This window comes from Daucus carota, chromosome 8, assembly GCF_001625215.2.
Source record: "Daucus carota subsp. sativus chromosome 8, DH1 v3.0, whole genome shotgun sequence".
Lineage (NCBI taxonomy): Eukaryota > Viridiplantae > Streptophyta > Magnoliopsida > Apiales > Apiaceae > Daucus > Daucus carota.
The window spans coordinates 9,688,251-9,760,339 of NC_030388.2; the positions used below are offsets into that span (position 1 = coordinate 9,688,251).

At 40.6% G+C, this 72,089-nt stretch overlaps 1 protein-coding gene, 1 long non-coding RNA gene and 1 other non-coding gene across 3 annotated transcripts; 1 reads left to right on the forward strand and 2 right to left on the reverse strand.

Annotated features, from left to right (window-relative positions):
• Window positions 1-32,390: 32,390 nt before the first annotated feature.
• LOC135148458 (uncharacterized) lies at window positions 32,391-34,299 on the reverse strand. Its single transcript, XM_064083684.1, has 3 exons — window positions 33,655-34,299; window positions 33,304-33,417; window positions 32,391-32,414 (listed from the first exon to the last, which is right to left on the reverse strand). Exons 1-3 carry the CDS (start codon window positions 34,297-34,299, stop codon window positions 32,391-32,393), a joined length of 783 nt encoding a protein of 260 aa, XP_063939754.1.
• Window positions 34,300-35,823: 1,524 nt separating this feature from the next.
• LOC135148366 (uncharacterized) lies at window positions 35,824-37,622 on the reverse strand. The gene is made up of 3 exons (XR_010286498.1): window positions 36,559-37,622; window positions 36,240-36,314; window positions 35,824-35,993 (listed from the first exon to the last, which is right to left on the reverse strand). It is a non-coding gene; the product is annotated as an uncharacterized LOC135148366 (long non-coding RNA).
• Window positions 37,623-47,237: 9,615 nt separating this feature from the next.
• Window positions 47,238-48,966, forward strand: LOC108198117 (uncharacterized). Its single transcript, XR_010286557.1, has 2 exons — window positions 47,238-47,622; window positions 48,380-48,966. It is a non-coding gene; the product is annotated as an uncharacterized LOC108198117 (transcript).
• The last annotated feature ends 23,123 nt before the right edge of the window (window positions 48,967-72,089 follow it).

Genomic DNA, 72,089 nt, shown 5'->3' on the forward strand with positions numbered 1-72,089 from the left:
AGTTGAAATCTAGGTGGTCTGGACCCTTTATTATCATCAAGGTGTATCCTTATGGAGCTGTGGAATTGCGTGATAATCAAGGGGGTGAATTTAAAGTGAACGGACAAAGGTTGAAACATTACTGGGGAGGTCGAGTTGCTCGTGAAAAGACCTCTGTTGATTTGGTGGAGTCTTGAGAAGAGGGTACGTCTAGCCAAAGACGTTAAAGAAAAGCGCTTCTTGGGAGGCAACCCAATGTTTTTGTAAGTTAATATTATATAATATTTTTTCCGTAATATTAATATTATTAATTTAGGAAGTTAGATATTTTATATATATATTTTTGTTCTTCTCCCATAAGATGCCTTGATGATTTTGTGTGAAGTGTTTCAGGAAAAAAAAATGTATAAAAGTTTCTTTGAAGTTGGCTGGTATATTAGGTGCTATGAAACAAAGTTATTTGAAAAGAAAAAAAATGATGATTTAGGAGGGAGGAACAGTGACAGAGGATGGACAAGTTTATTTTTAAGATGGTTTGGACTCGTGAGACAGATTCTGAAGACGGGCGTTCTATTTTTCAAGAACGGGCGTCTTAGGCTACTGTGATGCGGGTTATTTCATATGCTACAAGTTGTTGTTTCCTGTTTGTCCTGATTGTCCGGATTGTTCTCATCCACTAGAGGCCCATAGTCCATTACAACAGGCCCGGACCTCTTCCATACAGCCAGCCCAGTATACAAAGTCCGGTCCATCTCTTGCGTGAGAAACTTGGCATATCTTCTTAAAAAATAAGGAAGGACGTAGGAGCAAGGAGTCGAACCCAAGTGCTGTGGGTTATTCTACAACATCACCACCACTGTGAAAACTCATCCAATGTGACAATAGTTGATTAAAGCTTTATTTCAAGAACTGTAAACTGATTTGAAGAATTAAAAGCCTAGCTCAGCTGCTGCATTATGTCACAACTTTGATCAAGCACTTTGAGGGGAGTTTTCTTCTTAGTTTTTTTCCCTTATGTATTATTATTATATTATATTATATATATATATATATATTATTATTTTATATTCATTGAGGACAATGAACCACTTAAGTGTGGGGAGGGGTTTTCAACATAAAAAAAAAAGAAGTTAAAAAAAAATTAGTAGAATAGTTTTATAAAAAAATTGTTTTGCCTTGTCTCATATTAGTTGCATTAATTGTAGAGCATATAGATGCATTTTTATTTTTTTATTTTTTTTGTAGACCATTTTTTATTTTTATTTTTTTTATTTAGGTGCATGTTCATAATTCCATGAATGTTGTTGTACCATGTTGACATCCTATGATGAGCTTATTTGCATGATGTCTTGGTTAGTAATCTTGATTATATGTGATGTTGTGCATGCTTAGAAGTTGTTTGTGCGGAAATTTTAATTACACTATATAATGCTCTAGAGACAAGATTTTAGATCAGCTTATTTCCTGAGTTTTAGCTATGAGCCGGGCGTAGAATTTTGATTATTCCCTTTTGAGCTTAGAGTCTATAATTCTTAAGTAAGGGGGAACTTTGGGATATACATGCCTTTCTAGAAAAAAAAAAAGAAAAAAGAAAGAAAAAAAATTGAAAAAAAAAAAAAAGAATGTAGTAGCAATAAAGTTCACGAAAAAAAATGGTGGTATAATTGACTAGGTTGAGCTCATTAATACTCGAGTAATTAAGTCTGAAGGGACTTTGTGCCTAGTAACCTAAAGCCTTTTATGGTTTGGGATTGCTGACCCAACACTCGTTAAATGGGTATTAGTGCATAAATCTTTAGGGATCTCAACCATTGCACGGTCAAATAAGCCACCTAAATTGCATGTGTGAACAATTTGGTTGGTGAAGTCTTATGGTGGTCGTAACTCACTTACCCTGAGAAGCGTCCTGACCTTAGACCGAGCACATACACACCAAATAGTAGGTAGTGAAAAAAAAAAATATAAGAGAGGCATGGAAGTTCCTTCGTGACCCTAAGCGAGAGTTGACTCTAATGTAACGGAGTGTTTAAGCATTATTCTAATTAACGACTCATGATTAAGACTCTGTTGAAGTTTGTTGGTCTCTATTTTGTTTCACTAGAGAGCATGTTGAACACACACGATGCACTCAGCACTTGCAATGAAAGAGTAGCATGACTAATATGTGAGATAGATGAATACCTTGACTGTGCATTTTCTGAGGATTATATTTTAACAAGGTTGATACTTGCATGATTGGAGTTGTGATATATTCATTTAGTTTGCATTCATGTATATTGCATATTTGAGACTTGGCACACAAAAAAATGAATTTTGTGGGTATATTCACTATAAACCCTCACGAGACCTTACTCGTCCACTAGAGCTGTCTAGGGGTTTAAAGGGTTTATTGCATATGCCAAATGCAATCGTGATCACCTACGGAAGTGGTACTAGTTAGTTTAGTTATAGTTTTTTGTTTTTTCTTTGCCCGAGGACGTGCAAAATGCTAAGTGTGGGGATGTGATAAGCGTGCATTTTATCTTAATATTGTCCCTCTATTTTAGTTATTTTGTATCTAATTGGATTTTTATTTAATAAATATTAATGTTTTATTGTAGGATGCAAGAATTCTAATCAAATATGGATTGGAGTTTAAATAGCAAGAATTGGAGTTTAATTTGAATAAAATTCGGATTTTGAAGCTAGCTGCGCAGCATTCACTGTTTGGGCCATATCTAGAGTTCTAGAAGTCCAAATCAGGCGATTCAAGAGCCCACGCGAAGCTTAGAACAAGGCCTTTAATTCAGAGGTGGACTTGCATTTTTATCCCAGTCTAATCAGCCCAGAATCAGAGTCAAAAAGTCAACTGCGAATTTCTACTTTTGGGAATTCTATTCTGATTCGGAAATCTCCTTGTATTTTCATTAATTCATTAAAAAAAATACTTTTAAGAGAGATATTAGGGTTTTTAGTATGGGGACCTAATTAGAGAAAAAGGAGGCACAAGCATAGAGAGAGAAGAAGCAAGACGGAAGAGATTCAGCCACGGAAGACATTCAGTGGATTTGTTCCTTCATCTTTTTGTTTAGGTTTCTCTCCTTAACTCTTATTCTTATGAACATGTTCTCTTCATCTTTGGTTGATTTTGAGATTTTGAGTATGAACTAATTGTATAAAGTTGGGATTTTTATGGAACCCTAGCATGAGGATTTTGGTGTTTTGTTAAGAATATTGTATGCAATTTCATGGTTTACTCATTCGAGTGTTTTTCATGTTAATACTTGCTATTGTCTGATCAACTATAGTGGGTTATCGAGTTAATCATAATACTGAGAGGGTTATGATTAATTGACACAAAACTTCAATGGTGCATGATTATATCTTTGATTATAATTTAGTTACGGTATAGACATATATTGTGACCATGCATAGCTTTGTGAATTGATGCTTAATTGGATTCCGAATATTAAATTGGCATAGACATATGTTAGTTTATTTGTAGGAATTATACCATAGTGTTATAGCCATTTTTAGGCTATGGAGGGGTAAAGGAGGGCGCGCCCTCCACGGGGTGATCCCGGGAGGCGCGGCCTTCTGTCTCAAGAACAGGTGTCGCGTGTCTGAAGTATAAGAAGAAATAAGTGGTAAAGACTCAGGGCGCGCCCTCCGTGGTCGCGCCCACAGGTGAATAATATATGTGTGAGGTTGAGTGAGTCTCAATGACGACCCTTCCGAGGGATACGAAGATCTACCCTTCCGAGGGATATGAAGACTAGTGCCGGGCTCATCTGGTAGTTATCAGGCTCATCTGGTAGTTCCCGGGTTACGACCGGGCGTGATCTATAATCCCCAGTCCTGCTATCTGCCGGGTTGTCCTCGTGCGGGGGCCTGGGGTGATCATGGTTGTAGAAGGCCCTCAGGGGTAACATGAAGGCCGATCATGTGTCCGGGTCCTGTATTCTGGTGAGTTAGCCCTCATTGGGGGACTGGGACGATCGTGTAACTTGGCTCCTCATTGGTCTTACCTCTTAGTGAGAACCTTCGCTAGGGGGTAAGGACGCGTCCCTACACCTCAAGGAAGTGGTCACGGCTCTATCCGATGTCTCCTCCATGCTACGAAAGAGTAGCGGTTAGTGTCATCTCTCGTAGTGGAGATGATGCCGTATCCGTGATGTACTTGGACTAGGATTCTAAGGTAGTTGCCTCAAGGCTTACTTCTAACTGGAGTAGAACTCTAAGAGATAAGTCACCGACCCACGGTTGGTCTTATCCCCAAGAGGCCTAGTCCTGATCAAACTAGGACTCCTGGTTCTATAGAACTACGTACGGCTTGATCCCCTATATAAAGGGGTACGTAGGCACATGAAGGGGATATATCGAGAGTTGTGAGAACGAGAGCAGAAATATATTCCCTTGATCTCAGCCACCCTCAAACACCTAAAACCACCGTCCACAGCAGATCTCCGTCATATAATCACCGTAAAAACACCTAAGTCCGTCAACGAACCTCACGTTTGTTGATTCACCAAATTCCTCTATCAACAAATTGGCGCTAGAAGGAGGGGAACCAGGTGAAATCTCAAAGAGGAAGAGATGGCCAACCACGACGATGATTTATATGAAGGAGAGTACTACGTTGAAGACGAACCAGTAGAGCCGTACTCACCGGTGCACATTGAAGACCCCCGCACCTTGCCTAACAACCCACCTCCGGTTGTGGTCAGTAATACGGAGCTTCTTAGCGCCCTTCACCGAATGGAACAAAATCAAGCAAGATACAACACAAGGTTGAATACCCTGGAGTCCGTCCTAGAAGAACTCGCACCCCGACGTCCTCACCAGTCTAGGAGCCATGATAGGAGGGGACGCAGACGATTTAGACGCCCTACACCTCGGATGTTGGAATATGGAGATGCAACTCCTGGCGCTAACCATCCCCGAGGAACAACCATCAACCACGGGGCTCATGGCACCCAGGGCGCGCCCTTGACCGTCTCCATACCACCAACTCAGCCAGGAGGGTCGGGGCAAGGAAGAGGAAATCAGAACACAAACGCCCGACCATTGGCTGAAAGACTTGGGATCACACAAGACAGCTTAGCCATGATTGTGCACTTGGCGGGAGAGGAACAGCGAGAACGCCAGGGAACCCAAGGCACGCCCTCAGAGCAAAGGCGTGACACGGGTGTTGGCAGAACCTACCGGGGAGTAAGAGGTAGAGGCAGAGACCATACGTCGGCCGGAGGAAGAGGTCGCGGACCACCCATAATTGAGTACCTCCCCTCGCAAAGCGAGTCTAGCCAGCACACGCCAAACCAGTTAGGTCGAAGGAGGTCGCGCCCCCTCAATGGCAACACAGGCGCAACCCATCAAACCAATCCTCAACAAACCACACCTAATGGCCAGACGGGCGTGACCAATCAAACCACTCTTCACAATCATACGGGCACAAACCCTCAAGCCAATGCTCAAGGTAATGCTCAGCAAACTATTCCTATCATCACTAATACTCAACAAACTGTCCCTGTCATCACCAACCCTCAGCAAACAACTCCCATCACGACCAACCAACAGGCCACTGGAACCCAACAACAAACACCCACGGGTACGCAGACGACCCTTGCTACAACCGTCGTTCAAACCCCAGGCGGCAACGCCAATACTGTGGCCACACCTATCACTACCCTAGCAAATAATACCGGCACAACGGTTACACCCATTACTACCCAAACGGCTACGCAAACCATCCCTGGACTCGGAACCATCAACGGAGAAGACCTTAAGAAACTACTTGCCCTCCTACAAGCTGGACATTCCACCGCTGTACCTAACATCCCTTCACCATTCACCGCTGCAGTTCGTGACGCCCAACTCCCAACAGGGTTCAGACATGTGAATGCAGACCTTCGATACCATGGCAATTCGGACCCCCGGGAATTCTTAATCAGGTTCAACATTGAGATGGACTTGTATCAAATCCCAGACCTCGTCAGGTGTAGGTTCCTCGCGGCAAGTCTGAGGGAAAGTGCTCAGCAATGGTTTCAGAAATTAGGGGAAGGTGTGATCTCTTCTTGGGTAGACATGCAGCGAATGTTCATGATGCAGTTTCAAGCCGCGACCAAATACGCCCCACCAGTCACCACCTTAGCCAACGTCAAGCAACGCGATAACGAATCTCTAACCGCATACTTCAAGAGGTTCAACCAGGAGTCTATGGGGGTTACAGGAGCGTCAGATGAGACCTTGAAAAATTTCCTCATCGCCGGCTTAAAGGTTGGTACCGATTTCTGGAAGCACCTACAGGGGAAAGACCCGTCTAACCTGTCAGAGCTGTACGCAGCGGCCGAGTCCTTCAAGAAGGTAGAACAGTCACTCGCCGAGAATCAGAAAGAAATCGCCAAGTCGCGGGGTAAGAGAAAGGAACACACACCTAGTCCGGAACCAAAAGGACGTGGACGTTCCCCAGCAAGGGTACACATGGCTAGTGATAGAAGGAATTGGAGTCCCCCGAGACAACCAGGCACGTACACCCCTCTCGTGGCGTCAGCCGAGCACATCTATGCGGTAAGTAAAGATAAGGCCCCTTTTCGGAAGCCGCAGCCTATTCCCTATAACGTTGCCAAAGACAAGAAGAAGTACTGTGACTTTCACGAATCGGCTGGACATAACACCGCGGACTGTAGACACCTTAAGGAGGAGATTGAGGAGTTACTCAGGGCAGGTTACGTAACGGAATGGGTAAAGAAATATAGAATGGATCACCCACCGGAAAGGCGCGCCCGCGGAAGATCACCCGAAAATAAAGATGATGAGAAGCAGAGCGACACCCAGTTTGTGAGGGAAGGTAGCATTAGGAGCATATTCGGAGGCCCCTACATAGGTGGAGGCAGTCGAAAGGCAATGGAGAGGTACGCCAAGGAGGCAAGGGACTACCCCCTTACCAACGTAAACCATTTATCAGCTAGGGCCCCGAGAGTCTTCAAAGGAGAAGCTATGGACATCACTTTCACAGAGGACGACGCTAGATGGGTACACCATCCCCACAACGATGCCCTAGTGGTTGCCATGCGCATTGCCACTATGAACGTTCACCGGGTATTCGTGGATAATGGAAGTTCGGTTAACATCCTCTACTACGACACTTACAAGAAGATGGGACTACCAGATAAAGACATGACAGTAGAGAACCTCTACATCTATGGCTTCGGAGGAGAGGCCATCAAGGCTAAAGGAACCATCCGCCTACCTGTGACATTGGGAGAAGCCCCACGGGCGACCACACAGATATCTGAGTTCGTAATCATCGACCACCCGTCAGCTCATAATGCACTAATGGGACGCCCTCTCTTGAAAGACATGAGGATAGTCACCTCCATCTATCATCTCACTTTGAAGTTTCCTACTCCTGGAGGGGTTGGGTGCGTAAAGGGATCTCAGTACGAGTCTCGCGACTGCTATGGCCGATCGCTCAAAAATTTCCAAGAAAAGAGAGGAGTGAGACCCCACGAGGAACTCCATTCAGTCCACGCTATCTACTTCATCCAATACCCGGAAAGTGATACGGAGGGCGCGCCCTCACCCTTACCATCCGAAGAACACATCCACTTCGAGGATAAACTACTCCTCACACATGAGTCAAAGGTGGGAGAATGTGGAGAGCAAGTCGCGGAGGTAGAGGTCACACCCCCCGCCAAAATCCGGAAGATAGACAAGGCAGAGGTAGTGATGGAACTGGATGACCCCGTACCAATTGAAGGAACACCCGAGGATGCATCCCCAGAACACAAGGCAACCCCCCAACAATTTGATTTTGATCTAGACCCTAGGTTGCCTATGCCCGTGCAGAACACGGGACCAGCTGAGGACACAGTCGAGATACAGGTTACACCGGGGAGTGACGACAAGGTCCTCAAGATAGGGTCGAAACTAAGTTCTGAGGTAAGGACCAAGCTGACAGAGTTCCTAAAGGCCAACCTTGATGTGTTCGCTTGGAGTCATGAAGACATGATCGGGATCGATCCGGCTGTTATGTGTCACCATCTCAACATCGACCCCACCAAAAAAGGTATTAGACAGAAGCGTAGACCCATAAGTGGGGAAAGAGCTGAGGCCCTCCAGGAAGAGGTAGACCGTCTCATGAAAGCGGGACTAGTAAAAGAGTCGTTCTACCCAACATGGCTAGCAAACCCTGTGCTGGTGAAAAAACCCAACGGGAAGTGGCGTACCTGCATAGACTTCACAGACCTTAACAAGGCGTGTCCTAAAGATAGCTTCCCACTGCCTAGGATCGATCAGCTGGTAGACTCAACGGCCGGCCACGCTCTCCTTAGTTTCATGGATGCATACTCGGGTTACAACCAGATCCCCATGTACGAGCCTGACCAGGAGCACACCTCATTCATCACGGACAGAGGTTTATATTGTTATATTGGCATGCCATTTGGACTCATCAACGCAGGCGCGACTTACCAAAGGCTCGTAAACATGATGTTCAAGGAACAAATCGGAAAGACCATGGAGGTGTACGTCGACGACATGTTGGTCAAATCCAAGAAAGCCAATGATCATGTGTCCCACTTATCTGACATGTTCAAAATCCTAAGGAAGTACCGGATGAAGCTCAACCCTCAAAAGTGTGTCTTCGGAGTAGAGTCAGGAAAGTTTCTTGGTTTCATGGTAAATCACAGAGGTATCGAGGCCAATCCCGCGAAAATCAAAGCTTTGTTAGAGATGAAGTCTCCAACCAATGTTAAACAGGTCCAAAGCCTAACCGGAAGGATCGCCGCTTTGAACAGGTTTGTATCGAAGTCTTCCGAAAAATGCAAAGAGTTCTTCAAGGCCGTGAAGGGTGCATCCAAGGATTTTGAGTGGACGGTAGAATGTGAAAGTGCTTTCGTGAAAATCAAAAAACACTTGGGCGAGCCACCCCTCTTAGCCAAACCAGATGAAGGTGAGACGCTCGTACTCTACCTAGCTGTCTCAGACTACTCCATTAGTGCCGTGTTAGTAAAGGAGGACGCGGAGGGTCAGTCCCCAGTCTATTATGTAAGCAAAAGGTTGTTGGACGCAGAGACTCGCTACACAAGTATGGAAAAGTTGGTGTACGCTTTGGTACATGCATCCCGAAAGCTACGACCCTACTTCCAAGCGCATAAGGTGGAGGTAAGGACCGCGTACCCCCTTCGTCAAATCATGCATAAACCGGAGGCAACTGGTAGGATGATGAAATGGGCGATTGAGTTAGGACAGTTCGACATTGACTACAGACCAAGAACCGCCATCAAAGGTCAGGCCCTGGCAGATTTCATTCTAGAATTCCCAGAAGATGGAGAGAACTCTGGCCTACTAATCAAATATGACCCAGACTTACCACCACAACCGGACGCCCCGAAAGAGGACATCCCTGAACTATGGTGGACGGTGCACACCGACGGAGCAGTGAATAGTGATGGGGCAGGTGCTGGCATAGTGTTGATAAGTCCCGAGGGACACAGGCTCTTAAATGCCATCCACTTTACCTTCCAACTATCTAATAATGACGCAGAATATGAAGCGTTAGTGGGAGGCTTAAAGCTAGCCCTCGAGATGAAAGTCAGAAGGCTCGTGGTAAAGCTTGACTCAATGCTGGTGGTAGAGCACATAAAAGGAGGGTACCAAGCCAAGGGACCTAAGACAGCCATGTACCTCAGATGCGTCCAGAGGTTGCTAGACCAATTCGAGGAAGTGCAAGTAAACAAGGTACCTAGGGAGTTCAACGGAGACGCCGACGCCCTGGCAAAATTGGGATCTCAGAAAGAAGCTTCTTTATTGGGAGTAATTCGATTGGAAGTTCAAGAGGTGCCTAGCATCCCAGAACTAGATGTCATGGAGGTAGGAGACGGCGTCGAACGTCAAACATGGATGACACCGATATGGGACTTCATTAAGGAAGGGAAGTTACCGGAAGATAAAGCCGAAGCACGGAGGCTAAGATATAAGGCAGCCAGGTATGTTGAGTATGACGGCAAACTATATAAGAGGGGCTTCAACCAGCCACTGTTGAAGTGTATAGACGGTGATGAGTGCACCTATGTACTGAGAGAGGTCCATGAAGGCATATGTGGAAACCATTCGGGAGGCAACTCATTAGCTATGAAGGTCCTAAGGCAAGGATACTACTGGCCTACCCTAAGGAGTGACGCCTTCGATTTCGCTAGAGCATGTGATAAGTGCCAACGGTTTGCCAACTTTACCCATAACCCGGCAACATCCTTGACCAGCATGACCAGCCCTTGGCCTTTTGCCATGTGGGGGATAGACTTGATTGGGGAACTCCCTAAAGCCAAGGGAGGTGTGAAGTACGCAGTCGTAGCTGTGGATTACTTTACCAAGTGGGCGGAGGCCGCGCCCTTAGCCACCATCACAGCCAAAAAGATCAAGGATTTTGTTTTTAACTCTATTGTTTGCAGGTTTGGAATCCCTTACAAGCTGATCTCGGACAACGGAAAGCAATTCGACAGCAAGGAATTGAGAGGCCTCTGTGATGACCTCGGAATCAAGAAGGATTTTGCAGCGGTGTACCATCCCCAGAGCAACGGGCAGACGGAGGCGGTGAATAAAATCATCAAACACACCTTGAAGACTAAGCTGGAAGATAGCAAGGGAAGCTGGCCGGAGGAACTCCCCATGGTGCTATGGTCTTACAACACGACTCCTAGGACTACGACTGGGGAGTCGCCATTTGTGTTGACCTACGGATGTGAAGCCATGGTTCCAATAGAGGTTGGAGCTGGATCGTTCAGGCGAGATTACTTTGAGAAACAGGACAACGACGTCAACCAAAGACTCTACTTGGATATGATTGAAGAGATCAGAGCTACCTCGCAGATACGATTAGCTGCATACCAGCAACGAACAGCGAGGTATTACAACAGCAAGGTGAAGGCTCACCCATTCCAAGTAGGGGACCTCGTCCTCAGGAAAGTTGTGCTCAACAACAAGAACCCCTTGCATGGGGTCTTCGGTGCTAACTGGGAAGGCCCATACAGAGTGAAGGTGATACTATGGAAAGGAACCTATAGGTTGGAAGACCTCGACGGGAAGCCTGTTCCGCGTCCTTGGAACGCGGAACACCTAAAGAAATACTATCAGTAGCCAAAGGCTGCATAGACTAGCCATGACACTAATGTCATCCCTAGTCTAGGGGAGTAGTGATACACGCATGCTCTCTCCTAGCAGAGGTTTTTTGCTAGTCTGTTTATGTCCCCTTGGGGTTAACAGCTCCCTGGGACGGGTGCGGTTTCGTACTCGAGCGCATTATTTCCATCGTACTTAGCTATGGGCCCAAGGCCATAATATGTTTCAACCATCTTAATAAAGGCCTAGAGCCACTCTATTTTCCACAAAAAGATGTGTTGTGTGTTTCTATTCGAACAAAATTGTCAAAGTAGCTATGGAGCCGCGCCCCTGCCAATAGCATAAGAAAATAGTCCCTGAAATATATGCTAAGGCAAATGGAGGCCGCGCCCTCGGGAAAATGATTTTGACACCGATAAAATGTGCCAGGATAAACGGAGGCCGCGCCCTTCGTACAGTAGCTATAAAAGATATGGCATCTTATATCTAGATAATGAAGCCACAACTCGACACACTTTCTAATGCAGTAGAAAACTTACGGCTTCACTAAACAAGCATAGATCGAGTTACAAGCTTAACAAAGGGCGCGCCCTTGTCAAAAGAAAGACCGCGCCCCCCTCTCAAGACTATGCGCGTTGGGAAAAGGTGACACTTAATACTTAAAATAAGTATCGTGAAGGACGATAAAAACTTTTATGTGTGTACAGTCCATTTGCGCAAAAGCCGCGCCCTCGGTAACTCTAAGGGCGCGCCCTGGAGTAAAGTTAAAAGAAATATCTTTGTCACATGAAATGATCACATAGCTAAAGTTAACAACGCAAGCGAGAATAGACTTGGAAAATTAACAGTTGTTTACCGGAGGACGCGCCCCCGGATAAATTAAAGGTCTTGTAAACAAACGCAAGTTAAGTAGATACAACTTGCGAGGCATTAAAAGAGGGCCCGCACCTCATAATCTGTTCAAAAAGAGGGTAAATAAATCACGAAGCTTGGTTGTTGGTCGCGTCCTCTGTGACATTGTCTTGAGGGCGCGCCTGTTCTGCAGCCAAAGCCTCTTCAATTTCAGCCTTTTTCGTAGCAATGAGGTTGGGCTGCTCGGCTTTGAACTCCTCCACCCACTGCGCCATCCCGGATCCAAAGTGCTTAGCCCAGTCGAATGAGGGCGCGCCTGCCACAAATGTGGCCACATAGCTATTTACCCCCTCATCAAAGGCCGCGCCCTCGACCTCCTTCCTTTCTGCGGCAGTAAGGGAAGAGTGACTCTCCTTCAGGGCCTGGTTGGCAGAGGTTAAGTCCTCATTGGACTTCTTCAGGGCCTCCACTTCCTTCTGGAGAGGTTCAAGGCGCGCCCTCTCCTCCTTGAGCAGTTTCTGGGAGCCTTTCCAGCCTTCCTGAGCTTTTCTCAGAAGCTCCTTTTGGGACTGAAAATCCTCTTTCAGCTTAGCCAGATTTTCCTCAGCCTTTTTTAGTGAGGACGCGTCCTCCAGCCTGCGTTCCTCTCGGTCATGGAGATGGACCAGAAATTCGGCCGCGCCCTTAAGAAGGAAGGAGTCCTTCTCTTCTTGAGGCTTGGCCCTCCATTTTTCCAACTCCTCATCCTCGACATAGGTGTCACCCATATCGGCAAAGTGGCGCGCCGATTTACTCATCGAGGACGCGCCCTTAACCAAATGCCTTTTCCTCTTGGCAGGTTGTTGGTCGGAGGAAGGGATCTCGAGGACCTCAGGAATAGTGCGGGTTAGGGCCGAAGGCGCGCCCTTCCCCTGAGGCTGCTTGGAGCCCGAAGCCGCGGCCTTGTCTGCTGGTTGAATCGCAGAACCCTTCTTGCCTAAAAAGCTTGGACGAGGCATATCTGAAAAAGATAGAGACAAGACAAGGGTTAGAACCTGACATGATTTATAAGGTCGCGCCTTCTCTAGAGCATAGGCGCGCCCTCCTTTACTATCAAAGTTGGGTAAATAAAAGTATATCATGCAAATGCGTAAAAAGTAGTACAAGTGCAAGATGCATGAGGAGTGGAAATAGGGATGCAGGAAACTAATAACAAAAGCATCAGGGCGCGCCCTCGACTAAGGGCGCGGCTTCGACTTACCATCCCCATCATCGTCTGTATCTGAGTCACTAGACTCGGACCTCTTGCGTTTGGTCCCTTTCAGTTTCTCGCCAACAGGCCGCCCGTCTATAAATCTCTTCCACCCAACTTTGGTCCCCACCTCCTCAGGTAATAACTTAACTTTGATTAAGTTTTCTTCAGTTACCACGGAAGGGATGTTCCGCTCCGCAGCCGGAAGTTCAAAGATTTTGCTGACACGGGCGGCCTCTTCTGTTGAAAGAGAGATCCTCTCGTGGTACACTAGAGAAAAGATGAGAAGTATGAATAGGAGGTTTAATAGAGAAAGGAGGACGCGCCCTCCGCCAGGTACAGAAGGGCGCGCCCATAGAGGGTGTTAGTCCTAAAAATATACCTGGGTTGGGATTGAACTGAGTAGTGACACGCATAGTGTTATATGTGTAAAGGAAGGTGTCCTTCCACTTCTTTACGTGAGTGTTTCTCCCTTCAGACAAGCCCTTCTTGTTATGCTCATGTTGCACAACCAGGTAGAAGTACCCAGGTTGGCTTTGGGCAAGCCTGAAAAAGTGGCTCAATTCCCGCATGGAGGGCGCGCCCAGGCCTACCTTGTCAAAAAGAATGCGCAGACCTGCAGCCAGCATTTAGGAGTTGGGGGACAGTTGAATGGGCGCGACCTTGAACCAATCGCACATGTCAACATAGTACTGAGGTAAGGGCGCGGTCACGCCTAAGGGAACGTGCCTAAGGGTGGTGACCATCCTCGGAATCCTGATGTTTTCTTTGTCAAATCTGTGAGGCCGCATCCCTGCTTTGGGAACCACGGACTTCCCCTGCATGTGATAATAGTCCTGTAGCCACTCCAGCTCATCCCAGGAGATGAGGGAATCTTGATCTACACAGGCCAGTTTGCCTGCTCTTCTCTTAATGGCTTCCACAGCCCTGGGAGATAGGGTCTCATTGTCAGGAAGTGCAGCCCAATCTATGTCTTCCTCCCATGACTTGATTTCTGGATGTTCGTAAGGTTCAGGAGAAGTGTCAGGAGAAGTGATGACAAACTCACTAAAACCCTCCTCGGGCGCGCCCTCAGATTCAGAAGAGCTCTCTTCGTGAGCTGAAGAATGGGAAGGGGAGTAGGGAGAATCTTCAATCGCGATATTTTTTCCTTTATCTGGCCTGGAGGGCGCGACCTTGGTGGAAGGCGCGGCCTTGGTGGTTTCGTCAGGTTTGGGGTGTGCAGGGACGTCATCAAACCAGGATTCGATTTCCGAATCATAGTCATCAGGCCGCGTCCACCCTGTAGGTTGCTGTGCGTTATGTGTACCCTCGGGTTGAGGGGAAGATGAATCCATATCAGAGCAAAAAGTGCCTTCTGTGATTTGTTTATTAAGCTTATCCAAGAAATCTCGGGGAACCCTCTGTGGACTTCGTAGGGGAGAGGGGGGAAAGACCTCAGGAGGGGAAACAGAAACTCCGATGCGGTTCAAAAATTCCCGGAATGGGTGAAAAGGAGGAGACGCGCCCTCGTCTGCCAGCTGAAAATAAAAAGATAAAAGGCTATAAGGGCGCGCCCTTGAAAATAAAATAAAGGGAATAAGTGAATGATGTTTGAACCCAGATCATCTAATGAGCTATCGAAAGTCGCGCCCACAGTCCTAAGGGCCAAAGAAAGGCGGGGGGGCACCCAAAGAAAGTTGCCATGAAGGCGGTTGGCTTAATTAGGGGATGAGATATAAGTAAAGGATATTAGCGAGGAGGGCGCGCCTTGGGTCATGGCCGCGCCTTCCGCAAACTTGAGCATAGTCACACAAACAGGTCTTGTTCTAACCTAGCTACGGGTTTTGGATTAAACACAAACGAATCGATATACGCGTGTACACATACATATATATAATCATGAGAGTATGAAGAACAGCGGGAAGATGAAAGGACACGGTGCTAGATCTAGTAAAATACATGGTGAGATCTTACAAAAGAGTAATGAAAATGTACCTTAGAAGTTGGGGAGTTGATTTGTTGGAGTGAAATCGCTGAAAATGGCCGGAAAATCGGTGAATCGCCGCCGGAGGTGTGAAGTCGCCGCTGGAATCGCCGGGAAGAGAGAGAGTGTGTGAAAATGATAGGGTGAAGATGGGAGAGGAGTATTTATAGTAAACGGTAAAACGTGACAGCTGTCACAATTTAACGGTCATGTCTTTTCAAATTCTTCCAATGGTAGAGGCCGCGCCGTTCGAAGGGAGGGCGCGCCCTCGTCAAGAATTCAAGCTTGAAGGGAAGGAAATGAAGGTTCATGCCAAGAAGATTTCCTAGACATTTGCAATATCTACCAAATCTGGGGAGTACTTGTTATAGCCATTTTTAGGCTATGGAGGGGTAAAGGAGGGCGCGCCCTCCACGGGGTGATCCCGGGAGGCGCGGCCTTCTGTCTCAAGAACAGGTGTCGCGTGTCTGAAGTATAAGAAGAAATAAGTGGTAAAGACTCAGGGCGCGCCCTCCGTGGTCGCGCCCACAGGTGAATAATATATGTGTGAGGTTGAGTGAGTCTCAATGATGACCCTTCCGAGGGATACGAAGATCTACCCTTCCGAGGGATATGAAGACTAGTGCCGGGCTCATCTGGTAGTTATCAGGCTCATCTGGTAGTTCCCGGGTTACGACCGGGCGTGATCTATAATCCCCAGTCCTGCTATCTGCCGGGTTGTCCTCGTGCGGGGGCCTGGGGTGATCATGGTTGTAGAAGGCCCTCAGGGGTAACATGAAGGCCGATCATGTGTCCGGGTCCTGTATTCTGGTGAGTTAGCCCTCATTGGGGGACTGGGACGATCGTGTAACTTGGCTCCTCATTGGTCTTACCTCTTAGTGAGAACCTTCGCTAGGGGGTAAGGACGCGTCCCTACACCTCAAGGAAGTGGTCACGGCTCTATCCGATGTCTCCTCCATGCTACGAAAGAGTAGCGGTTAGTGTCATCTCTCGTAGTGGAGATGATGCCGTATCCGTGATGTACTTGGACTAGGATTCTAAGGTAGTTGCCTCAAGGCTTACTTCTAACTGGAGTAGAACTCTAAGAGATAAGTCACCGACCCACGGTTGGTCTTATCCCCAAGAGGCCTAGTCCTGATCAAACTAGGACTCCTGGTTCTATAGAACTACGTACGGCTTGATCCCCTATATAAAGGGGTACGTAGGCACATCAAGGGGATATATCGAGAGTTGTGAGAAAGAGAGCAGAAATATATTCCCTTGATCTCAGCCACCCTCAAACACCTAAAACCACCGTCCATAGCAGATCTCCGTCATATAATCACCGTAAAAACACCTAAGTCCGTCAACGAACCTCACGTTTGTTGATTCACCAAATTCCTCTATCAACACATAGTTATTTCGAGAGAAGCCTATGACCATTGAATTCTAGCTAGTAAATTGTGATTTGCCGCAATATTTCGCGACTCTTTTACCGATATTCTTGTGTTAGGGGGAAGTAATTATCCTGACTTATCTTCTCATATTTGAAACTCGTTAAGCTCTTTAGTATAATTTTAGTTTGTTAATTTAGTTTTAATATAAAACCCATCAACAATCTATTGTGTTCGATAACTAGACTGTTAGATATTATTTGTGATTGATACGTTTAAATAGTCCTTGAGGAACGATATCTGGTATTTATTACTATATTACTTGTTTGCGATTGTGTACACTTGCACATTAGTATTTTACGCAACAGCGAGAAAATCTTGAATCAAATGAAACTCTGATGGGGCTTCAGCATTATCAAGAACAGCAGCATAGTTGTTTGTTACGAACTTAGCACCATCGATTTCAATAGCAGTGGTTGACATTATCGCTGTTTGAGATGAAAAATGAGAAGTGAGCGTAAGGTGTTTGATAAAATGCACAAGAGAGAGCTTGAGATTTTTCAGAGAAAGAGAGAGTAAAAGAGGCGTGTGAAATAAGAGGATAAAAAAATAATTTACTGAGTATATATATCCAAACACACACATCAGTAAACAAGTAAAGTGGAAGTGGGACACGTGTCAGACTCTTAACGGTAAAAAAAATAGGTAGTGGAGCAGTAATTATGAACAGTGCGCGTGAGCATGTTTGTGTAACAATTACCGAGAAAACACAATCATTCATCATGTTTTTCTCCACTTAGGAATTTAAATGGATTCTGTACCATTAGACAATAAATCTGATATTCTTGTGACCAGGAATTATTTATTATAAACTCCGACTTTGATCAGATGTTTGACCATTGACCAGAGTTTAAATAAATAGTATTTTATAAGACAAATCAGAGAATGATCAGTGAATGTCGTATTGATGAGAGATAGACATTTTAAGGTCTAAATGACAAATGTTCCTCAGAGTTTGCAAACATTTATTAAATCAAAAATCACTCGTTGTCTTAAAAATTGTTAATCACAGAAGTGGAGTGAGAGGTGTGTGTTGACATGATTCCTCTAATTGTAACAGAGATTGACAGATTTCTTAAATAATATTAGAAAGAATCAGATGTACAGAAGATGTTTTAACCATCTCATAAGCCGAGTTTCTCACAATATGGATCAGAGTTTAAGTTTTCTTCTCTTTTCTATATCATTTATCTTTTGAAAGGAAACTTCTCATGGTAAGTGAGGCATAACCTTCATCAGATTTTTATTTACTCAGTGTATTTCTCCAGTAATCAGAGATTGTGAAAGGTCTCCAAGAAAAATACGATTTTTCTGATGCCTCTGCTTAATACCAGCAGTGCACTTGGATCGTTCCTCTCACAGAATTTCTAAGATCTCAAAGGAGTACCTGATATAATATTTTTTTTATTTATTTTTTATTTTTTTTCTTGAGAAGAAACAAATTTGTGATCCATATCTGAGACTTATTTACTCTTAGCTCATAAGAGGAGTAAAGCAAGTTCTTTACTGAGTACATGTCTAATATTTAAGAAGTAAGGCAGTCTAGATGACAAATTTGAATCATGTGTTGTGTGATACAGATTTCCACATATGTAATATCACAAAAATCAGACTAGAGAGATGTTCAGACTTAATTCAAGTATTTGCAACATAATCTTCACAGGAGTATCTTTCATCAGAGAAAATTCATGTCATCAGAATTTGTCAGGTTAGTGAATAATTATCAGAGTTTATTAAATCAGAGCATAATTATCACAGTTTAGATCAGAGAATAACAGATGCAGATGATAATCAAGTATTTAACAGATATCTTATTGTGAAATGTAACAGAGTTTAGAGAGGACCAGAGATCATCCCTAGTTCGTTTACAAGTCTTGTAAATGTTGCTTCAGCCAAAGGTTTGGTGAAGATATCTGCCAACTGCTGATCTGTAGGAACAAAATGTAATTCCACTGTGTTGTGAGAGGAATTGGTACAACACCCCCAAAACCGTGTAGCACAATTATAGGGATATCTGTTAGACTACGAAAATCACGGCTAGCTCTTAGGGGCTACCGTTAACATAAACTAAGAAAAACAAATGAGAAACAAATGTGTTTAAGGGCTGAGCTTGCAAAGAACCAAACAACGAGGCCGAAATTATGGAATTCCGTCCTGCAATTGCCCGGAAATATCTGTCACAAAGGTTACACGTGCCTCTCTTTAGAGTGTAGAACTCGTGAAAATGATCCAAGTCCCTTTGCAAGGTGCCTACATACCCTATATTTATAGGGATCAAGCCCATGTAGTTCTCGATTTAGGACTCTGAAGAGATAAGCTCTTATCCCCTCTAGTTTGAGATAAAACAGCCTTCTTTCAGTAGTTATCCAGAGGTATCCCACTCCAAGTAGGTCACTTGAAGCCTTCATCTTGCATAATTATCCGAATATTCTTGAACTATCTTCCCCGATTGTAATTATCTCCATAATGCACGTATTTATCTCTTAATTCGTAGATAAATAATAGCTGATACACTCCCAATATGCCTCCAATTCGCCCCCCTTGAAACAAGGAAGAAGAGTCCCGCTTGGAGTCTGCCTGCCATTCTGCCCAGGCGGCGGAAGCCCTGCCAGCGGCATCCCCTAACTACAGCCCCGTAACTGCAAGCCAGGGTGCACTTAGCGGTAACCCCTAGCAGCGGTAGCCCCTAAAGCGCCTTCAGGTGCAACCCCATTCTGATGGCAGCCTTCATTATGCTTCCAATGCAAGTCCATATACCTCCTTGTACACCTTCAATGATTCACCCAGCTATGGTGAAGCCCATTATCCTTAACCAAATGATTCCAATAAGCCCAAGTGAAGCCTAAATAATATGATGGGCTATAAAATAAGCCCAGGGAGATTTTATGGCACAACAACTACCCCCCGGTTCCTTGAAGTATTAAATACGAGAGGAACCTAAGACCGGTAACCCTCAATCAACCAGTTGCAAGCCCTTAAATTATGTCAGAGATTAATCGTAAATTATTCCTAAGCTTACGTGGGCGTAGCCCGGTGTAAGAAACAAGAAATAATTCAGACGTAATTCCCACACATAATTAAAAAACCAATCATATTAATTCAGTACAACCACCGAAAACCTTGAATATTTATTCCCAAAATAATAATAAAAATTATTTTCCACGAATATGTCCGAGCTTCCGCAATTTTATTCCACCTTTCTAGTTTCCCGCGTGTGCCATGTCAGTTTGTGATAAGGCTAATCCCAAAGATTTCGGGGTTTAATTTAAATTCAAATTGGTTTGAATTGCAACAGAAAATCCCTAATTAGGTGGTGCAGCCGTAGAGTCCTAGCCTGCCTCTACCTCTTCAGCCACCCACCTAGGCCTCGGGAAGCCCTGCGTCATCAAAGCCTTCTCCACGCCAAGCCAATCACGGCACGCCACCTGGCGCAGCTGTCCCCCACTTCCCACAGCTATATATACACTTACACACAGCCTTGTTTCACTTTTCTTTTATCTCTCAAACACTTCACTCCACCCTCTCTCTTCCGACCGAAGTACTTCCAGGCGCGCCTTACTCTTTCTCACCGGCGTTCACTTCTCCGTCTCCGTTTCCAACTTCCGACCAAAGGTATGCTCTCCTCGAGCCTTCGTTTTTATTTTTCTTTTACATTTGCACCATGTCTGCACCTAAACATTTATATGATCCATGCCTGTTTGTCTCTTTTTCTCTTGACTGTTCACCTCGGTATGCGTGCACACACTCACACTCGCCTTGCTTGATGTTATTATGCTTGATTAAACTGCTAATTTGCTCTGCATGCCAGTATAGTTAAACATGTACACTCATCCTTTGAATATACACACACCACTGGTTTTAATTGACTCCAATTAGGCCCTGATTGTTTCCCAACTGGGTTATCGCCCTTGATGTTGTCGCATTACTTTGAGGCCATGATCGTAGCCCTAGATTGTAAACCCTTGGTTCCCAATTGCCTCCAGGGGGAACCCCTCTTTCACAATTGAACCCCCTTTTTGTGCCCTTTATCTGCTGTGAATGTATTGTTTGCGTGATTTGCTTGCTACACTTGCTTAGCTGGTATCTTAGGGTTGTGATTGGGCGTTGATTGTTGCGGTTGAGATTAGGGTTAGGATTAGGTTTCTCGTTCCGGGTCCCTTGTTGGGCTTCCCGAAGAAGATGAACCGTCCTCCGTGGCCTGTGCCGCTTCCTATGAGGGATGTAGTTCCCGTATACTTTTAGGGCTCCAACTGAAGCCTTCCCATTCCTTCTTCGCACTCGCAGGGCTCCACCTTTGTAGCCCAGCCTTCAGCAGACCCTTTTTCCTCCTCCTTTTTTCCTTTCTTTCAACTCCTTCACATCTTGCTGTGTCCTTTCGTTAACCCGTCCTTTCCTCTTGTAGATGTCTCAAGGATCCATGTCCTCACACTCTTCTCAGTCTGCCACCAGCAAGGCTCCCGTTGTCGCGGTTGCCACGGGATCCTCCTTTAGCCTGGACCTCCAGCCTGCCCGGCCCAGTTTAGGGGTTAGCTCCAGAACCCGCTCCAGACGCAACTTGGTGGTGAAGTAGCTCAACTGGACCACCTCTGAGTCCAGTAAGGCGGATGGGACCTCGGGCCTCCCGCTGGACCCTGCTGCTGAAGCCCTCGAGGGGAGCCCCGAGGAGGCTGAGCGGGAGGCTGAAGCTTCCGTGGAGGTGATCGAGCCTCCAGCTGTAGTCCTGGCCTGCGAGCATATGGACTCCATCATGACTCCTGCTCGGCTGCAGTCCTTATTGGAGTCCTGCAACCCTGGCTGCACCTTGGGGATCCCGAAGCCAGGAGAAAGGTGTCACCGCTTTGACACCCTCAAGCCGGGCACTGGCTACCCCAAAGCCGTGCTTTCCGCCCAGTTCTTCAGGCTGGGTTTGTCTCTCCCCCTCCATCCTTTCATCCTGGAGGTCTTGGACTTCTATGAGGTCTCCCCCATGCAGCTCACCCCCAACTCCTACCGCATGGCGGTCTGCCTCTACATCCTCTATGACATCCACCATGGGGTGAGGATGTCTGCCTTGGAGTTGGGCTGGTTCTTCCAGCTGAAACTTACCGGCAGGACCCCAGGGTTCTTCTACCTCACTGCCTGGAACACCCATCACAAGAAGGGCATCAAGGGCAACCGCCAGTCGATGTCGGACTGGCAGAAGCTCTTCCTTTACTGCTATGACTGTCCAGTCTACAGGAAGGACTTCAATCTCTCCCCCAGTAAGCCAGTTTTCCCCTTGTTCATTGTCTAGTTTAGCCCTTTAGGGTTCCCGTTTAGTTTCCTTATGCTTGTGTTTGTTGTAGACATGCTAGTGCAGACCCCTTTGGCGGGAGAGTCCCTTGAGAGGGCCAAGCACGTATTGGGGCTATCCACCGAGCTAGGTGATGGCTCCAGCCTGCTTACTCCAGAGAATCTGGAGAGGCTCGGTTTCTCCACTACGGTGGTAGATGCATCCCCCGTTGATGAGGGGGGTGCAGATGTGGAGGCGACGGGAAGCCCAGGTTTCCTCTTAGCTTGCACCCTTGAACTTATTTTCCTTATGTGATATTCGCTTTATAAATTTCATTCCTGCATGCTTTATAGTTTTCATGCCGTCTGCCATGCTTGCATCCTCCTGTATTTCTGTATAGGTTTGGATATTATCTAATTGCTTCTCCTTGTTTCTTTCCACAGATATGGCTGCCAACATCCCCAGGGTTATCAAGCGTTCCACTAAGTACGAGGATCTGTTCGGGGAAGCCTCCGATTCTCAGGCTCCCCTTCCTGTCAAGCCACTTTCCCAGCTCCCTTCTCCTTCTCTGGAGCAGAAGAAGACTTCCTCCGGGGGTCGCAAGCAGGACCCCTCCAAGGCTGCTGAGGCGGGGTCTTCAGCTGAAGGCCGTACAAGCAAGAAGCCCAGGTTAACCCTGGCCCGCAGCTCTCCCGCTTCCTCCTCTTCTCAAAAGACTCAGCTCTTTCAGCGAATGCTCTCTGACCAGGTTCCCGAGGCTACCGTTCGGGAGTGGGACAGGCTTTCAATAGCCGAGGCCACCCGTGACAAGGTGGTGGCCAACGCTAAGAGCTTGTTCCTCGATCTGAAGATGGGGGAGCATGTTGCTGACACAGCCCGGGTCAATGAGAAGATGAGGGCGGATTTGAAGCAGGCTAAGGCGGACCTGGCTTCCGCTGTCAAAGACAGAGATCTTGTGCGGAAGGCCAACCAGGAGCTGAAGGAGGCTGAAGCCAAAGTCCGTGAGGAGAGGAGGAAGGAGGACGCCGTGAGGCGTTCCTTGGAGGAGGAGACAGACGGCCTTGGGAAGATGGTGAAGAGGTTGGAGGGCCAGGTGAAGGAGTTGCAGGAGGCTGCAGTCGCCGCGAGGGCGACGAGGAAGGAGCGGGAGGCCGCCGTCTTCGAGGCAGGGGTTGCCGTAGGGGTCAAAGATTGCGTTAAGTCCGCCTATCGCTTCTTCCCCGACAATGATTGGGCCAAACTGGGACCCGATGCTGCGGTGGCCTTAGAGGAAGCAAAGGCCGAGGACGAAGCTGGTCTGAATAAGGTCTTGGCGACCTCCCAGGGTCTCTCCGAGGATGGTGCCGAAAGGAGAACTGTAGCCGAAGACGAGCCGAAACCTGCAGAGTTAATTCCTGTAGGTCTTGAGGTGACGCCCCCGGAGGGGGTTCCGGCTGCAGCTCCTGCAGTAACCCAGGCTTCCAAGGATCCTCCTGCTGGCGATGAAAAGGATTCCTCCTGTCCCGTTGCTCCTTGATCTCCCCTTTTTAATCAACTTTTAACTACGAATTGTGAATTTGTGCGTGGCGCTTGTCGTCACGAATTGAATATTTTTTTGGATGAGGGTGCGGGCACCTCCGAATGCTCCGCAAGACATTTTTAATGCTACAAGGGCCTCCCCCTGTTGGTGTGGGGAGGAATTTTCCTTGTAGTTTATCTTTTATGTAATTGCTTTCACTTCTTCATTTCTTGCCTTGTATGCCTTTCTTGTATTTCCTTGGATATTTTTGTGTTGGTCGCCTAACTCTTCATGCAGGTAGAAAGAACGAATATAGGGGATAGCCCTTTGGTCGAAAGCGTACGCATTGTTTGCTTTCTGGGGGGTTATGACCCTTGGGACCTTGTTCTTCAAGGTCGTTTCCTTCTTTGTGGATGAATGTTGATGTATACGTTTGTGTTAACTCCCCAATAGCGTATGTAAAAGCACTTAGTCTTTCCTTGTAATAATCCATTTAAGCACAGTTGAATCTGATCCCACATGTGTGAGAATCTAGGGACACCATTGGACGTAAGCCTTAAGATGACCCCTAGGCGTAAGCCTTTAGAGTAGTCTCCAAGTATAAGTTCTGAGATAATTTGACGAAGTGAGCTTTCTAGTAATTCCACCAAGTTAGCCTTGTGAGCCTGGATAGGCTTTAAAATCGAAAGCCTCGATAAGCCTTCGGCCTTGGGAGCCTCGACGGGCTTTAAACCTTGAAGGGCTACCGTAAGCCCAAAACCATGAAAGCTTGAAAAGCTTTAGCCTTGAAAGCCTTGAAAGGCTTGAAACCTTGAAAGCTTGAAAAGCTTTAGCCTTGAAAGCCTTGACAGGCTTGAAACCTTGAAAGCTTGAAAAGCTTTAGCCTTGAAAGCCTTGATAGGCTTGAAACCTTCAAAGCTTGAAAAGCTTTAGCCTTGAAAGCCTTGATAGGCTTGAAACCTTGAAAGCTTGAAAAGCTTTAGCCTTGAAAGCCTTGATAGGCTTGAAACCTTGAAAGCTTGAAAAGCTTTAGCCTTGAAAGCCTTGATAGGCTTGAAACCTTGAAAGCTTGAAAAGCTTTAGCCTTGAAAGCCTTGATAGGCTTGAAACCTTGAAAGCTTGAAAAGCTTTAGCCTTGAAAGCCTTGATAGGCTTGAAACCTTGAAAGCTTGAAAAGCTTTAGCCTTGAAAGCCTTGATAGGCTTGAAACCTTGAAAGCTTGAAAAGCTTTAGCCTTGAAAGCCTTGATAGGCTTGAAACCTTGAAAAGCTTTAGCCTTGAAAGCCTTGATAGGCTTGAAACCTTGAAAGCTTGAAAAGCTTTAGCCTTGAAAGCCTTGATAGGCTTGAAACCTTGAAAGCTTGAAAAGCTTTAGCCTTGAAAGCCTTGATAGGCTTGAAACCTTGAAAGCTTGAAAAGCTTTCCTTTCCACCGGTGCAGCCAAGTTATCAAGTTGTGTTCACGAGTTTTAGTGTTTTCGATTCCCAAATTTATTTGAATTTTAAGCCAAATGAATAATGTTAATGATACGCCTACTACCCCCCGAGTTTTTTAGCATAATTTTAATTATGGTGGAGAACTAGATGCAATTGAAGCCCTAAATAATTTTTAAAGCATACATCATGGTAAGCAAGCAAGCATATACAACATTTTCGTAACGGAAAGCTGCGAAATTTTATTGAATCACATGGTAAAAATTGACATAGCATAATATTGGGGGGTGTAACGCCACTACCCCCCGAGCGTCCTAGCAAATAAAGCAAATAGTAGCCTGATAATTCTCCTAAAAGCATAGCGATTACAACTAATAAATCGCCTTTATTTCCTGACCCTTAAGCCGAAGCCTACAGAAATACTACCCGGGTGAAGCTACTGGTAATACCTCTTTAAGTGTTGGGCGTTCCATGCCCGTGGTATGAGTCTTCCATCCATGTCTGTGAGGTGATAGGTACCTTCCCAAAGCACTGTTTTGATGATATATGGGCCTTCCCATTTTGCACCGAAGGCTCCATGGGCGGGAACCCTCATGTTAGGCATCATTTTTCTGAGAACCAGGTCTCCCGTTTTGAGGGGTCGAGCCCTTACTTTCTTATCAAAATATTTACGGGTCCTCTGTTGATATGCAGCAAGTTTCAACTGAGCCGTATCTCGTACTTCTTCAATCAGATCTAAGTAGAGCCTGTGGTTGACTTCATTATTCTCAGGGTCGTAGTTATCCCTTCGAAAAGATCCTGCTCCAACTTCTACGGGAACCATGGCTTCACACCCGTATGTTAGGGTGAACGGGGTTTCGCCGGTGGTAGACCTTGGAGTGGTATTGTAAGACCACAACACCATGGGAAGTTCCTCCGGCCAGCATCCCTTTTTCTCTTCTAGTTTGGCTTTCAGGGTGTGCTTAATAATTTTGTTTACGGCCTCCGTTTGACCGTTGCTCTGAGGGTGGCACACCGCGGAGAAGCCTTTCTTTATGCCAAGGTTTTCACAGAAATTCATCATTTCATTGCTGTCAAACTGTTTCCCATTGTCTGATATGAGCTTGTAGGGAACCCCGTATCGACAGACGATCGCGCGATAAACGAAGTCTACCAACTTCCTTGCAGTGATGGAAGCTAGGGGTTCAGCTTCAGCCCATTTAGTAAAGTAATCTACAGCCACGACTGCATATTTCACCCCTCCTTTCCCTTTTGGTAATTCACCAATCAGATCTATACCCCAAACAGCAAACGGCCAGGGGCTTGTCAGGGTCTTCAGGGGTACCGCGGGGCTCTTGTTTGTATTAGAGAACCTTTGGCAACTGTCACAGGCCTTGGCGAAGGCATGAGCATCCTTGTAGAGGGTAGGCCAGTAGTAGCCTTGACGGAGGATTTTGTGAGCGAGGGAGGCACCCCCCGAGTGATTCCCACAGATTCCTTCATGCACCTCGCGCATAATGTATTCACATCTTACCCCAGCAACACACCTGAGGAGGGGCCGATTGAATCCCCTTTTGTAAAGGATTCCATCATAAATTACATACTGGGCTGCCTTGTACCTCAATTTCCTGGCCTCATCCTTGTCTGTAGGCAGGGTTCCGTTGGCTATGTATTCATGGATTGGGGTTGTCCAGAGGTTAGTCTCATCAGCTTCAACATCCATGACTTCAATCTTGGGGTTGCTAGGCTGATACTGGATTTCGAGGGGGATCACCCCGAGCATGTGTGCATCCCTCTGAGAGCCTAATTTGGCTAAGGCATCGGCATCTGCATTCTCAGATCTTGGTATTTGCTCTAGCTTGATTTCCCTGAATTTCCCAATTAGTTCCTGGGCATACCGAATATAAAGATCGGTGCGGGGACCCCTAGCTTGGAAGCCTCCTCGGATGTGCCAGACTACCAACATAGAATCACTATAAACATTCATATTTTCCACTCTCATCTCCAAGGCCAGCTTCAGGCCAGCTATTAGGGCTTCATACTCCGCGTCGTTGTTAGTGGCTTTAAAGTCGAAATGAATGGAGCTTTGCAGCTTATGGCCTTCCGGACTGACTAAGACAATGCCAGCCCCGGCCCCGGCCCCATTTCCATTTACAGCCCCATCGACGTACAGGTTCCACCAAGGGGAACAATTCTCAGGTATGGCTATTGGAGACTGGGGTTCAGGTATGCATTCCATCCCTTCGACTTCAAAAGTGGGTGGAAATTCCAAGATGAAGTCAGCTAGCGCTTGCCCCTTTATAGCGGTTCTTGGCCTGTATTCTATGTCAAACTGGCCTAGCTCGACTGCCCATTTCATGATTCTTCCAGAGGCTTCCGGCTTGTGGAAGACCTGTCTGAGAGGGAAGGATGTTCGTACTTCAACCTTGTGAGCCTGAAAGTAAGGCCTTAATTTGCGGGAAGCCAAAATTAGTGCGTAGGCTAACTTCTCCATGTTTGAGTAGCGGGTTTCAGCATCAAGTAATCTCTTGCTCACATAGTATACTGGCTGTTGGACTTGCTCTTCCTCCTTGATCAGGACAGCGCTAATTGAGAACTCGGAAACCCCTAGGTAAAGGACCAAGGCTTCACCCTCCGTTGGTTTGGCCAACAGTGGCGGGCTTCCAAGTTGCTCCTTCAGCTTCAGGAAAGCAGCCTCACATTCTGTCGTCCATTCAAATTTTTGCCCCTTTTTTATGGCTGCAAAAAATTCTCTACATTTATATGAGGATTTTGAGATGAACCGGTTTAGGGCGGCAACCCGGCCTGTAAGGCATTGCACCTCTTTTACGTTCCTAGGCGACCTCATTTCAATTAAGGCCTTGATCTTTGCGGGGTTAGCTTCGATTCCCCTGTGATTGACAATGAAGCCCAAGAACTTGCCGGATTCAACCCCGAATATGCATTTTTGGGGATTCAACTTCATCCTGTAATCCCTCAGTATGTCGAACATTTCTGATAAGTGTGTAACATGATCGTAAGCTTCCTTTGATTTTACTAACATGTCATCCACGTACACTTCCATCGTTCTTCCAATCTGATCTTTAAACATCTTATTGACCAGCCTTTGATATGTAGCCCCAGCATTTAGTAAACCAAACGGCATGCCTATATAGCAATAAAGCCCCCTGTCAGTGATGAAGGAGGTGTGTTCCTGATCAGGCTCGAACATGGGGATCTGATTGTAGCCCGAGTAGGCGTCCATGAAGCTTAACAGTGCATGCCCCGCAGTGGAATCCACCAATTGGTCAATTCGAGGGAGCGGGAAGCTGTCCTTAGGGCAAGCCTTGTTCAGATCAATAAAGTCTATGCAAGTTCTCCACTTTCCGTTAGGTTTCTTCACCAACACTGGGTTTGCTAGCCATGTGGGGTAAAAAGCTTCTTTCACTAGGCCTGCCTTCAGTAGTAGGTCTACCTCTTCTTGAAGAGCGGCATCCCTTTCCCCACTAATTGGTCTTCTCTTCTGTCTGACTCCCTTCCTGTCTGGGTCAATATTGAGGTGGTGGCACATGACTTCCGGGTGAATCCCGATCATATCCGAATGGTTCCAGGCGAAGACGTCCAGATTATTCTTTAAAAATGCGGTCAGGGTTACCCTTAGGTCCGGTCCCAATTGCTCCCCAATTTTTAGTTCTTTAGTGGGGTCGGGCTCATCCACCAAGATGGACAGGGTATCCCCAGCTGCTCCAGTCTTCACCTGGGTTTCCGGCATCCTTGGGTCGAGGTCGATCTCAACGGTAACCTCTTTGTTGCCACTCTCTTGGGGTTGCGTACCCAGGATTTCATGGACGGGAAGCCGTGTTCGGTTTCCGAGTTGATAGGTTACCATAGCACTATTGAAGTCACAAGGTGCCTCGCACTCATTTTCTTGCTTTTTATTTTGGGGCTGCTTTCGACCATCCCCTTCAAAGTCACTGTTAGTAACATTTTCCACAATCCCTTCGACTAGGGTTTCAGCTGTATCAATATTCTTCATTGGGAGTGTATCCGTGGGTGCAAGCCCTTCATGCACGGCATGCGAGGCTTCTAGATAAGGGTCTTCCCCCGGATGTTGCACGATAATCACCATGTTGCAGATTGCTTTCACAAACTTTATTAAAACCCTTCCCTGAGCCTTGGTTTCGGGTTCCTCTTCTATATCCACTTGCTTGTAACAGTTCTCCGGGATGTCTTTATCCATTTGTTGGGCTTGTTTACAGGCTTTTACTGCAGATCTCAAAGCCTTGCTATAACATTCCCGGAAGTCAGCCTGACATCCTCGTACACATCCTACCCCATTGGGGGTTGGGAACTTCATGGATAGGTGGTATATTGAGGTTACAATCCGCATGTCCCTTAAGATAGGTCTGCCCAGGATCCCGTTATAGGAGATGTCTTCGTTCACTACCATGAACTCTGCAACCTGAGTGGCAGCCCGGGGTTCCACTCCAAGGGTGATCGGGAGTCTTACCCTTCCAACAATCTGGACAGCATTCCCCGTGAAACCATACAACTCATTATAGCAAGCCATCATATCTTTATCCGCCATTTTCATTCTTTGGTACGCACTGTAGGCCAAGATATTGACAGAGCTTCCGTTATCGACAAGAAGCCTGTGTACATTGACATTTCCGATCACGGCTGTTACCACCAGGGCGTCGCTATGAGGATGGTGTACCGCGCGCGCATCCCCCTCAGTGAAGGTAATGTCCATGGTCTCCCCTTTGAACATTTTGGGAGGCCTTTCAGACAGATGGCACACATTGGTTAAGGGCGGCCCTCGGGCTTCCCGTACATATCTCTTCATAGCACTGCGTCCCTGGCCTCCCACGAAGGGTCCTCCGATGATCATTCGTACACTACCAGCCCGGGTGTTACGGTTGGCTTCTTGGTTATTTGCCCTTTCAGCTTTCTTTTCCTTATATTTCTTAGCCTCTTGGGCTACAAACTCCGTCAGGTATCCTGTTCTGATAAGATCCTCTATGTGGTCTTTAAGATGAACACATTCCGCCGTGTCATGTCCGTTCAAATCGTGGAAAGCACAATATTTTCCCTGATCTTTCTTTCCAGGGGGTCCACTTCGAAAGGGCTTCCGGAAGAGTTTCGCCTTGTCTCCGACCTCAAAAATGTGATCTATAGAAGCTGTCAGTGGTGTGTATTTGTGGTACCTCGCTTCTCTTGTCTTCCTCATTGTCAACCTTGACTTGTCAAAGCCCTGCGTGCTGGTTGTGTTCACGGTAATGGGCGAGGTCTTGCCATCTCGGCTCGAGGATTTTTCACCAGCAGGCCTTACGTAGGGATTCCTCTTGTAGGTGTTCCTCCTATCTGGGCTGTAAGACCTATCCCTCTTGTTTTTCCAGCTGCTACGGCTTTCAGACTTTGACTCCTTCTTCAACTTAGCTAAGGATTCCTCGATCACCTTATGGGGTTCAGCCCTAGCAAAGAAGTCAGCTAGGGTTTCAGGCTCTCGCCCTTGCAACTCCTTCCAAAAGTCTGTTCCAGGCCTTACCCCCGCTATCAAGAAGTTCTTCAGGGTTTCCTTTGAAGTCGGCCTAACCCGGGGTACTTCTGCGTTGAAGCGCTTGAAATACTCTCTCAATGTCTCGTGTTCCTTTTGCTTAATATTAGCCAGAGTGTTGGCAGGTGGGGCGTAAGTGACGGAAGCCCTGAATTGTCCCACAAACAGTTCGCACATTTTCCTCCAAGAGCTGATGGAATCAGCGGGAAGCCTCTTGAACCAGTGATGAGCGTCATCCCTGAGGGTTGCAGCCAACAAGCGACATTTTGTGAGGTCTGAAATTTGGTAGACCTCCATCTCAGTGTCAAACCGGCTAAGATACTCCACGGGATCCGTGGTTCCGTTAAATCGCAGGTCGCCAACCCCCCTGTAGATACGAGGTAGGGGTGACTCCCTAACCTTCTTAGTAAAGGGTGACTTTACGGTAAGCTCGGCTTTCGACTTCTTATCGGCTTTCACCTTCTTTAGGGCTTCCAGCAGTTCTTCCATCTTGCATTTATCATCCCCATCATCAAGTGCAACCTCATAGTCATCATCCAGGGGCTGATCTTTCTTTTTGCTTACTTCATTATCATTGTGCGACCCTGAGCTTTCCTCATCGTCATGAATGGAGATAACCTTTGACGGCCTTTGGTTTTTATCCTTTGACCGAGCTTCAGACACGGGCTTCTCGTGTCGCTGACTGGGAGGAGCCCTATGTTGCGAGCCTTCAGGTCCATCCCCGTTAGGGGCCTTGTTGCCAAGCCTGTGCCGCAAGTCTTGCTCGGTCAGTTTCCTCCCAAGGCGGTCGAACACACTAGCAGCCTGCGAGTGCTCTCTATCATCCATTTCGGGGTTAGCTTCTTTCTCAGGATTGCCACCTTCTTTCCTGCCGCCTTCTACACCGAAATATAGCTTGGTGGGAGTCACCTTGCTAGCCTTTTTCGACCTTGCTGACTTTCTTTTCAAGGAGGCAATCCTCCTACTCATTCTCTTCATTTTTGCCTTCATCTCCTCGCGGGTTAGTTCTCCGCTTGGAACATCACTTTCATCCTGCGTAGCGCCTTCCGGCGTCTTGGGATTTTGAGTGTTTTTGGGAATTTCTGACATCTCTCCTCTCTAAGATCAGTAACCCCCTCCTTCTAGCGCCAAAAAGTGTTGTGAGAGGAATTGGTACAACACCCCCAGAACCGTGTAGCACAATTATAGGGATATCTGTTAGACTACGAAAATCACGGCTAGCTCTTAGGGGCTACCGTTAACATAAACTAAGAAAAATAAATGAGAAACAAATGTGTTTAAGGGCTGAGCTTGCAAAGAACCAAACAACGAGGCCGAAATTATGGAATTCCGTCCTGCAATTGCCCGGAAATATCTGTCACAAAGGTTACACGTGCCTCTCTTTAGAGTGTAGAACTCGTGAAAATGATCCAAGTCCCTTTGCAAGGTGCCTACATACCCTATATTTATAGGGATCAAGCCCATGTAGTTCTCGATTTAGGACTCTGAAGAGATAAGCTCTTATCCCCTCTAGTTTGAGATAAAACAGCCTTCTTTCAGTAGTTATCCAGAGGTATCCCACTCCAAGTAGGTCACTTGAAGCCTTCATCTTGCATAATTATCCGAATATTCTTGAACTATCTTCCCCGATTGTAATTATCTCCATAATGCACGTATTTATCTCTTAATTCGTAGATAAATAATAGCTGATACACTCCCAATATGCCTCCAATTCGCCCCCCTTGAAACAAGGAAGAAGAGTCCCGCTTGGAGTCTGCCTGCCATTCTGCCCAGGCGGCGGAAGCCCTGCCAGCGGCATCCCCTAACTACAGCCCCGTAACTGCAAGCCAGGGTGCACTTAGCGGTAACCCCTAGCAGCGGTAGCCCCTAAAGCGCCTTCAGGTGCAACCCCATTCTGATGGCAGCCTTCATTATGCTTCCAATGCAAGTCCATATACCTCCTTGTACACCTTCAATGATTCACCCAGCTATGGTGAAGCCCATTATCCTTAACCAAATGATTCCAATAAGCCCAAGTGAAGCCCAAATAATATGATGGGCTATAAAATAAGCCCAGGGAGATTTTATGGCACAACACACTGTTCCTTCCATCACATGTTCCCTGATGAAGTGATATCTAATGCTGATGTGCTTGGTCATAGAATGCTGTACTGGATTTCCTGTCATAGCAATAGCACTTTGGTTATCACAGTAAATAGGAATTTGAGTCAGAGTTAACCCATAGTCCAGTAGTTGATTCTTCATCCATAAAATCTGAGCACAGCAGCTTCCTGCAGCAATATACTCTGCTTCTGCAGTGGATGTGGAGATAGATTTTTGTTTCTTACTGAACCAAGAAACTAATCTTCCTCCTTGAAATTGACAACTCCCACTTGTACTTTTTCTGTCTATTTTACAACCTGCAAAATCTGCATCAGAGTAACCAATGAGAGTAAAATCTGATTCTCTGGGATACCAGAGTCCCATTTCAACTGTACCCTTAAGATACTTGAAGATCCTTTTGACTGCTACTAAATGTGGTTCTCTGGGATCTGCTTGAAATCTTGCACATAGACAAGTAGCAAACATGATATTAGGTCTACTGGCAGTTAGATATAGAAGTGAGCCTATCATACCTCTGTAGTTAGTAATTTCTACTGGTGCCCCAGTATCTTTATCTAACTTAGTGGCTGTTGCCATTGGAGTTGTAGCAGCTGAGCTATCCTGCATGCCAAATTTCTTTAGCAAGTTTCTAGTATATTTAGACTGATTAATGAAAATACCCTCATCAGTCTGTTTGACTTGAAGTCCCAGAAAATAGCTCAACTCTCCCATCATGCTCATTTGATATCTGGACTGCATAAGCTTTGAGAATCTCTCACAGAGTTTAGGATTAGTAGATCCAAAAATAATATCATCCACATAAACTTGAACTAAAAGCAAATCATTACCATGGTTGAGATAGAATAAAGTTTTGTCAATTGTACCTCTGTTAAAACCACTGTCCAAAAGAAATTGAGCCAGAGTTTCATACCATGCTCTTGGTGCTTGCTTTAGTCCATAGAGTGCCTTATCCAGTCTGTAGACATGATCTGGAAATTTTGTATCCACAAAACCTGGAGGTTGTTCAACATACACCTCTTCCTCCAGTTCCCCATTGAGAAAAGCACTCTTTACATCCATCTGAAAGACTTTAAATTTCTTGTGTGCAGCATATGCCAAAAAGATTCTGATGGCTTCTAATCTGGCAACTGGAGCAAAGGTCTCATCATAGTCAATTACTTCTTGTTGAGAATATCCCTTAGCTACCAGTCTGGCTTTATTTCTTGTGATTACACCATCACTGTCTGTTTTGTTTCTGAACACCCATTTGGTACCAACTACTGATCTGTTCTTTGGTCTTGGTACTAATGTCCAGACTTTGTTTCTCTCAAATTCATTTAGCTCTTCTTGCATTGCTGTTACCCAGTCAGCATCTTTAAGAGCCTCCTCCACTTTCTTGGGTTCTGTCTGAGATAGAAATGAATGAAATAAGCATTCATTTGCAGTTGCAGATCTTGTCTGTACTCCAGCATTTGGATCTCCAATTATTAGATCTGGTGTATGAGACTTTGTCCACTTCCTGTTATGTGGCAGTTGACTCCTGGAATCAGATCCTCCCCCATGATCCATGCTATCTCCAGTGTTATTCTGATTCTCTGATGCTCCTCCCCCATGATTTGTGGTTTCTTCATGAGCATTTTGAGTTTCTGATGCTCCCCCTGAAGATGTAGTCTCATTGTTCTCTGCTGTAGAATTATCAGAGTTTGTAGAATCAGAATCAGAGTTTATGTTTTCTGCCGTGTTTTCATCATTTTGATCCAGATGTTCATTGTGAAAATGTTCCCCCTCAGCATGTGCTTGAGGTTGTTGATGTGAAGTGATAAACACTGATATATGTTCAGAATCAGAGTTTATGGAGTCAGAGAATGCATCTTCATCTTCAAATCTCAGTTGCTCATGTTCATCAAAATCTTTCAGCCCAGTTATCTTTTTGTCATCAAACGAGACATGAATTGATTCCATGACTACTCTTGTTCTCAGATTCTAAACTCTGAAGGCTTTGGTTGACAGAGGATACCCAACAAAGATTCCTTCATCAGCCTTTAATTCAAATTTGGTCAACTGTTCAGGATGACTTTTGAGAACAAAGCATTTGCACCCAAATATGTGGAAGTATTTTAGGTTTGGTTTTCTGCCTTTAACCATCTCAAATGGTGTTTTCCCATGCTTATTTATTAGTGTAGCATTTTGTGTGAAGCAAGCAGTTTGCACAGCCTCAGCCCAGAAATAAGTTGGCAACTTTGCTTCTTCCAGCATGGTTCTAGCAGCTTCTATCAGAGTTCTGTTCTTTCTTTCCACAACACCATTTTGCTGTGATGTTCCAGGTGCTGAGAATTCTTGCTTGATGCCATTTGTTTTGCAGAACTCTTCCATCTCAGAATTCTTGAACTCAGTGCCATTATCACTCCTGATGATCTTTACTGCATCTTTAGGAATTTTGTCCAATTGCTTGACATGTTCAATCAGAAGAGAAGATGTCTCATCTTTACTGTGAAGAAAATATACCCAGGTAAATCTGGTAAATTCATCAACAATGACCAGAGTATATTTTTTCTTTGCAATGGACATGATATTTACTGGACCAAAAAGATCAACATGTAGCAGATGATAGGGCTCAAGAATAGAGAACTCAGTTTTACTCTTGAATGATGATTTCCTTTGTTTTGCTTTCTGACATGAATCACAAAGACCATCTAGTGTAAATACTGATTTGGGCAGTCCTCTTACAAGATCTTACTTTACTAACTCATTGATGTTATTGAAGTTCAGGTGAGAAAGTTTCTTGTGCCAATTCCAGCTATCTTCAACACTGGCCCTGCTTAGTAGACAAATTGCAGAGTTATCAGAGTTTAAAGTAAGCTTGGCTTCATAGATGTTACCATGTCTATATCCTTTCAGAACAGTCTTTCCAGTGCTTTTGCTAACTACTTCACAATGTTCCTTAAAGAAATTGACATGATATCCTCTGTCACAGATCTGACTTATGCTGAGAAGATTATGCTTAATTCCTGAGACCAGAGCTACTGTTTGTATGATGACATTTCCAAGATTGATGTTGCCATATCCCAAAGTTTTTCCCATGTTGCCATCTCTATAAGAAACATTTGGGCCAGCCTTCTCCACAAAATCTGATAGCAGGGCTTTATTTCCTGTCATATGTCTTGAGCATCCACTGTCCAGAACTAGGATATTTTTCCTGTTGCCCTGCAATCACAGAACAACTAATCACTACGCCATATATGGCCTACGACAACATCAAAAAAATGATGCCATAACCCAAAAATATGTTGCCATAGCCCAAAAAAGGGCTATTGCAACATAAAATTTAAGTTGCACTTTTGCATGCTGCCTTAAGCTTCTATTGCAACATTTAGGTAACCTACTGCAACACGGCTTTTTATGTTACAATAAACGTGCTATTGCAACATCTGACTACCCTATAGCGACAAATATATTATGTTACGTTAGACCTTTTGATTTAAAAAGATGAGAAACTGGCAACTTCAAATGCCTTGAGCATACTAGCAACTTCAAATGCCTTGAGCATAAATCTTGCCAACTTCTTCGGGACTCTTTCCATTCCTCCTCTCTTTACCAATCAATTCCAATATGCTTCCTCCATTTACCAATCTATCATCAAAACCTGACATGGAAACCTGTATATTTATGCACAAGAACACCCAATATACACATCTAAAAAATACACATCTCAGGACTCGATCAAAACAACCAATTATAAAATACTAATTACATAACTATGATTTATTAGCAAGAGTCAGTTTCTGAGTAATATTTCTGTCTCCAAAACTTGTCTCACACTAATAAAAAGGCATGAATTTTGAGATCCCATTATTTACACAAACGTAAATGCATGCATGTATAGAAATTTAAACTAGAATCACCTTTATTGCTCGACCTGCAATTTCTAGTTGTCCATTTAAACTTTCTGCACCCCTGGCATCTTCATGACGTGCAAACTATAATAAAGCATACATAAAATTAGATGGAAAAGGTAATTTTAATTCATACGAACTTGTACCAATACATAGGATCCAATCCTACGGAGAACAGGAGAACATGAGAACACTAAGAAACACTATTCTGCACTTTCAGAACCTTATGGAACAAAACATACATAAAGTGCAGAAACATAATTCTTGTGCTAAAACAGTCCATCGATGGAAAATATTACCGTATAAAGTGTGAAGTGCATTAATATACCTTCAGGAAATTATATACTGCTGCAATCTGAAGAACAAAGCACGGAACTCCTACTACAGTGATTTGGCCAAAACTTAAGACTCATCAACCTCCGGTTTTGCAGCTCAACGGCTTGCTGCAAGTCAGCTTGCTCTGCCAACTTTTCTTCTGTAGCATGTCTTGACTATTGTATAGCATCCTCACCGTGATTGATAAATACAACTATTACCTATACATTTAATGTCTATGAACAATTAAACTATCAAGACAAATAAAATACTCACCAAGCTGAAGATCAAAAGGATCTCCAAGTATATGGATATAGCTCTTTTTTTTAGAACAACAGAATAATGAGTTTTAGTCACAATAATGATTCATTAAGGCATATGATTCTAGATTTATGCTCTGCAATTATCTACACATTGAAGCCTTATAAGGCACATGATGAACTAGCAGAAGTTAGTGGACTTTGATAGCAATCCCTATCAATGCCTTCAATACAAACACATACATATCCTTTTTACTTTTTACAAACACATACACATCCTTTTATGTAAAACAATGCCCTCAACCATAATGCAAACATGAGAAAATCCACCAACAATTAAAATTGAAAAACATACATAAAAATCAAAATAAAGACCCAAAATGAAAACCGAGAGCATAAATTCACCAAAAACTAAATACCATATGCTAAAAAAAACAAATATAGGAGAGCAGAGAATAAGCACTCAAATAAGTCCTAATATGAAATATAGGATAAGCACTCAAATCGAACCCCAAATAAGCACGCAAAGCACTCAAATAAGCATAGAGAGCATTAAACAAGCACCCAAATAAGCAATGGAGAGAGAGGGGGATTTTCCTGAACACATATCCAACCCCAGGACCTCAAATCGCACCTACAAACAACGGGACCTCAAATCGCACCTGCAAACAAAGAAAGAGAGCGATTAGGTGAAGTAGTTTGAGTTAATAAGCCCTGATTTGAACTCAGAATTGAAAACCCCAAATTCAACAAGCCCTAAATCTCAAGAGTCTAGAGCCTTAATCAATTAAGATGTAACTGAAAGATAAGCCGTGTATGAGATACAGAGATACAGAGATGTGCAGTGCGCGAGAGACCGAGAGGTGGAGAGACGGAGAGGTGGGGTGCGAGAGACGAATAAGAGAGGTGCGGCGCTAGAGGGGAATAAGACAGAGACAGGGTGTTGTTCCGAGGGGGTGAAAATTTTAGGCGGGGTTTAGTTAAAGGAAAGACCGCTCAAAATTTTTCAATTTCATGTTCTTTGTTAATATTTTTAAGTTAATATTTTAAGTTATTTTTAAGTATAAAATAATTTCATGTTTTTATAAGTTGATATTTTAATGTTTTTATGTTAATTTTATGAATAATTAATTATTTACAAATTTACTACTTTTATTATAACTAATTATTTTAAAGGAGATGATATGAACATTAAATATTTTTTTCTCAAAATTTAGTGTTTTCATGTTTAATATATTATATTTTATCAATAAATTATTTAAAATTATTTTAACTTTATTTTATTATCATATTATAAATAATTATTTTACTAATACTCTTTGCAACACATATATTCGGCTATTGCAACATTAAATGGACATGGATGATTATCGTTGCGGTAGTTATGGATTAGTGCCTCTAATGCAACATAATTTTGCAACACTAGCGTTCATAGCATTGCGGTAGGCCATATATGGCGTAGTGAATGGTTAGTTTTAAGGACCCTGACTTGCTTGGATCCTTTGTTCTTGTTAAGTTTGTTAACACTGACATCGGAAGATTTATCAGAGTTTAAATCAGAGTTTATGCTAACAGACTTTTTATCAGAGTTTAAAACAGGAGTATCAATCTTTTTCTTCAAAGAGGGCTTTAATTCATAATAATCATAGTATAAACTGTGGTATTCTTTACATGTATAAATAGAATGCCACATACTGCCACAATGAAAACAAGGATTATCAGGTCTATATTTAACATTCTTATTTCTAACTTCTGATTTAACAGACAAGTTGTTTATATCCTTATTCTTCCTGCAAAAAGAAGCAAGATGGTTAGAATATCCACAGTTAAAGTCTGATCTCTATAACTAACATGCAAAGTTTTAAGGAACAGTCTTAACTCATTTATATCTTCAGTATCAAAGGCAAGAGTGGAATGAGGTACCTTAGTTTCAACAGCTCCAGAGCTGTTATCAGTGTTTGCCATCAATGCATAGTTGACTTCTTCCTCAGATTCTGATGAGTCTGCCCAGCTTTCTTTCTTGGTGATGAAGGCTTGTTCTTTTTCTTTCTTGGCCTTCTTGCACTCAGTTGCAAAATGACCCTTTTCACCACAATTAAAGCAGGTATATTTGGACTTATCAGCTTTTCCAGATTTTTCTTCTTTGCCATCATTCTTCCTGAAGTTTCTCTTATCAGAGGTTCTATCAGAGTTTCTGTCTTTTCTTGGGAAATTCCTTCCTTTGTTAAACTTCTTGTAAGCTATCTTTTTGAAACTCTTAACTATCAATGCTGCTAGCTGCATCATCTCACCATCACTATCCTCATAGTCTGAGGAAATATCAGAGTTTGAGTCATTATCAGAATTTGATGACTCAGTATCAGACTTTGTGACATGTGCTTTTCCTTTGTTCTTAGTAGCTTCCTCTTGAACTTTTAGAGCAACTGGCTTTGATTTGCCTCCATGTCGTTTGCTTCTTTGTTCCATCTCAAGTTCATAGGTCTTCAGCCTTCCAAAGATATCATCAAGAGTCATCTCTTCAAGATTATGATTATCTCTTATGGTGGTCACCTTCAAATCCCACTTTTCAGGAAGAGCTAGTAGGAATTTGAGATTTGAATCCTCTAAGTCATATTCTTTGTCCACCAGAGATAAATCATTCAGAAGTTTCACAAATCTGTCATATATATCTGTCAATGATTCACCAGCTTTAGAATCAAAGTGTTCATACTCTTGAGTAAGTATGGTTCTTCGGTTCTTTTTGATGGCTTTAGTTCCTTGACATCTGATTTCCAAGGCATCCCATATCTCCTTTGCAGTTTTGCATCCAATTACCCTGTTGGACATGGCATTGTCCAGAGCACTATGCAACAAGTGCTTCACCTTTGCATCCTTACTGATTGATGAGATGTCCTCTGGAGTATAGTCCTTCTTTTCCTTGGGGATCATCTTCTGGGGTTCATCTCCCACTGCAACAGAAAGCTTTGTTGGCATGTGTGGGCCATCATAAATCCTATCTAGATACTCTGGATCAGTAGATTCCAGAAACATGATCATTCTAACTCTCCAGACAGAGTATTCAGATGCCCTGAGGATCGGAACCCTAAGAGACTCATATCTACTGGTTTGTGATTTCTCAGACATGATTGTGTGTTTAAAGATCTTACTGTAAGTATATCAACAGCCTGGCTCTGATACCACTTGTTAGGCCGAAATTATTCACTATATTAATGAATATAGTGGTCACAATCAATAATAAAACACTAGTATAAGAGAACAATTCAACTAATCTCTTATTCACAAATCACAGTAGCTTACAAATAATCTCTTAGTGATTTATATTTTATCACTAAGAGCTGCTAGGTTACACGAATGATATTCAATTCTTAACACCTCTAGAGTAAACCCTAAGATGTGTTTATATACACAGTTTCATGATATCTACTGATTGATTTACAATTATCTGCTTCCTAAAATAATCTAATCAGTAGCTATCCTTTTCCTGTTCCGATTTGCATAATCTCCTTGATATTTGCCTTCCTTGTTTATCCAGATCTTTTCCTAGAAATCAGACGCCTGCAAACTCTGATCTTCATTAAACTCCGATCCAGCTGGCAGTCGTCAAACTCTGATTTCCAGATAAACTCTGATATTCGATTCTGCACACTAAACAAGTTAGATACCTGTGACATCATCAAATATGTAACATATATATATATACATATATATATATATATATGTAGATACCGAATATGGGTAAAACTGAATTGCAGTCGCTAACTCGTCATTGACGTTGAAAAAAGTAATCAGACAACACTAATCAGACAATGGACGCTGAAAAAAGTGTTGGCCGAAAAAAAGACACAACACTTTCTTTTCGTCCTCGAAAAACTATTGTCTAACACCTACGACCTACAACGGTTAAAAAACTGTTGTCTAGTAAATTCAATCAGACAACGGTATCTTAACTGTGGTATTGTGTAATGATGCACGTTAGACAACTGTTTTTAGTGCCGATGTGTGAAGAAACTTCAGACAATATTCCGAGAAACCGTTGTTGTAATTAGACAAGTGTTTTATTTGTTGTGTTGTTTACGAGCAGTTCAAACAAGGGTTCCATATAGTGTTGTGTGACTAGGAAGCTAACATACAACTGTTTTTGTTAGCAACGTATCATGGCCTTACAGACAAGCCTTTAACTAATAACACGTTGTCTGACTGAATGACCTTAAAGAAAAATACATGTACATAAGAGAGTGCAAACATTCAAAAGTCCTAACCAAAGTTATAAAAAAATATTCAATTTCTTAGTAGTCATACGATTTTCTTGCATTAGATCAAAAAATGATCAAGAAAATACGAATTTTTAACTCTTAAAATAAAAATTTATTATACAACGGTTTCCTTCCCATAAACCGTTGTCGACACTACTTTTATACAATGGATTTTCCCAGAACCGTTGTTTCAGTCTATTTTAGACAATGGATTCTCTTACAACGGTAGAACTTCCGTAACAGTTGTGTCATTTTCAATGATACAACATAGGTGCGTACAAAAACCGTTGTCTTTTAAACACTAGAGGACAAAAAATACCTTTTTACAATAAGACAAAATTTACATTTCACTAGTATTATTAAAAAAACATAGAAAATAAATGTAAAAAATTAATTTTTTTTTATACATGACTAATATTGTGAATTCTCGACATCCGTACGGTTAGATCATCGAAAAAAATATTTATAAATTAATATAGAGCTAATCGTATACATAACGAAGATCCTATCCAGTACTCTCTTAATTGTAAACATAAAACACATACTAATACGTACGTCCGAACTACAAAATTATTTTTGTATTTGAAGTGGACAATACATATTTGCATATATGCATAATATAAATATATTTGTTAAGACAAAGAGTACAAAAACAGTAATTGATCAAGGAAATGCGAATTTTTAACTCTTAAAAATGAAAATTTATTATACAACGGTTTCCTTCTCATAAACCGTTGTCTACACTACTTTTATACAACGGATTTTTCTTAAAGCGTTGTTTGAGTCTATTTTAGACAATAGATTCTCTTACAACGGTATAACTTCCGTAACAGTTGTGTCATTTTCAATGATACAACATAGGTGCGTACAAAAACCGTTGTCTTTTAAACACTACAGGACAAAAAATACCTTTTTACAATAAGACAAAATTTACATTTCACTAGTATTGTTAAAAAACATACAAAAAAATGTAAAAAAAATTGATTTTTTTAATACATGACTAATATTGTGATATCTCGACATCCGTACGGTTAGATCATCGAAAAACCTATTTATAAATTAATATAGAGCTAATCGTATACATGACGAAGATCCTATTCAGTACTTTCTTAATTGTAAATATAAAATACATACTAATACTTACGTCTGAACTACAAAATTATTTTGATATTTGAAATGGACAATACATATTTGCATATAAACATAATATAAATATATTTGTTAAGACAAAGAGTACAAAAACAATAATTGATCAAGGAAATGCGAATTTTTAACTCTTAAAAATGAAAATTTATTATACAACGGCTTCCTTCCCATAACCCGTTGTCTACACTACTTTTATACAACGGATATTTCTTAAAGCGTTGTTTGAGTCTATTTTAGACAATATATTCTCTTACAATGGTATAACTTCCGTAACAGTTGTGTCATTTTCAATGAGACAACATAGGTGCTTACAAAAACCGTTGTCTTTTAAACACTACTGGACAAAAAATACCTTTTAATCATAAGACAAAATTTACATATTTCACTAACATTGTTAAAAAACATACAAAATAAACGTTAAAAAATTTGATTTTTTTATACATGACTAATATTGTGAGTTCTCGATATCTGTTCGGGTATATCATCAAAGAAAATATATTTATAAATTAATATAGAGTTAATCGTATACATAACAAAGATCATATCCAGTACTTTCAAAATTGTAAACATAGAACACATACTAATACTTACGTCCGAACTACAAAATAACTTTGGTATTACAAATGGACAATACATATTTTCATATACTATGTCTACTATTATTTTGTTTATTAGACATAAATATCCTATTATATTTTTGTTAAAAGCTCGTATAAGATAATTATATAATATCTAATTTCCATATCACTAAATTATTATATATTTAAAATTCTACTTTATATGATATTTTGATAATCAACTACAAATAAATATGTAAAAAAAATAATTTTTTCATAATTCACCTCCATAATATATTAAAATATAGTGGAGTATTATTTATAGTACAATTTTTCAATCCCAAGATAAGTCATTTCATTTCCCCCAAAATTTTTGTTTTCCACCCTTGGCATTTCCCCAAAATTTTCGTTTCCCACCCTTGCCGTTTCCCCAAAATTTTCGTTTCCCTCCAAATTTGTCTCTCTTCTTCTGCATATTCAACTAGCAGAGCACCTTCGCCTCAATAGTACTATGATTTGTTGTATGCAGAGCACCTCCAATTACCTAAATCTAATTTTCACCATCTCCGATCAAATTGAAATGACACACTCTTCTTATCTCCGCTCCAGACCGGCTCGCTAGGCAAATCCCTCTCTCTCTCTCTCTCCCTCCCCTCCCCTCCCTTCCCTCCCTCACCTTACATATTATCGCAGCTTGGGCATTATATCTTGGGAAACAATTGGGGGCTCTAGAAAGGGCTTTTTATCCCCACTGTTCACCCTGTTCTTCACATTGCTCCTCATTTTTGTAGGTATAAAGTAAACCCTCTTTAACAATTTACTCTACACACTGCAAATTGACAGCTTTCGTAATTAGATTGTATTTTTATTTGTCTATGTAATATTAGTTGATCTTTGATTTCATGTAAAAAATTGTTTGCCTCTATATTCCTTTTTTTGGCTTTGGGTACAGTTGGGTAGGACTTTGTGCACTATCTAATAAGTATGATTACTAGGCCACTACTCTTATATTATTAATTAATTACATTAAGCACTTGATTAATTATTATCTTATTTAGAGATGGATTTATGTTGGATGAAATTGGATGGGAGATTGTATCAATTGCATTGCCTGTTGTATTGGCTCTTGTTGCTGACCCTCTTACTTCTTTGGTTGACACTGCTTTTGTTGGTCATTTAGCTATAAGAAGATATTTATGTTTAAGTTATGCTTTTATTCACTAATGTTATCGGTCGGTTGACATTTCATGTTAGGACTGTAAATTTTTTGAGGGCCTGGGACTTGAGGGATGCATCTCGTAGGTAATAACACCTTGTCATTATATCTTCTATCATAGCTTGTATAATTGGTTATCTACATTACCCTGTTTTGCATCTCATATCATGCATAAAAAATGTTATGGCAGGCATAACTTAATATACTAGTGCCATGTACTTAATTTGGTCCTCTTATTTGCATATGCAGGCCAAATACAAATCTCTGCACTCGACAATAATGACGGTATTCTTCTCCCTCACCACTCCCATGGGAATCGGTATTGGCATTGGAATATCTATCGTACATAGTGAAAAAGTTATTTATATGTTCTGTATTGCTTACATTTAATTGATATACCAAGACCAAAGTGTAGTCTTGTTTTGTCCTTTTTAAATAAATAAAAGTGATTAAAATTGTCCAAAAAGCATGCTTTGCTTTTGAATGTTTGCTTGCCTCCTAATTCTTATCCTCGTCAAGTTTTAGAACCTGCTGGTTTCTTGTAATTAAACCACGTATACTTGTTTGATCAATCCTCCACAAAAACTTTTAGTTTTTGTATATGGCAAGGAAGGTTCTGCATATTGTCGTTGTACAGGTTGATATGTTCCTGCTTGAACATGGACAAACGTCGGTGAGTTCAACTTGCTACAATTAATGAAACATTTGATGTTCATATTAAGTTACTATAAGTCACTGCTATTTTTAAATTGAGTTCCACTTGCTAGCCTATATAAGCCTGTTGCACATATTATACAATGATATGTACTCTATGTGGGAACACAAATACAATGTATGAACCCTTTTTTTAATAGAGTATTTATGTACTGGTTGATATGTTTAGACTGTTTTAAAGTGTTTGTGCACCATCTAATTTCACTTATGATTTTTTTTTGCTATTATAGGGACAATTGCCGGTGATGGTTGGGATGCGGCAACTGCTCCTCCAGTACCTGAAGCAGTTGGACTTGATGTTCCAGCACTTGCTGGTTAGGAGTAATTGAAGCTTATCAGAGATGAGGGCAAGGAAAGGATTGTCTTTGGTGGATATTGTTAGAGAAATGACCATATTTGTATTTAAGATATTGTTCTTTAGATCTGCTGTGACAATTTTGTATGTGATTGTATGTTGTTACTGTAGTTGGTAATGAAAATTTTTGTTACTAATTTATGGCTTGTTAATTATATTCTTAAGCATAGTTTAATTAGGTTATGTAAAACCATTGTCTGACATAACTAAATACAAAAGGAAAAGAAAAAGAAAATAGTTGTGCTAAGCCTTACAAACAACACAATTTTAAGAATAAAATTGTTGTCTAAAACATATACAAATAAGTATATAGTAGTAACAAACCATTGTCTAAATCAATATTATTCGAGCATTTGAAACAAAAACCGTTGTAGAAGAGCTTTCACACAATCGTTTCATTATATAAACTATTGTTATAAGGATCTTTACACAAGTGACCACTACTCTAAGCCCGTTATACAAGGTACTAAAGCACGAGCCTCTATAACACAAACAATCTTGTCTGATACTCTTATAAACAAGTAAATATATCCACAAACTGTTGTGGATAGTCCTAATAACAACACAAATCCGAAATATGACTGTTGTTGTGAAATGTTTATAACAACACTTCGTTAAACTAATCTGTTGTTGTTTCTGGGTGTAACACAACACGCTGTTCAACATAAACCGTCGTGTTTCTTGATCTCACACAAAGGTACGTACCGTTGTCTGAGGCGCGTATCAGACGGCATCTCAATAGACCACGGTTTTCTTGGGCATCAGACAACGGGCAAAAACGCTTGTGTGATGCTGTTTTTGTTGTAGTGCGACTCATCCCTATTGATTCATCACCAAATCAAAATCTTGAAAATAGAAAAGATCTCATATCCAGAACAGATCCAGTGGGGAATATTATTAAGAAAATAAGAACAAATCAAGAGAAATTAACTGATTCGGAGTTTTTCATCGGTTATTGATGAAAACTATGAAATCTCCGACGGTGCGCTAGAAAAGGAAGAGAGTTAGGGTTTTACTTTAATGGAGCTTTTGTAATGAGAAATCAGTATAAGTCTTAACTTGTTTCTAACTTCTACTTCACTTTTTTACTTTAGACAATAAGCACTTATTTTAAGCTCACCCAAACGGCCCCATAGAGTTTTTGTTTGTATGTATTGAATATCTCAATTTAATATTTTAGGATTTTGATATATTTTTTAAAATCTGAGTTGAATACATTTAAGGGGTGTATTCAATTGAGATTTTAAAGGAATTTTTTTTTATCATTCATGAAATAGGAGGGTATTCAACTCGGATTCAAAAAAAAAATGTAACAGAATCTTGGAGTATTTAATTGGGATTTTAAATTATGCTATAAAATCTGGTGATATTCAATTAGGATTTTAAGTTATGCTTTAAAATCCGATGGTATTCAATTTGGATTGTTTAAAATCCATTTAAATCTAATGATATTCAAATTCTGACAGATTTTTTGGAATTCATAAAATGATGGACCTTGTGGGATTATTCGGTATATATTTTTTTTTCTTCATAATATTCGGTATATTTCAAGCGTTTTGAAATCCCATCAAAATCTATGAGATTTTGAAGTATTGTTTCTTAAATTCTATATCAACTCTGTGATATTTTATGAAGAATCCGTACAAAATCAAAATTAGATACAATCAAATAAAATTTATAGAATAAAAACAATCCATAAAGTTCCTTGTGATTGAATGATGGGTTGTTTGACTAATCTTATTTTCAAAATAAGAACTTTTTGTGGAGAAAAGTATATAAATTTTAATTTTTATGAAATAAATTATTATTATTTTCTTAAATAACGAATATGAAACAACTCTTTAATATTTATATCTAAAAAATGTTAAAAAATACACTTTTTTGGGGAAAAAAATAAAGACTTACTTTTTGAAATAAGTGATTATCACCAAACACGTTGGATATCTCTTGAATCGAACCTTTATCTTTTGCGTTAAATCTTTTAAGTTGTGTTTATAATTCAGATCTTTTAAAAACTGTTGTGTGCTTATGTTTAATTATATTGAACATTATCATGTCCAGCTAAAAATGATTGAGAGAAAAATATCTCAATTTTCATGACCCCAGCCAATATTGCGGGTTACTCCGATCAGGTTGATATTCGTGTGATGGTTTGTTTTGAATCACTAAATAGCTTGGATGGTGTAAAATTTTATCCATTCTGGCAGCTAACTAACAAATACGATTATTAATAAAGAAGTACATAATGGATATTAATTCCATTTAAAAAATAGTACAGAAAAATGACACATGAATAATAATTAAAGAAGAGTACACCACAACAGGTGCAAAACTAGAAAATATATACTCCCCTTTTTTTAGTCACAGACAGATACAGATAGGGAGAGGGTGGGTTGTAAGGTGAATGCCAAATCCTAGTACATATTCTCTCTCCCTCACATCTCTCTCTATCTCTCTCCCTCTCATCTCTCTCTAATCCAGATTTCAGAAGCCAGGATCAAAACAAGTGAGTTTTTAAACAAGTCTCATCTCTCTGTCTCGTTTCTCTTTCAAACAAATGTTCCCAGGTTTTCAAGGTAACTACAAGTAACATCTGTTTGTACTGTATATGTGTGTGTAACGTATGTATGTCCTGTGTGTACTTGAATACAGCCTATTATATTCTTTTTCTTGTTTCCATGTTGATTCTTCCTTAAATTTGCTGTATCTTTTTGAACTACCACTTGCTTTTAGTTTGTTTTTTTTAGTAATAATTTCCAAAAGTTTTTTTTTATTTCCTGTCTGTTATAAACTTTAAGATCCTGCGGTCAGAGACCATTTTTATCGACCTCTTGTTATTGAGAGAAGAGCGTTATTTACGGAATCATTGTATATTACACTTGGGACTGCATGTGTTAAAGACTTGGGAGTTATCTTAATCTTGTGACTTCATGCTGTTACAGTCTTTAAGCGTTTATTCTCAGTTTATCATATATAATTAATAAAATAATGCTATATTGTATATGTCCAAGAATAATTACAAAAGGTTATATATTTTTAGATTAATTTGATTTGATATATTTAAGTACATGTTTTACTGATCCTCTGCACAAGAACCAAACAAGTTGAGGTCATGATTTTGTAGTCCAGACTTTGTCTCTTGTACAAAAATGGTCCAAACACAATTCCAAACCTTATCATGTTCTGTCCAGGTTTCCTATCTGTACCTTAACTACAATTAAATATATGTCATATGGGTTTATTTTCTTATAACCAGTATATGAGTTGTTGGATTGTCGCAATTTTGCCATAGAATTATGTTTAATTTTCTGCGGTTGTTTCTGTGTGGCGCAGATGTGTTCTTGAGCTGATATCAATTTATCGCGAATGGAAGGAGATACATTTTCAGGCCTAGGCAACAGTGCTCAGATAGATGCCAAGATAATGCACACGTTTCAGAAGAGTTTTGTTCAAGTCCAAAACATATTTGATCGGAATAGGGTGTTGATCAATGAGATAAATCAGAATCATGAATCAAAAGTTCCAGATAATCTGAGCCGGAATGTCGGTCTGATCAGAGAGCTGAATAACAACATAAGGAGGGTGGTTGATCTTTACTCCGATCTTTCGAGCAATTTTAGGAAATCCATGGATTCATCTGAAGGAGATTCGAGTGGTGCTCTGAGACTTGATAGCACCGGTACCCACAAGAGAAATAGGCCCGGTTAATATAGCTATCGACTTCTTTTCAGCTGCGCAATTTCTTGAGGTAATAAAATAATATGCGACTAAATGGTGCAGCCTTCTTCTTCCTTAATTTACTTTGTAGTCTTTATTAAGTAACATATCTGGCAGAAATAATTGCTCAAATATGTCAAATTGTACTCTGTGATGTGGATCTAATTGGAATCAATCAATTCTATATCAGTTTCAGGTTTAAACTTGCTTTGATTATCTTATACATGATGGGTAATAAAGTCTCTAATAGTTATTCTGTCCTCTTCTGCAGCAATGTACTATGATTCATAAGCTTTCATATGTGAATTTTTATTTTTATTTTTGTAGAAAGGTGATTTATGAGCTGTTATCTTCTTCCACTTTATGAGTTTGTCAAAAGCAATAATATGGTATGTGTCTTTTCTGGATTTCTCCATCATTTTCTCTGGTGAAGTTTCTTCTACTTTTGGTGAAATTCTCTTATTACTTTTCCCTATATTCCTATCCAAGAACTCAAGTGGGGGAAAATATACTCATTTCAGTCCTTTACCAGGAATTCAGAACTCTTTTCTCTTTTCTAATATCCCAGTTTTAATCTATTCATTATCAAAAAACAGTATATGTATTAACATAGTGTGCTCCGCGGAGAACACATTTCAGCGTGAGACCAGTTGTTTCTGCACTTTGCACTCTCGAAAAAGTGAGACCTATCTCGCTCTTTTCAAAGACAATATGTGGGTTTGAGTTTTTAATAATTATTAAAAAATATTTAAAACATGCTGAACAATTGCTTTGCGATTGAATTGCATGAGTATCACTTGATTAAAGACAGAAGATGCTCTGAAAGAAATGGGGGAAAAGCTGCTTTTAGATAATCTTTTTAGTTCACAATCACACCCCACCAAAGGAACAGAATCTCAGATAAGAGATGATGGGCTATTGACTAATAATATGACTATGTTTCTTTGATTGTCCCAACCCAATGAAAATCTAATGGATGGTATTGAAAAGGAAAGAAATGTATTAAGAAAATGAGAATGGGGAATAAAAAGTAGCTTTGGGTAGCTCAAAACCAAAGCACTTCAGTGTGATGAGACAGACAAGTAATGCTCAATAGTGACCTCCATTCTCCAACAACTTGACAGGGTCCCCATTGCCTTGTTTTTTAACCTGAACTCAACTACTTGCAAAATTCTCAACTTTTTCTTAGATTATCTTTTTATTTGCACTTTCTCTTCTTCTTGTGTGCTTCAATTTTTTTATTTCTTTTCTCTTCTCTTGGATAGCTCAGTTCAATCTTTCTTAAAGAATCACACAATTTGGATGACTTGGAGTAGTTGATAGGCACAAAAAATGTATCTTTACATCTCTAATACGTGGTGTTTGAAGAATACATGATTAAAATTTAAAAATTGAAGGTTAAAATTTATGGGCAAGATAACATCAATATTTCAAGATTTAAGCATAGGGTTTTCAATAAAAGTTTGAAAATAATCCATGAAATTATTTGTAACGTTTTAAGAGAAAGGAAAAGAATGATTGTCATGTTATTATGTGCCCGTTTTGGATAAACCTATTTTTCAGAAATAAAGGTTTATTTGCGTATAAAAGTACATATAATTCTACTTTTTTTGAAATAAGTCTTTATTTTTTGCTACATAACAAATATAATATACATCTTTAATATTAATATCTAAAAAATTATTAATTTTTTTTTAAATAAAGCCTTAAATTTTCAAAAAAAAAAACTCTCTAAAACGGGGCCTATTTCTGCAGATACATCTGAATCTATGGCTCAAAGATGTTCTCATTTTGGGCTAAATATGATGAATTGCCTGTTACTTTCATCTTTGGAGCTATATGACACAAGAGTTTCTTTGAAGACTTGCATAATGAGATACACTTTGTAAAATTATTATATAAAAAATATTTATTTCTCCGAACTTGCCAATCTCATCTGCCCTCCCTGTGAGAAAAGAGAATATTTATGCAGATTTGAATTATTATTAAAGATTATTTGACTCGCCGAGTGCTGGAATTAAAACCGGCGAGTGCTGGAATTGAAACCGATGATGAAGGTCATGTTGTTTGGTGGTGTTCTAGATATTAACAACAATTTTTTTATGGTTTTTTTAAATTAATATTAATATTAGTTTGTTTTTGGATTGAAAAGTAAGTGAAAATCCGGTTTGATAAATTTAAAATAAAATAGTTTTTTCAACGACAGTTTTTAGCTGAAGATGTGCTTTTAATGAAGGCAGATCTTCACATTTTTTTTCTTTTTGAAAATGCGAATAAATCTCAACGAGCAGATTCGGCAAGATCTAAACCGAGGAGTTTCTTTTCATTCAAGAAAATTTATCATCTAACCATCGGACATGCAAGATGACCTGGGAAATAAAAATATAATATCCGATAAGAAAACACCTTTCTTCTGAACAACCTGAAATTAAAACATAAAATTTCATATCTCAATGATATAGATATAATAAATTAAAAAAATCTTGATTTTCACCGATTAGCAAAGGATTATGTATAAAATATAAGGCAAGCGATATTTTTATATGAAAATCAAAAATAAAAAACAAAACATAGCCTAAACATGTTGAGGACAAAGGTCCAAACCAAAGAAAATCCTTTGATTTAAACCTCTAAACAGTAACCAAATCTTTATCCACTCGGTCGACATATTTCCATCCAAAGGAAACCTAAACTGCCAGTTTAAAAAGTGCTAAAACTCAATCATAGCACTAATTCGTCAACTGACAACAGCTAATAACACCAGTTATGTTCAAAAATCACCAAATGTTATCACCAAATATAATTAACATTTAATCAAAATAAAAGTCACCAAAATCACACAAATTCGTCCATTGACGAAAGATTATTGATAACCATAAATGGTCCAAAAAGTCATCAAATATGACACTCCCTGAGGGCACAAAAATAGCTAACTAAATTGGCACGACCCTATAAAATGGCTCAATCCATATATAACTTAATTAATTAAATATGAACTCATTAAATTAAGCACAAGCAATCATCAACCAATAATTAGTCACTAATTATCTAATTTAAAGTCAAATAAAATTGGCAATTTAAAAGCTATGAGCAAGTCCAAGAGTGTCCTAGTTCAAGTCCCAAATATAATATAAAATATCATGTCCTAGTAATTTAGGACATACTTTAGTAATTTGAACTCCAACAATGTGCCTTATTCTCACAATATGTCTAATATTTTATTATTAAAGACTCTCTTACATCATTGAAGCATAATATAAAAGTAGAGAGAGAAATAGAGTGTTGATAAGAATTTATAATAATATATAGAATAGGGCAAAGAGAGATGTGCCCCAAAAATAGGGCTTGGTGAGGTTGTCCTGGTAATATAGGGCATCACTAGGACATTGTTGGATCAAGTTTTTTCATCAATTGCCCTAAATTATAACTTAGTACATGAGATAGGGCATCTCTTGGACTTGTTCTAAGATACTAATTAAAGCACTACCAATAATCAATTATATATAACTGAAAAAATAATTATCAATCAATTATAGTGAATGCAAATTAATACCTCAATAATATTAATTAACGACCAATATTCAAATTTGTAACTGAAAACAAATGAAAGAAAACAATTAAACACTATTAAATTAAACAAGGAAACCCCAAAACCGACAACTATTCCGGCCAATGGCATCAAATCCGGCCAACTACATAACAGACCCAGAAACACACCAAATCAATCTAAAACATTCCTTATTACTCATTTATCTCCAAGAGTCCCACACTACCAACAACCATATAGAAAACCAAGACACTCCGCCAACCAACAACAAATTCGGTCAGAGTCCGACAACACAAAATGAATCCAGAAAGTCGAATAAAAATGAAAACGATAACCCCCAAGACCCGATTGACAAGAGTATGGAACTAAAAATAAAAAGCAAGCAATCAAAACCATATCCTAGCCAAAACATAAGATTCGACAACTACAAAACTCACTAAAAAAATATAAAATGACATGAAACGACCCATGTAAAGATGATATATATATATATATATATATATATATATATATATATATATATATATATATATCAACAAACAACATAAAAAACTTAGCAATTAACGTAACTCAAGAAATCTTGATTAATTAAACAAAAACGACGAATGGATGATGGGATGGATAGAGGTTTCAGAGAGATGAATATTAACTGATTGTATTCTCGATTTAGATAGTACATAATATCAAAGAATTCGAATTTAACGAGGGGATGATACAAAGAATCAAAACTCGTTAAATGGGTTGCATAAATTGTGTTTTTGGTATTGAAATCATGAAAAACAGACGGCTAAAACTATGAAGAGGAGATGAAGACTTAAGAGAATATAGAAAAAAGAAGAGAGAGCGGATCATTTATCTAGATATTCAATCCTCATATATTTTTGAAAATTTTGATTTTTATAAATATTATTTTATAATATTATAACTCAAAATATGTACTTATTATATGAATTTATTTTATTCCAAATTCTAAATTTATACATTGTGTTTGGTTATATAAAATAAACTTTAAAACTCATATTTCAAGCCTATGAAGGTATTGGTTTTAATATTAAAGGTATTGGTTTTGATATTGAAGATGGTAGATAGGTATGATAGAGGGGTTTGAGGAATGATTTAATTTCTCATATTTTTATCTCTTTAAATAATTAATTTTAGATGTTTAATATGAAATAAAATTAATGATCCACAAATTTATGATGGTAAAATTTTATTAATGATTTTAATAATTTTAATTTAACAACTTAAGTTTTTAAAGTTGAATATATTGATTCTAACACTCAACCAAACACATGATGTCACATAGAAAGAGAGGTATCTTCGGCTCCATTTCGGCGCGCGAGCGCCGGACTCGTGTTGGGCCTGTTCCTCAGACGTTCCTGGTAATCCCCCTCCGCCCCCAGAACCAGACATTCCTTCACCCAATGACGGACAGAATTGAGCTGCCGCTTGCAGCAGCTCATTCATATGAAGGAAGGTGATATCTCAAACGTATAACATCTTAACCCGATTCCTTATTCCAACCACATACCACTCCGTAAACCAAACTGTTATAGCCAAATTTGGCTAGGCCCTTTTTGGGCCCGGCACATACTTAGATGGGCTACGAAGGCACACCCTCCTCGTCATAAGGAATGGCGCGACTCTTGAAGGTTTTGATGGAAGGGCGCAACCTTCCATAACGTGCTTGATCTACCCACGTTGTGCGATCTGTGTATCCTCAAAGAGTGCAATCATTGAAGAAGGCGCGCCCTCTATAAGTACGACCCTTGATAAATGAAGGAAGGCCGGAAGAATGAACTCCTCGTCTGAGACAGTGCGCGCCCTTAGGGGTCCGACTTGTCTAATTCCATGTCTAAGACATGTGGCGCGCCCTAAGGGGCCTGGTTCTACGGAACAATGCTTTAACAACATATATTGTAAGAAGACTTTTCATATGGGAGAGTGTACTGTCGTAAAGACAATCCCTCCGGGGGATACTGAAGACAACCCCTCCAAGGAATACGAAGACTTACCCTTCCGAGGGATATGAAGACTAGTTACCGGGCTCATCCGGCAATTATCGGGCTCATCCGGCAGTACCTGGGCTCATCCGGCATGATCTACAATCGTCAATCCTGTTATCTGTCGAGTTAACCCTCATCGGGGGATTGAGGTGATCGTATTTCTCCAAGGGCGCGCCCTTACACCTCAAGGGTGGTCACGGCTTTACCGAACGACTCATCCATGATATGAAAACTAGCGGTTAGGGTTATCTCTGATGTTTAGGGATAATGTTGTATCCGTGATGAACTTCGACTAGGAGTCAGGTAGTTGGCCTTAAGACTAGTCCTGACTGAAGTAGGGCTCTCCTTAGAAGATTAACTGATAAGTCACGCCATTTGGCTATGACTTATCTCTAGAAGGCCTAGTTCTAACAGAATTAGGTATCCTTAGAACTACGTATGGCTGGATCCCTTATAAATAAGGGTACGTAGGCACATTAGAGGGGACGCGAGTTGAAAACACATGGAACCAACTCGACACCCTAATCTCAGCCAAGCCCCAAACATAAAACCACCGCACTCCGGCAGCCAAAACCACCGTCATAGATGTTGATTCCGGCCATGAACCTCATCTTTGTGGATTACCAAATTCCTCTATCAACAAATTGGTGCTAGAAGGAGGGTTATTCAAGATCTTCATCTTCAGAGGAAGAAATGTCACGCGGCGGAGATTCGTACATAGAGGTGGAGCGTTTTCCGGCAGGGCGATGGTTAGAAAACAGGAGAAGATGAGACCTTCATCTACCCTTCCAGAAAAGGATGACATCTCCATTGGGAGTTCGAAGGAGGATGATCATCAACTAAATTATCGGGGTAACCTAATCTGCGAGCAGGTTTTTCTAGAGTGTGAAGTCATCGAAGGATGTGATTTTCGGAAACCTGACACGTTCGAAGGGCTCGCCTCCCCCTGACAGGGCGCGCCTCTAGGTTAAACTCCATTCTAAACCTCCTCGTTACTTCATTCTCTAAAAGTATGGCATATATAAAACTACAAGTAATGCGGTGTTCGGCTACTACCATAAGGGATGCATCCCTTGACACTTTCGAAGAAGGCGAGCCTCCCGATGAAGGTATTGGTTTTGATATTAAAGGTATTGGTTTTGATATTGAAGATGGTAGATAGGTATGATAGAGGGGTTTGAGGAATGATTTTATTTCTCATATTTTTATCTCTTTAAATAATTAATTTTAGATGTTTAATATGAAATAAAATTAATGATCCACAAATTTATGATGGTAAAATTTTATTAATGATTTTAATAATTTTAATTTAACAACTTAAGTTTTTAAAGTTGAATATATTGATTCTAACACTCAACCAAACACATGACGTCACATAGAAAGAGAGGTATCTTCGGCTCCATTTCGGCGCGCGAGCGCCAGACTCGTGTTGGGCCTGTTCCTCAGACGTTCCTGCAAAGGCGGTGGTATTTGTAGAGCCAGGATCACCAAAAGGACCTGGTAATCCCCCTCCGCCCCCAGTACCAGACATTCCTTCACCCAATGACGGACAGAATTGAGCTGCCGCTTGCAGCAGCTCATTCATATGAAGGAAGGTGATATCTCAAACGTATAACATCTTAACCCGATTCCTTATTCCAACCACATACCACTCCGTAAATCAAACTGTTATAGCCAAATTTGGCTATGCCCCTTTTGGGCCCGGCACATACTTAGCTGGGCTACGAAGGCACACCCTCCTCGTCATAAGGAATGGCGCGACTCTTGAAGGTTTTGATGGAAGGGCGCAACCTTCCATAACGTGCTTGATCTACCCATGTTGTGCGATCTGTGTATCCTCAAAGAGTGCAATCATTGAAGAAGGCGCGCCCTCCATAGGTACGACCCTTGATAAATGAAGGAAGGTCGGAAGAATGAACTCCTCGTCTGAGACAGTGCGCGCCCTTAGGGGTCCGACTTGTATAATTCCATGTCTAAGACATGTGGCGCGCCCTAAGGGGCCTGGTTCTACAGAACAATGCTTTAACAACACATATTGTAAGAAGGCTTTTCATATGGGAGAGTGTACTGTGGTAAAGACAATCCCTCCGGGGGATACTGAAGACAACCCCTCCAAGGAATACGAAGACTTACCCTTCCGAGGGATATGAAGACTAGTTACCGGGCTCATCCGGCACTTATCGGGCTCATCCGGCAGTACCTGGGCTCATCCGGCATGATCTACAATCATCAATCCTGTTATCTGTCGAGTTAACCTCATCGGGGGATTGAGGTGATCGTATTTCTCCAAGGGCGCGCCCTTACACCTCAAGGGTGGTCACGGCTCTACCGAACGACTCATCCATGATATGAAAACTAGCGGTTAGGATTATCTCTGATGTTTAGGGATAATGTTGTATCCGTGATGAACTTCGACTAGGAGTCAGGTAGTTGGCCTTAAGACTAGTCCTGACTGAAGTAGGGCTCTCCTTAGCAGATTAACTGATAAGTCACGCCATTTGGCTATGACTTATCTCTAGAAGGCCTAGTTCTTACAGAATTAGGTATCCTTAGAACTACGTATGGCTGGATCCCTTATAAATAAGGGTACGTAGGCACATTAGAGGGGACGCGAGTTGAAAACACATGGAACCAACTCGACACCCTAATCTCAGCCAAGCCCCAAACATAAAACCACCGCACTCCGACAGCCAAAACCACCGTCATAGATGTTGATTCCGGCCATGAACCTCATCTTTGATTCTTTGTTGATTACCAAATTCCTCTATCAACAAATTGGTGCTAGAAGGAGGGTTATTCAAGATCTTCATCTTCAGAGGAAGAAATGTCACGCGGCGGAGATTCGTACATAGAGGTGGAGCGTTTTCCGGCAGGGCGATGGTTAGAAAACAGGAGAAGATGAGACCTTCATCTACCCTTCCAGAAAAGGATGACATCTCCATTGGGAGTTCGAAGGAGGATGATCATCAACTAAATTATCGGGGTAACCTAATCTGCGAGCAGGTTTTTCTAGAGTGTGAAGTCATCGAAGGATGTGATTTTCGGAAACCTGACACGTTCGAAGGGCTCGCCTCCCCCTGACAGGGCGCGCCTCTAGGTTAAACTCCATTCTAAACCTCCTCGTTACTTCATTCTCTAAAAGTATGACATATATAAAACTACAAGTAATGCGGTGTTCGGCTACTACCATAAGGGATGCATCCCTTGACACTTTCGAAGAAGGCGAGCCTCCCGATGAAGGTATTGGTTTTGATATTAAAGGTATTGGTTTTGATATTGAAGATGGTAGATAGGTATGATAGAGGGGTTTGAGGAATGATTTTATTTCTCATATTTTTATCTCTTTAAATAATTAATTTTAGATGTTTAATATGAAATAAAATTAATGATCCACAAATTTATGATGGTAAAATTTTATTAATGATTTTAATAATTTTAATTTAACAACTTAAGTTTTTAAAGTTGAATATATTGATTCTAACACTCAACCAAACACATGACGTCACATAGAAAGAGAGGTATCTTCGGCTCCATTTCGGCGCGCGAGCGCCAGACTCGTGTTGGGCCTGTTCCTCAGACGTTCCTGCAAAGGCGGTGGTATTTGTAGAGCCAGGATCACCAAAAGGACCTGGTAATCCCCCTCCGCCCCCAGTACCAGACATTCCTTCACCCAATGACGGACAGAATTGAGCTGCCGCTTGCAGCAGCTCATTCATATGAAGGAAGGTGATATCTCAAACGTATAACATCTTAACCCGATTCCTTATTCCAACCACATACCACTCCGTAAATCAAACTGTTATAGCCAAATTTGGCTATGCCCCTTTTGGGCCCGGCACATACTTAGCTGGGCTACGAAGGCACACCCTCCTCGTCATAAGGAATGGCGCGACTCTTGAAGGTTTTGATGGAAGGGCGCAACCTTCCATAACGTGCTTGATCTACCCATGTTTTGCGATCTGTGTATCCTCAAAGAGTGCAATCATTGAAGAAGGCGCGCCCTCCATAGGTACGACCCTTGATAAATGAAGGAAGGTCGGAAGAATGAACTCCTCGTCTGAGACAGTGCGCGCCCTTAGGGGTCCGGCTTGTATAATTCCATGTCTAAGACATGTGGCGCGCCCTAAGGGGCCTGGTTCTACAGAACAATGCTTTAACAACACATATTGTAAGAAGGCTTTTCATATGGGAGAGTGTACTGTGGTAAAGACAATCCCTCCGGGGGATACTGAAGACAACCCCTCCAAGGAATACGAAGACTTACCCTTCCGAGGGATATGAAGACTAGTTACCGGGCTCATCCGGCACTTATCGGGCTCATCCGGCAGTACCTGGGCTCATCCGGCATGATCTACAATCATCAATCCTGTTATCTGTCGAGTTAACCTCATCGGGGGATTGAGGTGATCGTATTTCTCCAAGGGCGCGCCCTTACACCTCAAGGGTGGTCACGGCTCTACCGAACGACTCATCCATGATATGAAAACTAGCGGTTAGGATTATCTCTGATGTTTAGGGATAATGTTGTATCCGTGATGAACTTCGACTAGGAGTCAGGTAGTTGGCCTTAAGACTAGTCCTGACTGAAGTAGGGCTCTCCTTAGCAGATTAACTGATAAGTCACGCCATTTGGCTATGACTTATCTCTAGAAGGCCTAGTTCTTACAGAATTAGGTATCCTTAGAACTACGTATGGCTGGATCCCTTATAAATAAGGGTACGTAGGCACATTAGAGGGGACGCGAGTTGAAAACACATGGAACCAACTCGACACCTTAATCTCAGCCAAGCCCCAAACATAAAACCACCGCACTCCGGCAGCCAAAACCACCGTCATAGATGTTGATTCCGGCCATGAACCTCATCTTTGTTGATTACCAAATTCCTCTATCAACAAATTGGTGCTAGAAGGAGGGTTATTCAAGATCTTCATCTTCAGAGGAAGAAATGTCACGCGGCGGAGATTCGTACATAGAGGTGGAGCGTTTTCCGGCAGGGCGATGGTTAGAAAACAGGAGAAGATGAGACCTTCATCTACCCTTCCAGAAAAGGATGACATCTCCATTGGGAGTTCGAAGGAGGATGATCATCAACTAAATTATCGGGGTAACCTAATCTGCGAGCAGGTTTTTCTAGAGTGTGAAGTCATCGAAGGATGTGATTTTCGGAAACCTGACACGTTCGAAGGGCTCGCCTCCCCCTGACAGGGCGCGCCTCTAGGTTAAACTCCATTCTAAACCTCCTCGTTACTTCATTCTCTAAAAGTATGGCATATATAAAACTACAAGTAATGCGGTGTTCGGCTACTACCATAAGGGATGCATCCCTTGACACTTTCGAAGAAGGCGAGCCTCCCGATGAAGGTATTGGTTTTGATATTAAAGGTATTGGTTTTGATATTGAAGATGGTAGATAGGTATGATAGAGGGGTTTGAGGAATGATTTTATTTCTCATATTTTTATCTCTTTAAATAATTAATTTTAGATGTTTAATATGAAATAAAATTAATGATCCACAAATTTATGATGGTAAAATTTTATTAATGATTTTAATAATTTTAATTTAACAACTTAAGTTTTTAAAGTTGAATATATTGATTCTAACACTCAACCAAACACATGACGTCACATAGAAAGAGAGGTATCTTCGGCTCCATTTCGGCGCGCGAGCGCCAGACTCGTGTTGGGCCTGTTCCTCAGACGTTCCTGCAAAGGCGGTGGTATTTGTAGAGCCAGGATCACCAAAAGGACCTGGTAATCCCCCTCCGCCCCCAGTACCAGACATTCCTTCACCCAATGACGGACAGAATTGAGCTGCCGCTTGCAGCAGCTCATTCATATGAAGGAAGGTGATATCTCAAACGTATAACATCTTAACCCGATTCCTTATTCCAACCACATACCACTCCGTAAATCAAACTGTTATAGCCAAATTTGGCTATGCCCCTTTTGGGCCCGGCACATACTTAGCTGGGCTACGAAGGCACACCCTCCTCGTCATAAGGAATGGCGCGACTCTTGAAGGTTTTGATGGAAGGGCGCAACCTTCCATAACGTGCTTGATCTACCCATGTTGTGCGATCTGTGTATCCTCAAAGAGTGCAATCATTGAAGAAGGCGCGCCCTCCATAGGTACGACCCTTGATAAATGAAGGAAGGTTGGAAGAATGAACTCCTCGTCTGAGACAGTGCGCGCCCTTAGGGGTCCGACTTGTATAATTCCATGTCTAAGACATGTGGCGCGCCCTAAGGGGCCTGGTTCTACAGAACAATGCTTTAACAACACATATTGTAAGAAGGCTTTTCATATGGGAGAGTGTACTGTTGTAAAGACAATCCCTCCGGGGGATACTGAAGACAACCCCTCCAAGGAATACGAAGACTTACCCTTCCGAGGGATATGAAGACTAGTTACCGGGCTCATCCGGCACTTATCGGGCTCATCCGGCAGTACCTGGGCTCATCCGGCATGATCTACAATCATCAATCCTGTTATCTGTCGAGTTAACCTCATCGGGGGATTGAGGTGATCGTATTTCTCCAAGGGCGCGCCCTTACACCTCAAGGGTGGTCACGGCTCTACCGAACGACTCATCCATGATATGAAAACTAGCGGTTAGGATTATCTCTGATGTTTAGGGATAATGTTGTATCCGTGATGAACTTCGACTAGGAGTCAGGTAGTTGGCCTTAAGACTAGTCCTGACTGAAGTAGGGCTCTCCTTAGAAGATTAACTGATAAGTCACGCCATTTGGCTATGACTTATCTCTAGAAGGCCTAGTTCTTACAAAATTAGGTATCCTTAGAACTACGTATGGCTGGATCCCTTATAAATAAGGGTACGTAGGCATATTAGGGGGGACGCGAGTTGAAAACACATGGAACCAACTCGACACCCTAATCTTAGCCAAGCCCCAAACATAAAACCACCGCACTCCGGCAGCCAAAACCACCGTCATAGATGTTGATTCCGGCCATGAACCTCATCTTTGTTGATTACCAAATTCCTCTATCAACAAATTGGTGCTAGAAGGAGGGTTATTCAAGATCTTCATCTTCAGAGGAAGAAATGTCACGCGGCGGAGATTCGTACATAGAGGTGGAGCGTTTTCCGGCAGGGCGATGGTTAGAAAACAGGAGAAGATGAGACCTTCATCTACCCTTCCAGAAAAGGATGACATCTCCATTGGGAGTTCGAAGGAGGATGATCATCAACTAAATTATCGGGGTAACCTAATCTGCGAGCAGGTTTTTCTAGAGTGTGAAGTCATCGAAGGATGTGATTTTCGGAAACCTGACACGTTCGAAGGGCTCGCCTCCCCCTGACAGGGCGCGCCTCTAGGTTAAACTCCATTCTAAACCTCCTCGTTACTTCATTCTCTAAAAGTATGGCATATATAAAACTACAAGTAATGCGGTGTTCGGCTACTACCATAAGGGATGCATCCCTTGACACTTTCGAAGAAGGCGAGCCTCCCCATGAAGGTATTGGTTTTGATATTAAAGGTATTGGTTTTGATATTGAAGATGGTAGATAGGTATGATAGAGGGGTTTGAGGAATGATTTTATTTCTCATATTTTTATCTCTTTAAATAATTAATTTTAGATGTTTAATATGAAATAAAATTAATGATCCACAAATTTATGATGGTAAAATTTTATTAATGATTTTAATAATTTTAATTTAACAACTTAAGTTTTTAAAGTTGAATATATTGATTCTAACACTCAACCAAACACATGACGTCACATAGAAAGAGAGGTATCTTCGGCTCCATTTCGGCGCGCGAGCGCCAGACTCGTGTTGGGCCTGTTCCTCAGACGTTCCTGCAAAGGCGGTGGTATTTGTAGAGCCAGGATCACCAAAAGGACCTGGTAATCCCCCTCCGCCCCCAGTACCAGACATTCCTTCACCCAATGACGGACAGAATTGAGCTGCCGCTTGCAGCAGCTCATTCATATGAAGGAAGGTGATATCTCAAACGTATAACATCTTAACCCGATTCCTTATTCCAACCACATACCACTCCGTATATCAAACTGCTATAGCCAAATTTGGCTAGGCCCCTTTTGGGCCCGACACATACTTAGCTGGGCTACGAAGGCACACCCTCCTTGTCATAAGGAATGGCGCGACTCTTGAAGGTTTTGATGGAAGGGCGCAACCTTCCATAACGTGCTTGATCTACCCATGTTGTGCGATCTGTATATCCTCAAAGAGTGCAATCATTGAAGAAGGCGCGCCCTCCATAGGTACGACCCTTGATAAATGAAGGAAGGTCGGAAGAATGAACTCCTCGTCTGAGACAGTGCGCGCCCTTAGGGGTCCGACTTGTATAATTCCATGTCTAAGACATGTGGCGCGCCCTAAGGGGCCTGGTTCTACAGAACAATGCTTTAACAACACATATTATAAGAAGGCTTTTCATATGGGAGAGTGTACTGTTGTAAAGACAATCCCTCCGGGGGATACTGAAGACAACCCCTCCAAGGAATACGAAGACTTACCCTTCCGAGGGATATGAAGACTAGTTACCGGGCTCATCCGGCACTTATCGGGCTCATCCGGCAGTACCTGGGCTCATCCGGCATGATCTACAATCATCAATCCTGTTATCTGTCGAGTTAACCTCATCGGGGGATTGAGGTGATCGTATTTCTCCAAGGGCGCGCCCTTACACCTCAAGGGTGGTCACGGCTCTACCGAACGACTCATCCATGATATGAAAACTAGCGGTTAGGATTATCTCTGATGTTTAGGAATAATGTTGTATCCGTGATGAACTTCGACTAGGAGTCAGGTAGTTGGCCTTAAGACTAGTCCTGACTGAAGTAGGGCTCTCCTTAGAAGATTAACTGATAAGTCACGCCATTTGGCTATGACTTATCTCTAGAAGGCCTAGTTCTTACAAAATTAGGTATCCTTAGAACTACGTATGGCTGGATCCCTTATAAATAAGGGTACGTAGGCATATTAGGGGGGACGCGAGTTGAAAACACATGGAACCAACTCGACACCCTAATCTTAGCCAAGCCCCAAACATAAAACCACCGCACTCCGGCAGCCAAAACCACCGTCATAGATGTTGATTCCGGCCATGAACCTCATCTTTGTTGATTACCAAATTCCTCTATCAACAAATTGGTGCTAGAAGGAGGGTTATTCAAGATCTTCATCTTCAGAGGAAGAAATGTCACGCGGCGGAGATTCGTACATAGAGGTGGAGCGTTTTCCGGCAGGGCGATGGTTAGAAAACAGGAGAAGATGAGACCTTCATCTACCCTTCCAGAAAAGGATGACATCTCCATTGGGAGTTCGAAGGAGGATGATCATCAACTAAATTATGGGGGTAACCTAATCTGCGAGCAGGTTTTTCTAGAGTGTGAAGTCATCGAAGGATGTGATTTTCGGAAACCTGACACGTTCGAAGGGCTCGCCTCCCCCTGACAAGGCGCGCCTCTAGGTTAAACTCCATTCTAAACCTCCTCGTTACTTCATTCTCTAAAAGTATGGCATATATAAAACTACAAGTAATGCGGTGTTTGGCTACTACCATAAGGGATGCATCCCTTGACACTTTCGAAGAAGGCGAGCCTCCCCATGATAGGGCGCGCCTATAGGTACGTTTTTTGCATAACTTTTACATATTATTACCAGCTAGTTTGTTGTGGTTTAAGCCTTTACCAGAAGGATTCGCATCTTTTGAAGCCTCAAAGATCTACTTAAGTGGCACACCCTCCACTGAGCAAATGATTCAAGGTTCGCGAGAGGCGCATTTTGAGGGCCTCAGCACATGTGATGATATGAAAGGGAAAGTTACAAGGGGTGAATTATTTTAATGGAACCAATCTTGAAAAGTTATAAAGGGTGTGCGCCTTCTCCAGACTGGGCGCGTTTTCAAATAATGTGGTGTACGACTACCTTTATGAGGAATGCACCTCTTCGCCGTAAGGAATAGTCTTGCCTTCCTCTAACAGGGCGCGCCCTCGGGTACGAAATATTATATTATGTATTCATGTGTCTAAATAAGCTCTTACAGAAAACCAAAATGATGAGCTCATCTCTCATGGAAGAAAGGGGCGAGCCATATTCAACTAGTATTCTTGAGATAGATGGTTGTCTCCCTATCGGTTCCCTCTCATGGGTGCGTCCCTCAATATTGTAAAAACACAAGGATTCGAAGGTTGCGCGCGTTCCTCTGATAGGGCGCGCCCTCATGTATGTTTGATGTAATAATTGCTTAATATAATTTTGCGTGAAGACAAACATACGCATGAAGGAGCTCAATAATTGCTTGAGGACGTGCCCATTGCTAGTGATATGCAGGTTCTCTAAGGTTTTAGAGGAACACTATGACCGAGTATCATGAATTATTATTTAAGCAACATGCCCTACTAAGAGGCGCACAATCAGATCCATTATGCTTTTAGGGACAAGCCTCCCGGCCTTTCAGGGTGCATGCCTCGGCTCAACCAATTGGGCGCGGCACAATATTTTTTAAATCCTAATTTAAAAATTAATCGGCAAACACATTATCATGTATTAATATAAAAAAATATTATAAAAGCTAAATAATTTTAAATTAAATATTGATTCATTAATATTAAAAAAATAATAAAATAATTTTAAAAATTAAATTATAAGTATTATAAATAAGCGAGCGGCCGCTTGCACAAATTTTTTTGCAAGTGGTTACTTGTAAAATAAAACAAAATTTGTGATCATAAACTAAGAGCCCGTTTGACTGCGCTTATAGCTTATAACTTAACATGAATAATGACTTAACATGACTTATGTGATAAGTTGAGAACTTAAAATATATGTTTGGGTAAATTTATTATATTACTCCCTCTGTTTTTTTTGTATGACCTTTAAGGTTTTTCATCAGAATTAAGGAGTGTCGTCATTATTATGGTCTATTATTCTTTACTTTTCATTTTTTGCCGTTGCCCCTGTACACATTCTCTCTTTGTTACCGGTGTACAACTAATATTCCCGGTATATAATCGTTATGATTAGAGTAACTTCATGTCACTTTTCAGAAATATAACCTCTCATATTCATCTTATATTTTCTACAACATTCATTTTTTTTATTTCTTATAATTTTAATTTTCCTCTAAAATTTTCAATCTCCTTCTTGTAAATTTAATTTCCTTCTAAAATTTTCAATCTCTCTTCAATGAAATTTCAAAGATTTTAATCTCCCTCCATTACTTTCCAGCATACACGGTCATATACAAGTACTTCTAGTTTATAAAGACACTTGGAAGATTAGAGAAATAGAAAAATCATTCAAAATTCATCAGTGCTAATTATAATATTGATTTAAATATGTCATTGGGAAGATTTCTTGTCGAGTGAAGAAGATATTCTAACAAACACCCTCGAGCCAGAAGGATCTGAATTTACAAGTCTTGATTTTTTTAGATTTTAATTGCTAATCCAACTTTGTTTTATTTGTTTTAGTTTTATTATGTTTATTGTTATTCTTTATTTTATGTTTAATTTTTTTCTTATTTTAAATGAACAATATTTTCCAACAGAAGGAGAGTTTTATTCAGATGAAGAGGTTAATTCAGATAAACAAACTTTTCAGTGATTCTCAAAGTGATTTAAACAGTCATAATGGTAAGTTATAATAGTAATATATTATATATATATATATATATATGTATATATATATATATGTATGTATATATATATATATATATATATATGGGGATGATCAAATACAAACCACACTTAACATAAAAACCTAAAAACTAGTTTCAAAATTAACAAATATCTTCTCAAACTTTTAAAAACTAACAATATACCCCCTAGTTTTGCCATGAATGTTCCAAAACTTACACTTTCTATCCCCGCCACATCAGCACTAAGGTCTACCTCACCCTGCCATGTCAGCACTGGCCCCACTACTGACGTGGCAGCTGTCACGTCAACAAGTGCTGACGTGGCACTGCCGCGTCATCTACCACATCAGCAAGTGCTGACGTGGCACCTGACGTGTCAGGAGGCCTGCCACGTGATCAGCAGGTCTGCTGCCACGTCAGCGTGGGTCCCCCAGAAAATTAAAAAAAATAAATAAAATAAAAATAAGATGGAGTCCTCATAGCAAAAATTGGAGTGAAATTGGTGGTTTTTAGGTTTGTATGATAACTTGATTTGTAGCGGAATAAACCCCTATATATAAACATATACACACACACACATTATTTCAATGCATGTTTTTATATGTATTTTTAAGTGTATAAAAACAATACAAGGTGTATAAATAACAAAGCCGCAAAATCACTCACATGTATATTCATGTGTGAATTGTGCATGTGAGTGATTTTGCGGCTTTGTTATTTATACACCTTGTATTGTTTTTATACACTTAAGAAATACATATAAAACCATGCATTGAAAAAGTGTAAGTGTGTGTATATATATATATATATATATATATATTTTTTATTATTATTATTATTTTTTATTAATCTATCCATTTTTAATTTGTTGTTTAAACTCTTAGGTCTGCTTATTTTGATGGTTAGTTTGATGATTAAATCGGGAATGCAATACTCCAAATTGCTAATGATCACTGACAAGATAATAGTAGAGTGTGTAAACATGTCATATAATTTATTTTATAATTTTTATTATTAACATTCTTAGTGCATATATATAATTTATTTTTATTATTGGAAATAAAAATTAGTATATTAAGTAGATTTTGTAATTTTGAAATAAAAATTAGTATAATTTTTATGTCTAGCTTTTCATTTATGTGATAAAGTCACGTGAACAATATTAAACTTTAAATTTTATGGTTTTAGATTTTAAATAAAAAGTACACATTTTGGTACAAACTTTGATTTTATTAAACATTTTACTACAAAAATATTTGTAAAAAAATTGAATTCAAAAATAAAAATGAAAAATATCCACAAATGGTGAAAGACAAGTTATTTATGCAGCTTTATTATAAAGAAGTGTGAATGGAAAACTTAAGAAGAATTCTATAAGAATTGTTGCAGATTTTTTTTTTGTGCCATTACATACCGTTCAAAGAATTTGGAAGAGGGACAAAAGAGAATGCAGGTGATGGGATGACCAGTCTGTTAAACAGGAAGACAAAAAAATGTGGTCGTAAAAGAATAAAGATTGATATGGAGCAATTTAGATACTTACCAATCTAACAAAGAACAGCAGTACGTGATTCAGCAAGTGGTATGAACATTAGTAAATCCCTCTTTTATAACAATCATAAAAAGCATGGTAAAATAAGAAGACATACTAATACAATCAAACCTCAGTTGATTAATGGGAACAAAAAGGCTAGATTATAGTTTTGTTTATCGATGCGCAAAAAAGACGGTTTGTCACATGATCCTACATTTAAGGACATTTATAATGTTATTCACATCGATGAGAAATGATTTAACATGTCTAGAAAAAAAAATGAGACTTATTATCTTTTGCCGAATGAAGAAGATCCATACCGGACATGCACGAGCAATAATTTTGTGAGAAAAGTGATGTTTTTAGTCGCTATAGGTAGGCCTCGATTTGATGCAGAAGGTAAAATAACATTTTCTGGAAAAATTGGTATATTTCCATTTGTTACTAAAGAGCCTACAAAAAGAAGTAGTGGGAACCGAGCTGCAGGGACACTTGAGACAAAAGCTATGACTTCTGTAACAAGAGATAAAGTACGATCTAATCTTATTAATGATATGGTGCCGACTATTATAAAGAAGTGGTCAAGAGAAGATGCCTATCTTCTCATCATTGTTCGACAAGACAATGCAATAACACCTATTGATCCAAATGACAGAGAGTTGGTTTTGACATAAGAATAAAATGTCAACCACCAAATTCTCCTGACCTAAATGTGTTGGACCTTGATTTTTTTGAAGTGATTCAATCTCTGAAGTACATGGAAGCCTATAATAGTATTGAAGAGTTAATAGCTCGAGTAGAAAGAGCTTCTAGATCGTTTTCAAGTAAAATGTTCAGTAGATTTTTTTTAGCTCTGCAATCATGTATGGAGTGTATAATGAAGGTGAAGAGGAGCAGTAATAATAAAGATTCCCCACATGAGAAAAGGTGAATTAGAGAGAAGAGGACATCTACCATGTCAACTAAATGTGATGCACAATTATATAGAGATGCAGTGATGAATTAATTTTTGAATTATATATATAAATGGAATAAAAATTGTAAAAACATATTTTACAATATTCTTTGATCTGAATGAAAATAAATAATAATTCTTATTTATGTAAGAATATCTAAATTACACAAGTGTAAAATTAAAGAAATTGTAAAAGTAAAGCAATTAGAGAACAAAGTAAAATAACGTTCAACCAAAATTATAAACAAATAGATTACTACCATTGCTGTTTTTGTTACTGACATTTTTTTGTACAACATATTAATCAAAATGAAAATAATACATGAATATTAAATAAAAGTAACACAATTAACATTACTTAAAACCTTACATCAAATATATTATAATCTAAATACAGAAGGAAAATATATTTTTGACATTTCGTGTACAATTTTATACATACTTTTTTTTTTGGTATTTTGTTGAGATCAAATAGATGCATGTCCAAATCCAGTGGTTTATATTCTTCTTGAGTGTCCTTTGAAGTACTCATAAACCTCCGTTGTTGATCATCATTTTCACGATGTAGTAAAAAAGAACATACATTAGATATGTATACAGATGACATTAATATTAGTTCTTCACGAATAGTTTTACCTGTAGAATTTTTCTTCAACTCTAAAGGACATACATTCTCTTTTTCAGTAGGGTTACTCCTGCTTGCAATCATGAAGTTTTTGTAAATAAAGATGTATGTAACTATATGTATATAGTGCTAAAGACTACGGAGTAGTATTAGTGATAAGAATTAATAACCGGGTCTTCTCGATTTTCTAAGGTTTATTGAGAATTGAAAATAGTAAAAAGTAAATAAGGGCAGTATTGGTAAAATTATATACACTTTTTCTTGAAAACTGAGAACGTCATATATTTGTAAACAAGAAAGAAAACCTTAAACGTCATATAAAAAAAAGGAGTAATAATTTATGGGTTACTAATAATATAATATTAAAAATAAAAGTTATTTATGAGTAACTTATAATTTATGAGTAAATTTTATCAAAAAAAAAGTTAAAGAAAATTGAGTTACTAAAAAAATACCTTAAACTAACATCTTGTTTTAAGTCAGTTTCTGACTTATTTCTAACTTTAAGCCAACTTATGATGTATCACACAACAAACAATTTTAAGTTTAAAGTCCAAGATGATTTAAAGCCCGGATTTTAAGCCCGCACAAACAGGCTCTAAGATTCTTAAGAGTGGTAATCTGATCACATGAGCCCAGAATTAGGCCCGAGCAAAAAACCGATTTAAAACCGAATCCGAACCGAAACCAGGAAAAACCGAATAAAACCGATCTGAATATAACTGATTAAAAACTAAAACCTAAAAATTAAAAAGTGATCTGATTTAAATGGTTGGGTTCCGGTTATAGCTCTCAACCGAACCGAACCGGTTATTAAAATTATATAATATAATATATATATATATATATATAATAAATATATAATGAATATCATATTTTCTTGTTAATTGATATACTTGTATTCTTCTGTATTAGATACAAGTGTATGTTGTAAATAATTATTATCAGGAACAATTATATAGTATTTCACACGAACAGTGGATGTGATCGATCTTTTTTTTTGGACAATGCAAGCTTATATGCCTTAGAAATTGGTATATGTTCTAATAATTCTCGGGGTGAGCCAGAGTCGAGCTCGGGTGTCCCCAGACAACAGAGGATAAACCCACCACTGGACTATCCAATCGTGCTCGATGTGATCAATCTTCTTAGTTTTGCAAAGTGAAACTGTCAGCTTAAGTGGATTAGCTTAAGTAATGAATAGTTATACATTCTTACGCGGACTTATGTTTTTTATATTTGTGGTGTTCACAAAAGTATTTGTGCCTGCTCTCACCGAACTATTCGAGTAACATTAAGGAGCTATATCTTTGTAATGTTATTTTAAAACAGTTTTTTTGGATATTCTCTGAGGTTTTTTCAAGTAGTTTAATCTTAAGCGATACAACATATTTTTTATATAAGAATTGATGATAACATCATGATATCGGCTCAAATCTGTAAATCAGTCTATGCTGTTTACTCAGCTTAAAATCATATTTTGTAGCTCGATGCAACAAACATGGTATCTTTCTTTTTATGAGGCGACCTTTCCTGTATAGGATTTGTCTGAAGCAGGAGGAGATAATCATCTTAACATGCTTGGAACGATGGTGATCTTAAATTGCGGTACATTCTTAAATAGAAAAAACTTTATATTTATCAACAGTCTAATAGGGGATATCTTCCCTTGAAAGATATACATTCTCACATCTAATCTGGTTGGAAATTTACACGTAGAAATATTGCCAACAGTTTGGATAGTTTTCATTATGATAAAATTTTCCTTCGATAGGATCTGCAGAAACAGATAATACATATCTTATGCATTATTTTGAAACTAAAGCCAATTGTCAATTATTGCTTTGAAATCCCTGATTTCAAGGAGTTATCCATATGTGCTTCAAAAAAACAGCTCATTATATATTTAAACATATGAGGTCTGAACATATGGTGTGATAAATCCTTTTTTTTGCATATTTTAAATACCTATATATTGTTTGTTCTCGTATTTTTATTAGTTAATTGTTTTATTTTCAGGAATTTGTAGATAAATCAAGAAATCAAGAGAAAAAGGAACAAAAAGGTGCAAGAAGGGAAAAGAGGAAAGAAAAAAAAGAAAAAGAAGAAAGAAGAAAAGGAAAATCAAGACACAAATACTCTTCAACTTCTAAAACCCTAATCTAGGCCTATATAAACATCATTTTCTCTTGATTTCTTGATTTCTTTATTTACCTAAAAAATCCTGAAAATAAAACAATTAACTAATAAAAATACAAGAACAAACAATAAATAGGTATTTAAGATATGCAAAAAAAAGGACTTATCATGGTGCATTGACATCCTAGGAACCTGTACATATCCGCAGATGTTAAACATTTTCCTTGCTTCATCTTAATGCTATTTAACAATTACCCTCTATTAACTTTTTTCATGTAGAGTACTCTGTATATTGCAGACTTCACAGAGGATTCTTAGTGTACTTGGTGGATATTTTAATTTAGAGGACAATAAACATCCTGCCTTTTTTTTCAGATCCATGTTTAACAGTCTCCGATCACTTGAACTCTCAAGGACGGATTGGAGAATCAAGATCCGCGTCACGAGATTATGGGATTCCTTCTCGACACAGAGGTAGTATATCCATATCTTTTTTTTACGTTTCTGACTACACAGTGGATATTGCACTTGGTCTTCCCTTTCTACCTCTGTCTGCAGGATTTCCATGTTCATGCATTTTTCATATCAGAAGCATGGGAATCTCTTGATATCTCAGTCGTTGAGGGCAATATGTATATCATTGAGAACTTTATTACAAGAAGAGCTATAGGCTATCTTCGACCGATGACTTCAGACATATGCATTATATTAAATGAATCTTCAACTGTTGCCCCTGTTCCATTAGAGTTAGGCAGGATTCCTAGTCATAAATTTGAGATTACAGAGTTAGGAGATATATACTCTATTGTCAGGAACCTTGCACCGGATCAAGATCCTACGTATGCTTTAGGTGCCACACTGTGCGGTTATATTATTTGCCTT

Excerpts from the sequence above, each read along its gene's own strand:
- LOC135148458 (XM_064083684.1), bottom strand. The coding sequence starts at position 34,299 with ATGGAATCAATTCATGTCTCGTTTGATGACAAAAAGATAACTGGGCTG. Across the intron at positions 33,418-33,654 it reads ATGAATTTGAGAGAAACAAA|ATGGATGTAAAGAGTGCTTT; the intron begins GTCTGGACATTA and ends AAAGTCTTTCAG. Across the intron at positions 32,415-33,303 it reads ATGTCTACAGACTGGATAAG|GAAATCCAGTACAGCATTCT; the intron begins GCACTCTATGGA and ends TTGCTATGACAG.